Source organism: Arachis stenosperma, chromosome 10 (assembly GCF_014773155.1).
Source record: "Arachis stenosperma cultivar V10309 chromosome 10, arast.V10309.gnm1.PFL2, whole genome shotgun sequence".
NCBI lineage: Eukaryota > Viridiplantae > Streptophyta > Magnoliopsida > Fabales > Fabaceae > Arachis > Arachis stenosperma.
In genome coordinates this window covers 108208038-108280126 of record NC_080386.1, presented here as the reverse complement: position 1 = coordinate 108280126, position 72089 = coordinate 108208038, and the positions used below count along the sequence as shown (strand labels likewise).

Sequence of the window (72089 nt, the reverse complement as noted above, 5' to 3'; positions counted from 1 at the left end):
ATGGAGCCTCACGGAGGCTCATAGCAATGTTGGAACCTCCCAACACCAAACTTAGAGTTTGGTTGTGACCTCCCAACACCAAACTTAGAGTTTGACTGTGGGGGCTCTGTTTGACTCTGTTTTGAGAGAAGCTCTTCATGCTTCCTCTCCATGGTTACAGAAGGAGAACCTTGAATCTTATAGTTTGCACTGTCTGCAAGCCATGGAACTTCCTGAATAGCAAACAATTGCTCATCCGGAAAGGTTTCAGAGATCTCAGTAGGAGGGAGGGACGCTCCTGCTACTGGTTCTATCCGGGACAGGTGATCAGCTACTTGATTCTCTGTCCCTTTTCTGTCTCTTATTTCTATATCAAACTCTTGCAGAAGCAACACCCATCTTATGAGCCTGGGCTTTGAATCCTGCTTTGTGAGTAGATATTTAAGAGCAGCATGGTTAGTGTACACAATCACTTTCGATCCTACTAAATAAGATCTGAACTTGTCAATGGCATAAACCACTGCAAGTAACTCCTTTTCTGTGGTTGTGTAGTTCTTCTGTGCATCATTTAGGATACGGCTGCCATAATAAATGACGTGTAGAAGCTTACCATGCCTTTGTCTCAATACTGCACCAATGGCATGGTCACTGGCATCACACATTAGTTCAAATGGTAATGTCCAGTCTGGTGCAGAGATGACTGGTGCTGTGACCAGCTTAGCTTTCAGGGTCTCAAACGCCTGCAGACACTCCTTATCAAAGATAAATGGCGTGTCAGTAGCTAGCAGATTACTCAGAGGTTTGGCAATTTTTGAAAAATCCTTTATAAACCTTCTGTAGAATCCTGCATGCCCCAGAAAGCTTCTGATTGCCTTAACATTGGTAGGTGGTGGTAATTTCTCAATTACTTCAACCTTAGCTTGATCCACCTCTATTCCTTTGTTTGAAATTTTGTGCCCAAGGACAATTCCTTCAGTCACCATAAAGTGACATTTTTCCCAGTTTAAAACTAGGTTGGTCTCTTGGCATCTTTTCAGAACAAGTGCTAGATGGTTAAGGCAGGAGCTGAATGAGTCTCCAAATACTGAAAAGTCATCCATGAAGACTTCCAGAAATTTCTCTACCATATCTGAGAAGATAGAGAGCATGCACCTCTGAAAGGTTGCAGGTGCATTGCACAGACCAAAAGGCATCCTTCTGTAGGCAAATACTCCAGAAGGACATGTAAATGCTGTTTTCTCTTGGTCCTGAGGATCTACTGCAATTTGGTTGTAACCTGAGTAGCCGTCCAAAAAGCAGTAGTATTCATGACCTGCTAGTCTCTCTAGCATCTGGTCTATGAATGGTAAAGGAAAATGATCCTTTCTGGTGACTGTATTGAGCCTTCTGTAGTCAATACACATGCGCCACCCTGTAACTGTTCTTGTAGGAACCAGTTCATTCTTTTCATTATGAACCACTGTTGTGCCTCCCTTCTTAGGGACAACGTGGACAGGGCTCACCCAGGGGCTGTCAGAAATAGGATAAATAATCCCAGCCTCTAGTAACTTAGTGACCTCTTTCTGCACCACCTCCCTCATGGCTGGATTTAGCCGCCTTTGTGGTTGAACCACTGGCTTAGCATCATCCTCCAATAGGATCTTGTGCATGCATCTTGCTGGGCTAATGCCCTTAAGATCACTTATGGACCACCCAAGAGCTGTCATGTGTGTCCTTAGCACTTGAATTAGTGCTTCCTCTTCCTGTGGATTTAGAGCAGAGCTTATGATCACTGGAAAAGTGTCACCTTCTCCCAGAAATGCATATTTCAGGGATGGTGGTAGTGGCTTGAGCTCTGGTTTAGGAGGTTTATCTTCTTCTTGAGGAATTTTCAGAATTTCTTTTATTTCCTTTAGTTCCTCCAGATCAGGCTGAACATCTTTAAAGATGTCATCTAACTCTAATTCAAGACTTTCAGTCATATTGACCTCCTCCACCAAAGAGTCAATAATATCAATGCTCATGCAGTCATTTGATGTGTCTGGATGCTGCATAGCTTTGACAACATTCAACTTGAACTCATCCTCATTGACTCTAAGGGTTAATTCCCCTTTTTGGACGTCAATGAGGGTCCGTCCAGTTGCTAGGAAAGGTCTTCCTAGAATGAGAGTTGCACTCTTGTGCTCCTCCATTTCCAGCACTACAAAGTCAGTTGGAAAGGCAAATGGCCCAACCTTGACAATCATGTCCTCAATTATGCCTGATGGATATTTAATGGAGCCATCAGCAAGTTGGAGGCATATCCAGGTTGGTTTGACTTCTTCAGTCAACCCAAGCTTTCTGATAGTGGATGCAGGTATTAGATTGATGCTTGCTCCAAGGTCACACAGGGCTGCCTTGGTGCAAGCACCTTCTAATGTGCATGGTATCATGAAGCTTCCTGGATCTTGAAGCTTTTCTGGTAAGCTTTTCAGGATAACTGCACTGCATTCTTCAGTGAGAAATACTTTTTCAGTTTCTCTCCAATCCTTCTTATGACTTAAGATCTCTTTCATGAACTTAGCATAAGAAGGTATTTGCTCAAGTGCCTCTGCAAACGGAATCTTTATTTCAAGAGTCCTTAGGTAGTCTGCAAAGCGGGCAAATTGCTTATCCTGCTCCGCTTGGCGGAGTTTCTGAGGATAAGGCATCTTGGCTTTATATTCTTCAACCTTAGTTGCTGCAGGTTTATTCCTTACAGAAGTGGTTGGAGAAGCCTTTTTAAAGGAGTTACTATCAGCACTCTCAGGTGTCTGATTCCCCTTTTGCGTTTGAACGCCAGGATTGGGTGGAAAATGGGCGTTTAACGCCAACTTTTCCCACTTTTCTGGCGTTTGAACGCCAGAACTGGGCAGGGAATGGGCGTTTAACGCCAGCTTTCCCTCCCTTTCTGGCGTTTGAACGCCAATAGCGTTCCTCTCTGGGCTCTTACTGTCCTCAGAGGGATTTTGGATAGTGGTTTGGCTATCCTCTGTCAATTGTTCCTTATTTGGCTTTTTGCCACCTTGAGCAATGTTATTCAATGTCTTCCCACTCCTCAGTTGAATTGCTTGGCATTCTTCTGTTATCTGTTTAGATAGTTGCTGCCTTGTCTGATTCAATTGTGCTTCCATATTCTTGTTAGCAATTTTAGTTTCTTGGAGCATTTCTTTAAATTCAGCTAACTGTTTTGTCATCAGGAGCAATTGTTGATTAAGCTCAATCATCTGTTCTTGAGGATTAGGATCAGTGGCTACTGCCATGACTTCCTCTTTTGGAGAGAACTCATTGCTAGAGTATAAATATTGGTTTCTAGCAACAGTGTCTATAAGCTCTTGAGCTTCTTCAATTGTCTTCCTCATGTGTATAGATCCACCAGCTGAGTAGTCTAAAGACATCTGAGCTTTTTCTGTAAGCCCATAGTAGAAGATGTCTAACTGTACCCACTCTGAAAACATTTCAGAGGGGCATTTTCTTAGCATACCTCTATACCTCTCCCAGGCATTATAAAGGGATTCATTATTCTCTTGTTTAAAGCCTTGGATGTCCAGCCTTAGCTGTGTCATCCTCTTTGGAGGGTAAAAGTGATTCAGGAATTTGTCTGATAACTGTTTCCATGTCTTTATGCTTGCTGTAGGTTGGTTATTCAACCACCTTTTAGCTTGATCTTTTACAGCAAATGGAAACAGTAATAGTCTGTAGACATCCTGATCTACCTCTTTATCATGTACTGTGTCAGCAATTTGTAAGAATTGTGCCAGAAACTCAGTAGGCTCTTCCTGTGGAAGACCGGAATACTGGCAATTTTGCTGCACTATGATAATGAGTTGAGGATTTAGCTCAAAGCTGCTTGCTTTGATGGGAGGTGTACAGATGCTACTCCCATATGCAGCTGTAATGGGGTTAGCATATGACCCCAGAGTCCTTCTGGACTGATCAATTCCACTTAGGTCCATAATGGATAAAGGGGAATGATATGGATTGCAAATGGATAAAATATATATATATATATATATATATATATATATTAAGAATTAGACGAAAAAAAATAAAATAAAATAAAAGGAAATTAAGATAAAAATTCGAAAATCAAAAAGAAAATAAGATCAAAGCAAATTGAGAACTGAATCAATTAGTTAAATAAAAAGATTTTGAAAAGAGCAATTAAAAAGATATGATTGAAAAATTTTTATGAAAAAGATTTGATTTTTGAAAAGAGGAAAGAGAAAAACAACAAAATGACACCAAACTTAAAACTTTTAGAAAATCAAACTCTAATTTTCGAAAATTTTTAAGGGAAAAACACAAAGAGGACACCAAACTTAGAATTTCTATAGATCAAAAAGAGACTAAGGACATGCAAAATCGAAAAACTAAAAGAAAAGTAAAAGCATGCAATTGACACCAAACTTAAAATATGAAACTAGACTCAACTAAAAGACTCTAAACCAACAAAAACAAAATAGTCCTAATCTAAGCAACAAGATAAGCCGTCAGTTGTCCAAACTCGAACAATCCCCGGCAACGGCGCCAAAAACTTGGTGCACAAAATTGCAATCACACTTTGCAACTCCGCACAACTAACCAGCAAGTGCACTGGGTCGTCCAAGTAATACCTTGCGTGAGCAAGGGTCGATCCCACGGAGATTGTCGGCTTGAAGCAAGCTATGGTTATCTTGTAAATCTTAGTCAGGATATCAGAAATTATCAGGATTGATTGTAAAAAGCAAAAGAACATGAAATGGTTACTTGTATTGCAGTAATGGAGAATAGGTTGAGGTTTTGGAGATGCTCCATCTTCTGAATCTCTGCTTTCCTACTGTCTTTCTTCATCAAACATGCGAAGCTCCTTCCATGGCAAGCTGTATGTAGGGTTTCACCGTTGTCAGTGGCTACCTCCCATCCTCTCAGTGAAAACGTTCCTATGCTCTGTCACAGCATGGCTAATCATCTGTCGGTTCTCGGTCAGGCCGGAATAGAATCCATTGATTCTTTTGCGTCTGTCACTAACGCCCCGCCTGCTAGGAGTTTGAAGCACGTCACAGTCATTCAATCATTGAATCCTACTCAAAATACCACAGACAAGGTTTAGACCTTCCGGATTCTCTTGAATGCCGCCATCAGTTCTAGCTTATACCACGAAGATTCTGGTTAAGGAATCCAAGAGATATCTACTCAATCTAAGGTAGAACGGAGGTGGTTGTCAGGCACACGTTCATAGTTGAGAATATGATGAGTGTCACGGATCATCACATTCATCCGGGTTAAGAACAAGTGATATCTTAGAATGGAAGCAAGCATGATTGAATAAGAAACAGTAGTAATTGCATTAATCCAACAAGACACAGCAGAGCTCCTCACCCCCAACCATGGGGTTTAGAGACTCATGCCGTGGAAAGTACACAAAGAAACGTGTAAAGTGTCATGAGGTACAGATACAATGTCAAAAGATCCTATTAATAGTAAACTAGTAACCTAGGGTGTACAGAAATGAGTAAATGACGTAAAAATCCACTTCTGGGTCCACTTAGTGTGTGCTTGGGCTGAGCAATGAAGCATTTTCGTGTAGAGACCTTTTCTGGAGTTAAACGCCAGCTTTTATGCCAGTTTGGGCGTTTAACTCCAAGTTTTATGCCAGTTCCAGCGTTAAACGCTGGAAATTCTGAGGCTGATTTGCCACGCCGGTTTGGGCCATCAAATCTCGGGCAAAGTATGGACTATTATACATTGCTGGAAAGCCCAGGATGTCTACTTTCCAATGCCGTTGAGAGCGCGCCAATTGGGCTTCTGTAGCTCCAGAAAATCCACTTCGAGTGCAGGGAGGTCAGAATCCAACAGCATCTGCAGTCCTTTTAGCCTCTGAATCAGATTTTTGCTCAGATCCCTCAATTTCAGCCAGAAAATACCTGAAATCACAGAAAAACACACAAACTCATAGTAAAGTCCAGAAAAGTGAATTTTAATTAAAAACTAATAAAAATATACTAAAAACTAACTAAATCATACTAAAAACATACTAAAAACAATGCCAAAAAGCGTACAAATTATCCGCTCATCACTCCACCCTTAGTTGGTCCATGTTGTAACTCAAGCCTTCCAAAGAGGTGTTGAGTTGCTCCCAATAGTTATGTGGAGGAAATTGCATCCCTTGAGACATCTCAGAGATTTCTTGATGAAGATCTTCCTCCTGCTCTTGTTGAGGTCCATGAGTGAGCTCCCTTGTTTGCTCCATCCTCTTTTTAGTGATGGGTTTGTCCTCTTCAATGAGGATGTCTTCTTCTATTTCAATCCCAGCCAAATTGCATAGGTGACAAATGAGATAAGGGAAGGCTAACCTTGCCAAGGTGGATGACTTGTCAGCCACCTTGTAGAGTTCTAGAGGTATGATCTCATGAACTTCTACTTCCTCCCCAATCATGATACTATAGATCACGATGACCCGATCTACAGTCACTTCAGATCGGTTGCTAGTAGGAATGATGGAGCATTGGATGAACTCCAACCATCCTCTAGCCACAAGCTTAAGGTCTGGTCTTCTCAATTGAACCGGATTACCTCTTGAGTCTCCTTTCCATTGAGCTCCTTCCACACATATGTCCATGAAGACTTGGTCCAACTTTTGATCAAAATTGACCCTAGTGTAGGGGCGTGCGTTTTCTTGCATCATTAGCAAGTGAAATGCCAACCTTACATTTTCCGGACTGAAATCTAAGTATTTCCCCCGAAGCATTGTAAGCCAATTCTTTGGATTCGGGTTCATACTTTGATCATGGTACCTACTGATCCATGCATTGGCATAGAACTCTTGAACCATTAAGATTCTGACTTGTTGAATGGCGTTGGTAAGAACTTCCCAACCTCTTCTTCGGATTTTATGTCGGATCTCCGGATACTCATTTTTCTTGAGCATGAAAAGGACCTCAGGGATCACCTTCTTCTTGGCCACAACTTCATAGAAGTGGTCTTGATGGACCTTTGAGATGAATCTCTCCATCTCTCATGACTCGGAGGTGGAAACTTTTGCCTTCCCTTTCCTCTTTCTAAAGGTTTCTCTGGCCTTAGGTGCCATAAATGGTTATGGAAAAATAAAAACCAATGCTTTTACCACACCAAACTTAAAAGGTTTGCTCGTTCTCGAGCAAAAGAAGAAAGAAAGAAGGGGAAGAACAAGAAAATAGAGGAGATGAAGGGTTATATGTGGTTCGGCCAAGATGGGAGAAAGGTGTTTGTGTTGTGTGAATATGAAGGAGTAGTGAAGGGTTTATATAGGGGTGAGGGGAGGGTTAGGTTTCGGTCATTAGGGTTGGGTTTGGAAGGAAAAAGTGTTTTGAATTTGAAAGGTGAGGTAGGTGGGGTTTTTGGGGAAAAGATATGGATGTGATTGGTGAATGGGTGATGGGGAAGAGTGAATGAGTTGATTAGTGAGGGGTGTTTGGGGAAGAGTGTTGTGGGAGGGTATGTGGGGATCCTGTGGGGTCCACAGATCCTGAGGGGTCAAGGATTTATCATCCCTGCTCCTATTAGGCGTGTAAACGCCCGTACAGTACAATCCTGGCGTTTAATGCCAGATTGCTGCTTGTTTCTGGCGTTAAACGCCAGCTTTTATTCCTTTCCTGGCGTTAAACGCCAAGCTGCAACCTGTTTCTGTCATTTAACACCACTTTGTTGCTTCTTTCTGGCGTTTAACGCCAGTCTGGTGCTTCTTTCTGGCGTTTAACGCCCAGAATAGTGCCAGACTGGGCGTTAAACGCCCATTCTGCTACCCTTACTGGCGTTTAAATGCCAGTAAGTTTCTCCTCCTGGGTGTGCTATTTTTAATGCTATTTTTTATTTTTCTTTAATTTTTGCAGTTGTTTTTGTGACTCCACATGATCATCAACCTAAAAAAAGAAAATAACATAGATAAATAAAATTAGGGTTGCCTCCAAATAAGTGCTTCTTTAATGTCAATAGCTTGACAGTAAGCTCTCATGGAGCTTCACAGATGTTCAGAGCATTGTTGGGACCTCCCAACACCAAACTTAAAGTTTGAATGTGGGGGTTCAACACCAAACTTAGAGTTTGGTTATAGCCTCCCAACACCAAACTTAGAGTTTGACTTTGGGGGCTTTGTTTGACTCTGTATTGAGAGAAGCTTTTCTTGTTTTCTCTCCATGGTTACAGAGGGAGATCCTTGGGTTTTAAACACAAGGTGGTCCTCATTCAATTGAAGGATCAACTCTCCTCTGTCCACATCAATCACAGCTTTTGTTGTGGCTAGGAAAGGTCTTCCAAGGATGATGGATTCATCATCATCCTTTCCAGTGTCTAGGATTATGAAATCAGCAGGGATGTAAAGGCCTTTGACCTTTACTAGCACGTCCTCTACCTTTTCATAAGCCTTTTTCATGGATTTGTCTGCCATCTCCAATGAGAATTTGGCAACATGTACCTCAAAGATTCCCAGTTTCTCCATTACAGAGAGTGGCATTAAGTTTATGCCTGACCCCAGGTCACACAGAGCCTTCTCAAAGGTCATGGTGCCTATGGTACAGGGAATTAAGAATTTACCAAGATCCTATTTCTTTTGAGGTAATGTCTGCCTAACCAAGTCATTCAGTTCATTGGTGAGCAAGGGGGGTTCATCCACCCAAGTCTCATTACCAAATAACTTACCATTCAGCTTCATGATTGCTCCAAGGTACTTAGCAACTTGCTCTTCAGTAATATCTTCATCCTCCTCAGAGGAAGAATATTCATCAAAGCTCATGAACAGTAGAAGTAGGTTCAATGGAATCTCTATGGTCTCTAAATGAGCCTCAGATTCCTTAGGTTCCTCAAATGGAAACTCCTTTTTGTCTAGAGGACGTCCCATGAGGTCTTCCTCACTGGGATTCATGTCCTCCTCCTCTTCTCTAGGTTCGGCCACACCATGTAAGGTTATGGTTGGTGGACGAAATTGTGATCACATGCTCTTTGTACTTGTATGAAATTTAATAATTGGCTTTATTTGAATTCACAACTCCGTTCAACTAACCAGCAAGTGTACTGGGTCGTCCAAGTAATAAACCTTACGCGAGTAAGGGTCGATCCCACAGAGATTGTTGGTATGAAGCAAGCTATGGTCACCTTGTAAATCTCAGTTAGGCAGATTAAATTGGTTTATGGATTTCGAAAATTAATAATAAATGGAAAATAAAAAGGGATAGAAATACTTATGTAAATCAAGAGTGGGAATTTTAGATAGGCGTATGGAGAGGCTATGCTCCTCTTAAAACTCTACTTCACTACTCACTCTTCCAATCCTTCTTACTCCTTTCCATGGCAAGCTGTATGTAGGGCATCACCATCATCAATGGCTACTTTTAATCCTCTCTGGAAAATGGTCCTATGTGCCGTCACTGCACGGCTAATCGTCTGGAGGCATCACCCTTGCTAATGGCTACATCCCATCCTCTCAGTGAAAATGGTCCAAATGCTCTGTCACAGCACGGCTAATCATCTGTCGGTTCTCAATCAGGTTGGATTAGAATCCATTAATTCTTTTGCGTTTGTCATCACGCCCAGCCTTCAGCAGTTTGAAGCTCGTCACAGTCATTCAATAACGGAATCCTACTCGGAATACCACAGACAAGGTTAGACTTTCCGGATTCCTAGGATCCTACTCGGAATACCACAGACAAGGTTAGACTTTCCGGATCCCCATGAATGCCGCCATCTATCTAGCTTATACCACGAAGATTCTGTTGGGGAATCTAAGAGATATGAGCCCGGCCTAAAGTAGAACGGAAGTGGTTGTCAATCACGCGCGTTCATAGGTGAGAATGATGATGAGTGTCACGGATCATCACATTCATCAAGTTGAAGTGCAACGTATATCTTGGAATAAGAATAAAAGAGAATTGAATAGAAAGTAATAGTAATTGTATTGAAACTTGAGGTACAGCAGAGCTCCACACCCTTAATCTATGGTGTGCAGAAACTCCACCGTTGAAAATACATAAGTAAAAGGTTCAGGCATGGCCGAATGGCCAGCCCCCAAAACGTGATCAATAGTCTCCTAAGATGAAGGATAAAACAAAACTGAGACCAAAGATGAAACGTGGTCAAAAGACGTCTAATACAATAGTTAAATGTTCTATTTATAATAAACTAGCTCCTAGGGTTTACATGAGTAAGTAATTGATGCATAAATCCACTTTCGGGGCCCACTTGGTGTATGCTTGGGCTGAGCTTGATCTATCCACGAGCTGAGGCTTCTCTTGGAGTTAAACTCCAAGTTATGACGTGTTTTGGGCGTTCAACTCCGGATCATGACGTTTTTCTGGCCTTTAACTCCAGACAGCAGCATGTACTTGGCGTTCAATGCCAAGTTACGTCGTCAATTTCCAAATAAAGTATGGACTATTATATATTGCTGGAAAGCTCTGGATGTCTACTTTCCAACGCCGTTGAGAGCGCTCCAATTGGAGTTCTGTAGCTCCAGAAAATCATTTCGAGTGCAGGGAGGTCAGATTCCAACAGCATCAGCAGTCCTTTGTCAGCCTCCTATCAGAGTTTTGCTCAAGTCCCTCAATTTCAGCCAGAAATTACCTGAAATCACAAAAAAATACACAAACTCATAGTAAAGTCCAGAAATGTGAATTTAACATAAAAACTAATGAAAACATCCCTAAAAGTAGCTTGAACTTACTAAAAACTACCTAAAAATAATGTCAAAAAGCGTATAAATTATCCGCTCATCACAACACCAAACTTAAATTGTTGCTTGTCCCCAAGCAACTGAAAATCAATTAGGATAAAAAGAAGAGAATATACTATAAATTCCAGAATATCAATGAATATTAATTATAATTAGATGAGCGGGACTTGTAGCTTTTTGCTTCTGAACAGTTTTGGCATCTCACTTTTTCCTTTGAAGTTTAGAATGATTGGCTTCTCTAGGAACTTAGAATTTCGGATAGTGTTATTGACTTTCCTAGTTAAGTATGTTGATTCTTGAACACAGCTACTTATGAGTCTTGGCCGTGGCCCTAAGCACTTTGTTTTCCAGTATTACCACCGGATACATAAATGCCACAGACACATAACTGGGTGAATCTTTTCAGATTGTGACTCAGCTTTACTAGAGTCCCCAGTTAGTGGTGTCCAGAGCTCTTAAGCACACTCTTTTTGCTTTGGATCACGACTTTAACCACTCAGTCTCAAGCTTTTCACTTGGACCTTCATGACACAAGCACATGGTTAGGGACAGCTTGGTTTAGCCGCTTAGGCCTGGATTTTATTTCCTTGGGCCCTCCTATCCATTGATGCTCAAAGCCTTGGATCCTTTTTACCCTTGCCTTTTGGTTTTAAGGGCTATTGGCTTTTTCTTTTTCTTTCTATTTTTTTTCGCCACTTTTTTTTTTCCGCAAGCTTCTTCTTTTTCACTGCTTTTTCTTGCTTCAAGAATCAATTTCATGATTTTTCAGATCATCAATAATATTTCTCTTTGTTCATCATTCTTTCAAGAGCCAACAATTTTAACATTCATAAATAACAAGATCAAAAGACATATGCACTGTTTAAGCATTCATTCAGAAAACAAAAAGTATTGTCACCACATCAATATAATTAAATTAAATTCAAGGATAAATTTGAAATTCATGTACTTCTTGTTCTTTTGAATTAAAACATTTTTCATTTAAGAGAGGTGAAGGATTTTATTCATAGCTTTAAGACATAGTTACTACATACTAATGATCATGAAGTAAAGACACAAAACATAGATAAACACAACATTAAAAACTGAGAACAGAAAGAAATAAAGAACAAGGAATGAGTCCACCTTAGTGGCGTCTTCTTCTTGAAGGACCAATGATGTTCTTAAGCTCTTCTATGTCCCTTCTTTGCCTTTGTTGCTCCTCCCTCATTGTTCTTTGATCTTCTCTTATTTCTTGGAGAATGATGGAGTGCTCATGATGTTCCACCCTTAATTGTTCCACATTGTGGCTCAAATCTTCTAAGGAGGTGTTGAGTTGTTCCCAATAGTTGTTGGGAGGAAAGTGCATCCCTTGAGGCATCTCAGGGATTTCTTGATGATGAGCTTCCTCATGCACCTCTTGAGAACCGTGGAGGGTCTCTCTTGCTTGCTCCATCCTCTTCTTGGCGATGGGCTTATCCTCTTCAATGAGGATGTCTCCTTCTATGATAAGGTGAGGAAAAGCTAGCCATGCCATATTGGAGGGCTTGTCGGCTATTTTGTAGATTTCATTGGAGATGACCTCATGAACTTCTACTTCCTCTCCAATCATGATGCTATGAATCATGATGGCCCGATCCACAGTAACCTCAGATCGGTTGCTAGTAGGAATGATGGAGCGTTGAATGAACTCCAACCATCCTCTAGCCACAGGCTTGAGGTCCAGTCTTTTTAGTTGGACTGGCTTGCCTTTGGAGTCTCTCCTCCACTGAGCTCCTTCCACACATATGTCCATAAGGACTTGGTCCAACCTTTGATTAAAGTTGATCCTTCTAGTGTAGGGGCGTTCATCTCCTTGCATCATGGGCAAGTGAAACGCCAACCTCACATTTTCCGGACTAAAATCTAAGTATTTCCCCCGAACCATTGTGAGATAATTCTTTGGACTCGGGTTCATACTTTGATCATGGTTCCTAGTGATCCATGCATTAGCATAGAACTCTTGAACCATTAAGATTCCGACTTGTTGCATGGGGTTGGTTAAGACTTCCCAACCTCTTCTTTGGATCTCATGTCGGATCTCCGGATACTCATTCTTTTTGAGCTTGAAAGGGACCTCAGGGATCACCTTCTTCTTTGCCACAACATCATAGAAGTGGTCTTGATGGCTCTTAGAGATGAATCTTTCCATCTCCCATGACTCAGAGGTGGAAGCTTTTGTCTTCCCTTTTCCTTTTCTAGAGGATACTCCGGCCTTAGGTGCCATTGATGGTAATGGAAAAATAAAAAGCTTATGCTTTTACCACACCAAACTTAAAATATTGCTCGTCCTCGAGCAATAGAAGAAAGAAGAGAAGAAGAAGAAGAAGAAGAGAATATGGTAGAGAGGGAGAGAGGTAGGTTCAGCCAAGTGAAGAAGAAGGGGTTGTGTTGTGTGAAAATGAAGTAGAATAGAAGGGTATATATAGGGAGAGGGGGTAGTGTGTATTCGGCCATTTAGGGTGGAAATGGGGGGGGAAATGTTTTTGAATTTTTGAAGGTAGGTGGGGTTTATGGGGAAGAGGGGATGGATGTGAGTGGTGAAGAGGGTGATTGGAAAGAGGAATTGAGGTGATTGGTGAAGGGTTTTGGGAAGTGTGACATGGGGAAGAGTAATCACAAAACTAGGATTAGGAGGTAAGGTGGAAATATGGTAGGTGGGGATCCTGTGGGGTCCACAGATCCTGAGGTGATCCTGTGGGGTCCACAGGTCCTGAGGTGTCAAGGAACTCCATCCCTGCACCAAATAGGCATGTAAAATGCCTTGGCACACCATTCTGGCGTTTAAACACCGTGTGGTGCACGTTCAACGCCTATGTAAAGCATGTTTCTGGCGTTGAACGCCAGTTTCATGCTTGTTACTGGCGTTCAGCGCCAGCTTTTCTTCTCTAGGCACATTTTTGGCGTTCAGCGCCAGAATGTAGCTTGTTTCTGGCGTTCAGCGCCAGAATGATACTCTGTTCTGGCGTTGAACGCCGGCCAGATGCATCTTACTGGCGTTGAACGCCAGCCTGTGCGTCCTCTAGGGTGCGAATTTTTTTCTTCTGCTGTTTTTTATTCTGTTTTTAATTTTTATGATTTTCTCGTGACTCCTCATGATCATGTACCTAATAAAACACAAAATAACAATAAAATTGAATAAAATAAAAATTAGATAAAAAAAATTGGGTTGCCTCCCAACAAGCGCTTCTTTAATGTCAATAGCTTGACAGTGGGCTCTCATGGAGCCACAAGGTGATCAGGTCAATGTTGTTTAGTCCCAACACCAAACTTAGAGTTTGGATATGGGGTCTTAACACCAAACTTAGAGTTTGGTTGTGGCCTCCCAACACCAAACTTAGAGTTTGACTGTGGGGGCTCTTCTTGACTCTGAACTGAGAGAAGCTCTTCATGCTTACTCTCTTTTGTCACAGAGGGATGGCCATGTGCCTTAAACACAAGGTAGTCCCCATTCAAGTGAAGGACTAATTCGCCTCTGTTGACATCTATCACAGCTCCTGCTGTGGCTAGGAAAGGTCTTCCAAGGATGATGCAATCATCCTCTTCCTTCCTAGTGTCTAAGATTATGAAATCAGCAGGGATGTAAAGGCCTTCAACCTTTACTAACACGTCCTCTACTATTCCATAAGCCTGTCTCAATGACTTGTCTGCCAATTGTAATGAGAACAAGACAGGTTGTACCTCAATGATCCCCAGCTTCTCCATTACAGAGAGTGGCATAAGATTTATCCCTGACCCCAGATCACACAGAGCTTTTGCAAAGGTCATGGTGCCTATGGTACAAGGTATTAAGAACTTGCCAGGATCTTGTTTCTTTTGAGGTAGAATTTGCTGAACCCAGGTATCCAGTTCACTAATGAGCAAGGGAGGTTCACTTTCCCAAGTCTCATTACCAAACAACTTGGCATTCAGCTTCATGATAGCTCCTAAATATTGAGCAACTTGCTCTCCAGTTACATCTTCATCCTCTTCAGAGGAAGAATAGTCTTCAGAGCTCATGAATGGCAGAAGGAGATTTAATGGAATCTCTATGGTCTCTATATGAGCCTCAGATTCCTTTGGATCCTTAATAGGAAACTCCTTCTTGCTTGAGGGACGTCCCAGGAGGTCTTCCTCACTAGGATTTTCGTTCTCCTCCTCCCTTGTGCATTCGGCCATATTGATCACATCAATAGCCTTGCACTCTCCTTTTGGATTCTCTTCTGTATTGCTTGGGAGAATACTGGGAGGAGTTTCAGTGACTTTCTTACTCAGCTGGCCCACTTGTGCCTCCAGATTTCTGATGGAGGATCTTGTTTCACTCATGAAACTGAAAGTGGCCTTTGACAGATCAGAGACTATATTGGCTAAATTAGAAGTGTTTTGTTCAGAATTCTCTGTCTGTTGCTGAGAAGATGATGGATATGGCTTGCTATTGCTCAGCCTATTGCGTCCACCATTGTTAAAGCCTTGTTGAGGCTTTTGTTGATCCTTCCATGAGAAATTTGGATGATTTCTCCATGATGAGTTATAGGTATTTCCATAAGGTTCACCCATGTAATTAACCTCTGCCATGGCAGGGTTCTCAGGATCATAAGCTTCTTCAGAAGCTGCCTCTCTAGTACTGTTGGATGCATGTTGCCATCCATTCAGATTTTGAGAGATCATGTTGACCTGTTGAGTCAATACTTTGTTCTGAGCCAATATGGCATTCAGAGCATCAATTTCAAGAACTCCTTTCTTTTGAGGTATCTCATTGTTCACGGAATTCCTCTCAGAAGTGTACATGAATTGGTTGTTTGCAACCATGTCAATGAGTTCTTGAGCCTTTTCAGGCGTTTTCTTTAGGTGGATAGATCCACCTGCAGAATGGTCCAATGACATTTTCGAAAATTCAGAGAGACCATAATAGAATATATCTATTATGGTCCATTCTGAAAACATGTCAGATGGACATCTTTTGGTCAGCTGCTTGTATCTTTCCCAAGTTTCATAAAGGGATTCACCATCTTTTTGTTTGAAGGTTTGAACATCCACTCTCAGCTTGCTCAGCTTTTGAGGAGGAAAGAATTTATCCAAGAAAGTTGTGACCAGCTTATCCCAGGAGTCCAAGCTATCCTTAGGTTGTGAATCCAACCATATTCTAGCTCTGTCTCTTACAGCAAAAGGGAAAAGCATGAGTCTGTAGACTTCAGGATCAACTCCATTCGTCTTTACAGTCTCACAGATCTGCAAGAACTCAGTTAAAAACTGATAAGGATCTTCAGATGGAAGTCCATAAAACTTGCAGTTTTGTTGCATTAAGGCAACTAGCTGAGGTTTCAGCTCAAAGTTATTGGCTCCAATGACAGGAATTGAGATGCTTCTTCCATCAAATTTGGACGTTGGTTTTGTGAAGTCACCAAGCATTCTCCTTGCATTATTATTATTTTCGGCTGCCATCTCCTTCTCTTGTTCGAAAATTTTTGAAAGGTTACCTTTAGAATAATGTAATTTAGCTTCTCTTAATTTCCTCTTCAGAGTCCTTTCAGGTTCAGGATCAATTTCAACAAGAGTGTCTTTTTCCCTGTTCCTGCTCATATGAAAGAAAAGAAAATAAGAAAAGAAAGAGGAATCCTCTATGTCACAGTATAGAGATTCCTTTATGTTAGTAAAAGAAGAAGGGGGTAGAAGAATGAAGAATGATGGATTCGGATTTTTGGATGAAGAGAGGTGAAGAGAAGTGTTAGTAAATAATTAAATAAATAGAAGAGGAGAAGGGATAGTGAATTTCGAAAATAAATTTTTTTTTAAAAAGGAGTTAGTAATTTCAAAAATTGGATAAGAAATAAGATTAAATTTAAATTAAAAATAATTAAATTAATTAAAACGAATTTTGAAAAAGGATGAGATATTTTCGAAATTGGAGAGGGAGAAGTAGTTAGTTGGTTTTGAAAAAGATAAGAAGCAAACAAAAAGTTAGTTAGTTGATTGAAAAAGATTTGAAATTTTAATTTTAAAAAGATAAGAAGATAAGAAGATAGATAAGATATTTTTTGAAATCAAATTTTTGAAAAAGATAAAATTTTGAAAAAGATAAGATAAAAAGATAAGATTTTTAAGAAAAAAGATATTTTGAAAAAGATTTAATTTTAAAATGACTTAACTAACAAGAAACTACAAGATAAGATTCTAGAATTTAAAGATTAAACCTTTCTTAACAAGAAAGTAACAAACTTCAAATTTTTGAACCAATCACATTAATTGTTAGCTAATTTTCGAAAATTAGATATAAAAGATAAGAAAAAGATTTTTGAAAAATAATTTTTAAAATTTACGAAAATAAATAAAAAAATGAAAAAGATATGATTTTTGAAAAATATTTTGAAAAGATAAGATTTTTTAAAAATTGAGAATTTGACTTGTAAGAAACAACTAATTTTTTAAAAATTTTTGACTAAGTCAACTCAAATTTTCGAAAATTTGGAGAGAAATAAGGAAAAGATATTTTTTTATTTTTGAATTTTTAAAGATGAGAGAGAAAAACACAAAAGTGACCCAAAACATGAAAATTTTGGATCAAAACACAAGATGCATGCAAGAACACGATGAATGTCAAGATGAACACCAAGAACACTTTGAAGATCATGATGAACATCAAGAACATATTTTTGAAAAATTTTTAATGCAAAGAAAACATGCAAGACACCAAACTTAGAAATCTTTAATGCATGGACTCTAACAAACGAAAAATGCATATGAAAAACAACAAACAACACAAAGCAAGAAAACATCAAGATCAAACAAGAAGACTTGTCAAGAACAACTTGAAGATCATGAAGAACACCATGAATGCATGAATTTTCGAAAAATGCAAGAAAAATTTTTAAAGCATGCAATTGACACCAAACTTAAAAGTTGACTCAAGACTCAAACAAGAAACACAAAATATTTTTTATTTTTATGATTTTATGAATTTTTTTTGTATTTTTATTATTTTTTCGAAAAACATTATTAGAAAAACGAAAAATAAAAAAAAATTTGAAAAATTTTTTTTGAAAACTTTTTGAAAAGAAAATTACCTAATCTGAGCAACAAGATGAACCGTCAGTTGTCCATACTCGAACAATCCCCGGCAACGGCGCCAAAAACTTGGTGGACGAAATTGTGATCACATGCTCTTTGTACTTGTATGAAATTTAATAATTAGCTTTATTTGAATTCACAACTCCGTTCAACTAACCAGCAAGTGTACTGGGTCGTCCAAGTAATAAACCTTACACGAGTAAGGGTCGATCCCACAGAGATTGTTGGTATGAAGCAAGCTATGGTCACCTTATAAATCTCAGTTAGGCAGATTAAATTGGTTTATGGATTTCGAAAATTAATAATAAATGGAAAATAAAAAGGGATAGAAATACTTATGTAAATCAAGAGTGGGAATTTCAGATAGGCGTATGGAGATGCTATGCTCCTCTTGAAACTCTACTTCACTACTCACTCTTCCAATCTTTCTTACTCCTTTCCATGGCAAGCTGTATGTAGGGCATCACCATCATCAATGGCTACTTTTAATCCTCTCTGGAAAATGGTCCTATGCGCTGTCACTGCACGGCTAATCGTCTAGAGGCATCACCCTTGCTGATGGCTACATCCCATCCTCTCAGTGAAAATGGTCCAAATGCTCTGTCACAGCACGGCTAATCATCTGTCGGTTCTCAATCAGGTTGGATTAGAATCCATTGATTCTTTTGCGTTTGTCATCACGCCCAGCCTTCAGGAGTTTGAAGCTCGTCACAGTCATTCAATAACGGAATCCTACTCGGAATACCACAGACAAGGTTAGACTTTTCGGATTCCCAGGATCCTACTTGGAATACCACAGACAAGGTTAGACTTTCCGGATCCCCATGAATGCTGCCATCTATCTAGCTTATACCACGAAGATTCTGTTGGGGAATCTAAGAGATATGCGCCCGGCCTAAAGTAGAACGGAAGTGGTTGTCAATCACGCGCGTTCATAGGTGAGAATGATGATGAGTGTCACGGATCATCACATTCATCAAGTTGAAGTGCAACGTATATCTTGGAATAAGAATAAAAGAGAATTGAATAGAAAGTAATAGTAATTGTATTGAAACTTGAGGTACAGCAGAGCTCCACACCCTTAATCTATGGTGTGCAGAAACTCCACCGTTGAAAATACATAAGTAAAAGGTTCAGGCATGGCCGAATGGCCAGCCCCCAAAACGTGATCAATAGTCTCCTAATATGAAGGATAAAACAAAACTGAGACCAAAGATGAAACGTGGTCAAAAGACGTCTAATACAATAGTTAAATGTTCTATTTATAATAAACTAGCTCCTAGGGTTTACATGAGTAAGTAATTGATGCATAAATCAACTTCCGGGGCCCACTTGGTGTATGCTTGGGCTGAGCTTGATCTATCCACGAGCTGAGGCTTCTCTTGGAGTTGAACTCCAAGTTATGACGTGTTTTGGGCGTTCAACTCCGGATCATGACGTTTTTCTGGCGTTTAACTCCAGACAGCAGCATGTACTTGGCGTTCAACGCTAAGTTACGTCGTCAATTTCCGAATAAAGTATGGACTATTATATATTGCTGGAAAGCTCTGGATGTCTACTTTCCAAAACCGTTGAGAGCGCGCCAATTGGAGTTCTGTAGCTCCAGAAAATCCATTTCGAGTGCAGGGAGGTCAGATTCCAACAGCATCAGCAGTCCTTTGTCAGCCTCCTATCAGAGTTTTGCTCAAGTCCCTCAATTTCAGCCAGAAATTACCTGAAATCACAGAAAAACACACAAACTCATAGTAAAGTCCAGAAATGTGAATTTAACATAAAAACTAATGAAAACATCCCTAAAAGTAGCTTGAACTTACTAAAAACTACCTAAAAACAATGCCAAAAAGCGTATAAATTATCCGCTCATCAATGGTCTTGCACTCTCTTTTTGGATTCTCTTCTGTATTGCTTGGGAGAGTACTAGGAGGGGTTTCAGTGACTCTTTTACTCAGTTGGCCCACTTGTGCCTCCAAATTTCTAATGGAGGACCTTGTTTCATTCATGAAACTTAGAGTGGCCTTAGATATATCAGAGACTATGTTTGCTAAGCTAGAGGGGCTCTACTCAGAATTCTCTATCTGTTGCTGAGAGGATGATGGAAAAGGCTTGCTATTGCTAAACATGTTTCTTCTACCATTATTAAAGCCTTGTTGAGGCTTTTGTTGATCCTTCCATGAGAAATTTGGATGATTTCTCCATGAGGGAGTATAGGTGTTTCCATAGACTTCACCCATGTAATTCACCTCTGCCATTGCAGGATTCTCAGGATCATAGGCTTCTTCTTCAAAAGATGCCTCTTTAGTACTGTTGGATGCATTTTGCAATCCATTCAGACTCTGAGAGATCATATTGAGTTGCTGAGTCAACACTTTGTTCTGAGCCAATATGGCATTCAGAACATCAATTTCAAGAACTCCCTTCCTCTGAGGCATTCCATTACTCACAGGATTCCTTTCAGAAGTGTACATGAACTGGTTATTTGCAACCATATTAATGAGTTCCTGAGCTTTTGCAAGCATTTTCTTCAGGTGAATAGATCCACCTACAGAATGGTCCAATGATATCTTAGACAATTCAGACAGACCATCATAGAATATATCCAGGATGGTCCATTCTGTGAGCATGTCAGAAGGACACTTTTTGGTCAGTTGCTTGTATCTTTCCCAAGCTTCATAGAGGGATTCACCTTCTTTCTATCTGAATGTTTGAACATCCACTCTAAGCTTACTCAGCTTTTTAGGAGGAAAGAACTTAGCTAAGAAAGTCGTGACCAGCTTATCCCAAGAGTTCATGATATCTTTAGATTGAGAGTCCAACCATGTTCTAGCTCTGTCTCTTACAGCAAAAGGGAAAAGTATAAGCCTGTAGACCTCGGGATCAACTCCATTGGTCTTAACAGTATCACAGATCTGCAAGAACTCAATTAAGAACTGAAAAGGATCTTCTGATGGAAGTCCATGAAACTTGCAATTCTGTTGTATCAGAGAAACTAATTGAGGCTTTAGCTCAAAATTGTTTGCTCCAATGGCAGGGATTGAGATACTTCTTCCATGTAAGTTGGAATTTGGTGCAGTAAAGTCACCAAGCATCTTCCTTGCACCTCCACCATTGTTTTTGGGTTCTGCCATCTCTACTTCTTTTTTGAAAATTTTAGTAAAGTCCTCTTTAGAGTGTTGTGTTTTAGCTTCTCTTAGCTTCTTCTTCAGAGTCCTTTCAGGTTCAGGATCAGTTTCAATAAGAATATTCTTATCCTTGCTCCTGCTCATGTGAAAAAGAAGAGAACAGAAAAAGAAGAGGAATCCTCTATGTCACAGTATATAGATTCCTAATCTGAGCAACAAGATGAACCGTCAGTTGTCCAAACTCGAACAATCCCCCGGCAACGGCGCCAAAAACTTGGTGCATGAAATTGTGATCTCAATGGCGCCAATAACTTGGTACACACAATTGTAATCTTAACTCTTTTTCACAACTTCGCACAACTAACCAGCAAGTGCACTGGGTCGTCCAAGTAATAAACCTTACGTGAGTAAGGGTCGATCCCACGGAGATTGTCGGCTTGAAGCAAGCTATGGTCATCTTATAAATCTCAATCAGGCAGATTCAAATGGTTATAGAGTTTTAATAATTAAAATATAAGTAAACATAAAATAAAGATAGAGATACTTATGTAATTCATTGGTGGAAATTTCAGATAAGTGTATGGAGATGCTTTATCCTTTTTGAATCTCTGCTATCCTACTGCCTTCATCCAATCATTCATACTCCTTTCTATGGCAAGTTGTATGTAGGGGGATCACTGTTGTCAATGGCTACCGTCCATCCTCTCAGTGAAAATGGTCCAGCTATGGGTTACGTAGGGCTAATCATCTGTCGGTTCTCACTTGTGTCGGAAAAAGATCCAATGCTCCTTTTGCGTTTGTCACTATGCCCAACAGTCATGAGTTTGAAGCTCGTCACAGTCATCCCATCCCAGATCCTACTCAAAATACCACAAACAAGGTTTAGACTTTTCGGATCTCAAGAAAACTGCCAATTGATTCTAGCTTATACCACGAAGACTCTGATCTCACGGAATGGAAGGCTCTGTTGTTAGGAGTGGCAACCATGCGTCGTGGACCAAGAATCCAAGGGATACACACTTTAGCTTTCGCAGGTAGAATGGAAGTGTTTGTCAGGCACGCGTTCATAACTGAGAATGGTGATGAGTGTCACGGATCATCACATTCATCAGGTTGAAGTACGAGTGAATATCTTAGAATAAGAATAACATTGAATTGAATAGAAGAATAGTAGTAATTGCATTAATACTCGAGGAATAGCAGAGCTCCACACCTTAATCTATGGTGTGTAAAAATTCCACCGTTGAAAATACATAAGTGAAAATGGTGCTCATTGGCTTCGGCCCCAGAGGGTGAACCAGAATGACCAAGACGTCTAATACAATGAGAAAAAGTAATATTTATACTAAAACTAGTAGCTAAGGTTTACAGAGATAAGTAAATGATGCAGAAATCCACTTCTGGGCCCACTTGGTGTGTGCTTGGGCTGAGCATTGAAGCTTTCACGTGTAGAGACTTCATACTAAAAACTATGTAAGAACAATGCCAAAAAGCGTATAAATTCTCCACTCATCAATATGCATCACCCGATAACTGGCGCCTCTGCTTCGCTTTTTATTATACATGTCCCTTTGCGTGAAAGAAAGATACCCATAGCCACCTGCCTGAACTGTTAATGCTTGATATATCTGCCCAACACTAATCTGTTGGGAAAAACTCAACACAGGTTTAAAACAAGAACCTGTCTAATAGCAGAAGCACCAGAAATAATTTTTTCACAACCTGTGCGATTAAATAGGCAATACCAAAGATACTCCAAGCAGCAAATATAATGTTAGAAATTAAATAATTAAACACCAGAATTTTAACGTGAAAAAATCCCCAAAAGAGGGACAAAAAACCCACGGGACCTAGTCTAGTAAAATCTTCCACTATCAGAATAATGTGTACACAAACAGTCTTTCTAGTGACACTAGGACATCTCAACGATCAACAAAATACATTATCAAAACTAATGGAATCAACATAAATCCTCCACTAAGTGGGTATCTCAAATCAGGCAAAAGAGAAGACAATACAAATAGTAAGTTATATCCTAATGTTCATCTTTACACTAGGAATAACATACTAAAATTTCATAAGAAATGGAGCAAGTTTACCGATTCAATCGGATAAAAAATGCTTTCCCTATTCCCCCAAATTCTTATCCTCTTCGGCGCTGAAGCAAGCCCTCGTTTCTTTCTTTTTCAAATTGAAAAGAAAGCTTCTCTTTCTATCCCGTGGCTTAAACGCCACTTTCTTTTTTCCTTTTTTAAACTGTGGGCCCCACTTAGTTGGGGACCCACCAACAAATCTTCCCCTCAACAACTCAAGTGAGGATAGGCTGCTCCACCAAGCCCGCCTTCTCTTTGCAGGAATCAAACTTCACTGCAGGTAAACTCTTAGTCATCATATCTGAACCATTATCATCAGTATAGATCTTCTCAAGTGCATATGACTTCATCTCAAGCACTTGACGTATCCAATGATACCTTACCTTTTTGTGCTTTGATCTGAAATGAAACGTCGGATTTTTTCTGAGATGGATAACACTCTGACTGTCACAAAATAACACAAACTTCTCTTGATTGATGCCTAACTCTTGTAGAAATTTCTTCATCCACAAGAGTTCCTTAGAAGCTTCAACAACAGCAATGTATTCTGCCTCTGTAGTAGATAATGCAACACATTCCTGAAGTCGAGATTGCCACGACATAGTTCCTCCTGCAAAAGTCATCATATAACCAGAAGTAGACTTCCTTGAATCAAGATCCCCAGCTATATCCGCATCTGTGTAACCATCCAACACATGTTGGCCACTCCCAAAGCACAAACAAACTCTGAAAGTACTATTAAGGTATATGAGAATCCACTTCACTGCTTGCTAGTGTTCCTTGCCAGGATTAGAGAGAAACTAACTAACAACTCCAATGGCATAAGCAATATCTGGCCTGGTACAAACCATAGCATACATCAAACTGCCAACTGCAGATGCATATGGAATCTTCCTCATTTCTGCTTTCGCTTTCTCACTTGTAGGACATTACTGCAAACTCAGCTTGAAATGACTAGCAAGTGGAGTACTAACAGGTTTGGAATTACTCATGCTAAACCTCTTTAAAACCTTCTCAATATACTTCTGCTGCAACAACCACAGTTTCCCATTCTTCCTGTCATGAGTGATACTCATGCCAAGGATTTTCTTTGCAGGACCTAAATCTTTCATAGCAAAGGATCTGTTCAAGTCTTTCTTGAGGCTTTCAATCTTTTTAGTGTCATGACCAACAATCAATATGTCATCAACATAAAGCAAGAGAATTATAAAATCACCATCAGAGAATTTCTTAACATACACACAATGATCAAAAGAAGTCTTACTATATCCATGACCTTCCATGAAGGAATCAAACTTCGTGTACTGCCTTGGCGCTTGCTTCAGCCCATATAAGATCTTCTTCAACTTGCATATAAGACGCTCATTTTCTTTAACCACAAAACCCTCTGGTTGCTCCATATAAATTTCTTTATCTATGTCATCGTGAAGGAATGCAGTCTTCATATCAAGCTGCTCAACCTCTAAATTCAAACTAGCCGCCAATCCAAGCACAACTCGAATAGAGGACATCTTCACAACTGGAGAGAAAATCTCCTCAAAATCAATACCTTTCTTTTGTTCAAAGCCTTTCACGACCAATCGAGCTTTGTACCTTGGCTTTGAGACATTTTCATCCGCTTTCAATTTGAACACCCATTTATTCTTGAATGCTCTTTTGCCCTTCGGCAACTTCGCTAATTCAAAAGTATGATTCTCATGCAAGAATTTCATTTCTTCTTGCATGGCCTTTGATGAGCGGATATTTTATACGCTTTTTGGGGGTAATTTCATGTAGATTTTAGCATATTTTAATTAATTTTTAGTTAAATCTTATTAGTTTTTAGGCAAAAATCATATTTCTGGAGTTTACTATGAGTTTGTGTGTTTTTCTGTGATTTCAGATATTTTCTGGCTGAAATTGAGGGAGCTGAGCAAAAATCTGAGTTAGGCTGAAAAAGGACTGCTGATGCTGTTGGATTCTGACCTCCCTGCACTCGAAACGAATTTTCTGGAGCTACAGAAGTCCAATTGGCGCGCTATCAACGGCGTTGGAAAGTAGACATCTAGGGCTTTCCAGCAATATATAATAGTCCATACTTTGCGCGAGGATAGACGACGTAACTTGGCGTTGAACGCCAAGTACATGCTGCTGTCTGGAGTTAAACGCCAGAAACACGTCATGATCCGGAGTTGAACGCCCAAAACACGTTATAACTTGGAGTTCAACTCCAAGAAAAGCCTCAGTTCGTGGATAGCTTTAGTCTCAGCCCCAGCACACACCAAGTGGGCCCCAGAAGTGGATTTCTGCACCAATTATCTTAGTTTACTCATATTTTGTAAACCTAGGTTACTAGTTTACTATTTAAACAACTTTTAGAGAATTATTTTGTACCTCATGACATTTTCAGATCTGAATTACATACTTTTTGACGGCATGAGTCTCTAAACTCCATTGTTGGGGGTGAGGAGCTCTGCAGCGTCTCAATGAATTAATACAATTCCTTTATTTTCCATTCAAACACGCTTGTTCTTATCTAAGATGTTCATTCGCGCTTAATTATGGAGAAGGTGATGATCCGTGACACTCATCACCTTTCTCAATCCATGAACGTGTGCCTGACAACCACCTCCGTTCTACATCAGATTGAATGAGTATCTCTTAGATTCATTACTCAGAATCTTCGTGGTATAAGCCGGATTGATGGCGGCATTCATGAGAATCCGGAAAGTCTAAACCTTGTCTGTGGTATTCTGAGTAGGATTCTGGGATTGAATGACTGTGACGAGCTTCAAACTCCTGAAGGCTGGGCGTTAGTGACAGACGCAAAAGAATCAATGGATTCTATTCCAACCTGATTGAGAACCGACAGATGATTAGCCGTGCTGTGACAGAGCATAGGAACGTTTTCACTGAGAGGATGGGAAGTAGCCATTGACAACAGTGACACCCTACATAGAGCTTGCCATGGAAGGGACTTTGCGTGTGGAAAAGGATTTCAAGGAAGAGTTGAAGTTCAGAGGACAAAGCATCTCCAAAACTCCAACATATTTCTCATTACTGCACAACAAGTAACGCTTTTATTCTCTTTTATTTTTCCAATCTAATAATTCCAACTGATAATTTTAATTAATATCCTGACTAAGAATAATAAGATAAACATAGCTTGATTCAAACCAATAATCTCCGTGGGATCGACCCTTACTCACGTAAGGTATTACTTGGACGACCCAGTGCACTTGCTGGTTAGTTGTGCGGATCACAAATTCGTGCACCAAGTTTTTGGCGCCGTTGCCGGGGATTATTCGAGTTTGAACAACTAAAGGTTTATTTTGTTGCTTAGATTAGGAAGAATTTATCCTTTTTTTTACTAGAATTGCATCTTTTATTATCCCTTTTTTAAAAAAAAAAATTTCAAAAATATTATTTTTCTTTATCAAATTTTTAATTGTTTTCGTGAGTTTAGTGTCTTGTTCTAAGTTTGGTGTCAATTGCATATTTTATATTTTTCTTTAAAATTTTCGACTTGTGTTCTTTGTTCTTCATTGATCTTCAAGTTGTTCTTGTTTATTTTTCTTGTTTGATCTTAAGTTTTTCTTGTTTTGTGTCTTTCCTTGTTTTTCTTGTGCTTTTTCAAAACATTAACTTTCAAAAATTATACTTTTATCCATAAAAATAATATATCTTTAAAATACGTTACATTTTTAGCTCAGTTGGTTATAGCGTGGGTTTATGTTCTTAGCAATTGGGCACCTTCTTTTGAAAATCTTTTTCAAAAATAATTTTTCTTGATTTAATCTTGTGCCAAACTTTAAGTTTGGTGTTTTCTTGTTAATCTCTTCATAATTTTCGAAAATTTTATTAAAGTTTTCTAAAAATTTTAAGTTTGGTGTTCTTTCTTTTGTTCTTGGTGTTCTTGTGAATCTTCAAGGTGTTCTTGAGTTTTTCTTGTGTCTTGATCTTAAAATTTTTAAGTTTGGTGTTCCTTGGTGTTTTCCCTCCAAAATTTTCGAAAATAAGGAGCATTAGATCTAAAAATTTTAAGTCTTGTGTCTTTTATGTTTTTTTCTCTTTCATCATAAAATTCAAAATTCAAAAAAATATATATCTTTTCTAACTAATTTTAAAACTACATTTTCGAAATTTTTATATAAAATTCAGATTTCAATTTCAAATTTTTTCGAAAAATTTTCACAAAATATTTTCAAATTTTTTTATATATATTCCGTTTTTATTTATTCCACTTCTATAAAATAAATAATATCAACATATATATCATCTCCCTTGTTCCATCATGGAATTAAGTGGAAATGAACAGTCCAGGAGGACTCTGGGGTCATATGCTAACCCCACTACTGCTTCATATGGGAGTAGTATCTGTATACCCTCCATTGGAGTTAGTAGCTTTGAGTTGAATCCTCAGCTCATTATCATGGTGCAGCAAAACTGCCAGTATTCCAGTCTTCCACAGGAAGAACCTACAGAGTTTCTGGCACAATTTTTGCAAATTGCTGACACAGTACATGATAAGGAAGTAGATCAGGATGTATACAGATTATTACTGTTTTCATTTACTGTAAAAGATCAAGCTAAGAGGTGGTTAAATAACCAACCTAAGAACAGCATAAAGACATGGAAACAGCTGTCAGAAAAATTCCTGAATCACTATTTCCCTCCAAAACGGATGACACAGCTAAGGCTAAGCATCCAAGGCTTCAAACAAGGAGATAATGAATCCCTTTATGATGCCTGGTAGAGATACAGAGAGATGCTAAGAAAATGCCCCTCTGAAATGTTTTCAGAGTGGGTGCAATTAGACATCTTCTACTATGGGCTTACAGAAAAAGCTCAGATTTCTCTAGACCACTCAGCTGGTGGATCTATACATATGAGAAAAACAATTGAAGAAGCTCAATAGCTTATTAATACAGTTGCCAGAAATCAACATCTGTACCTAAGCAGTGAATCTTCCATAAAAGAAGAAGCTAAAACAGTGACTGATGAACTCAGTCTTGTGGATCAGGCTAATGAATTCAATCAGCAATTAGACTTTCTAACCCAGCAGCTAGCCGAATTCAAGAAAATACTACAGGAAATAAGAATGGCTAACAGGAATATGGAAGTACAGTTAAAGCAAACAGAAAAGCAACTATCAAAACAAATAGCAGAAGAATGCCAAGCAGTTCAATTAAGAAGTGGGAAAACATTAAATACCTCACTTCAAAGCAGCAGGAAGCCAAGAAATGAACAAATGGCTACTCAAAATCCCTCTGAGGACAATCAGAGCCCAGAGAGGAATAAAGCTGGCGCTGAACGCCCAGCCCATGCTCATTCCTGGCGTTCAACGCCAGAAACAAGCATGAATCCGGCGTTGAACGCCCAAAGGGAACATAGTTTTGGCGTTCAGACGCCAGTAACAAATAAGGAGGTGGCGTCTAACGCCACCCCAGCTTCCACCCCTGGCATTCAAATGCCAGTGGGGGATCAGTCACATACAAGTGCTGATAACAACCCTTCTAAAAAGGCTTCCCAACCCACTTCTGTAGGTAATAAACCTGCAGCAACTAAGGTTGAGGAATACAAAGCCAAAATGCCTTATCCTCAAAAGCTCCGCCAAGCGAAACAGGATAAGCAATTTTTCCGCTTTGCAGACTATCTAAGGACTCTTGAAATAAAGATCCCGTTTGCAGAAGCACTTGAGCAAATACCCTCTTATGCTAAGTTCATGAAAGAGATCTTAAGTCATAAGAAGGATTGGAGGGAGACTGAAAAAGTTTACCTCACTGAAGAATGCAGTGCAGTCATTCTGAAAAGCTTACCTGAGAAGCTTAAAGATCCTGGGAGCTTTATGATACCATGCACATTAGAGGGTACTTGTACCAAGCAAGCTTTATGTGATCTTGGGGCAAGTATCAACCTAATACCTGCATCTACTATCAGAAAGCTTGGTTTAACTGAAGAAATCAAACCAACCAGGATATGTCTTCAACTTGCTGATGGCTCCATTAAATACCCATCAGGCGTGATTGAGGACATGATTGTTAAGGTTGGGCCATTTGCCTTTCCTACTGACTTTGTGGTGCTGGAAATGGAGGAGCACAAGAGTGCAACTCTCATTCTAGGAAGACCTTTCCTAGCAACTGGCCGAACCCTCATTGACGTCCAAAAAGGGGAAGTAACCTTGAGAGTCAATGAGGAGGAGTTCAAGTTGAATGTTGTCAAAGCCATGCAACATCCAGACACCCCAAATGACTGCATGAGTGTTGATATTATTGACTCTCTGGTAAGAGAGGTCCATATGGCTGAGAGTCTCGAATCAGAGCTAGAGGACATCTTTAAAGATGTTCAGCCTGATCTAGAGGAATCAGAGAGAATAGTAGAACCTCTGAAAATCCCTCAGGAAGAGGAAAAACCTCCTAAACCCGAGCTCAAACCATTACCACCTTCCCTAAAATATGCATTCCTGGGAGAAGGTAATACCTTTCCTGTGATCATAAGCTCTACCTTAGAGCCACAGGAAGAGGAAGCACTAATTCAAGTGCTAAGGACACACAAGACAGCTCTTGGGTGGTCCATCAGTGATCTTAAGGGCATTAGCCCAGCTAGATGCATGCACAAGATCTTACTGGAGGGTGACGCCAAGCCAGTGGTTCAACCACAAAGGCGGCTGAATCCAGCCATGAAGGAAGTAGTGCAGAAAGAGGTCACTAAGTTACTAGAGGCTGGGATTATTTATCCTATTTCTAATAGCCCCTAGGTGAGGCCTGTCCAAGTCGTCCCTAAGAAAGGTGGCATGACAGTGGTTCATAATGAAAAAAATGAACTGGTTCCTACAAGAACAGTTACTGGGTGGCGTATGTGTATTGATTACAGAAGGCTCAATACAGCTACCAGAAGGATCATTTTCCTTTACCATTCATAGACCAGATGCTGGAAAGACTGGCAGGTCATGAATACTACTGCTTCCTGGATGGATATTCAGGTTATAATCAAATTGCAGTAGATCCAAAAGATCAAGAGAAAACAGCATTCACATGTCCATCTGGAGTATTTGCATACAGAAGGATGCCATTTGGCCTGTGCACTGCACCTGCAACCTTTCAGAGGTGCATGCTTTCAATCTTCTCTGATATGGTAGAAAAATTTCTGGAAGTCTTCATGGATGACTTTTCAGTGTTTGGAGACTCATTCAGCTCCTGCCTTAACCATTTAGCACTTGTTCTAAAGAGATGCCAAGAGACTAACCTGGTTTTAAACTGGGAGAAGTGTCACTTTATGGTGACTGAAGGAATTGTCCTTGGGCACAAAATCTCGAACAAGGGAATAGAGGTAGATCAAGCTAAGGTAGAGGTAATTGAAAAATTACCACCACCTGCCAATGTTAAGGCAATCAGAAGCTTTCTGGGGCACGCAGGATTCTATAGGAGGTTTATAAAAGATTTTTCAAAAATCGCCAAACCTCTGAGCAACCTGCTAGCTGCTGACACGCCATTTATCTTTGATAAAGAGTGTCTGCAGGCATTTGAGACTCTGAAAGCTAAATTGGTCACTGCACCAATAATCTCTGCACCAAACTGGACATTGCCATTTGAATTAATGTGTGATGCCAGTGACCATGCCATTGGTGCAGTGTTGGGACAAAGGCATGACAAGTTTCTGCACGTCATTTACTATGCCAGCCGTGTTCTAAATGACGCACAGAGGAATTACACAACCACAGAAAAAGAGCTACTTGCAGTGGTTTACGCCATTGACAAATTCAGATCCTATTTAGTAGGATCAAAAGTGATTGTGTACACTGATCATACTGCACTTAAATATCTACTCACAAAGCAGGATTCAAAACCCAAACTTATAAGATGGGTGTTGCTTCTGCAAGAGTTTGATATAGAAATAAGAGACAGAAAAGGGACAGAAAACCAAGTAGCAGATCACCTGTCCCGAATAGAACCAGTAGAAGGGGCGTCCCTCCCTCTCACTGAGATCTCTGAAACTTTTCCGGATGAGCAACTCTTTGCCGTCCAGGAAGTGCCATGGTTTGCAGACATTGCAAACTACAAGGCAGTGAGGTTCATACCCAAAGAATACAGTAGGCAGCAATCAAAGAAATTAATCACAAATGCAAAGTACTATCTTTGGGATGAACCATATCTCTTCAAGAGATGTGCAGATGGAGTAATCCGTAGATGTGTGCCTAAGGAAGAAGCACAGAAGATCCTATGGCACTGCCATGGATCACAGTATGGAGGACATTTTGGAAATGAGCGAACAGCCACAAGAGTCCTCCAATGTGGCTTCTACTGGCCTACTCTCTATAAAGACTCCTGAGTGTTTGTACTTAATTGTGACAGTTGCCAAAGATCTGGCAACCTACCTCATAGTTATGCCATGCCTCAACAAGGGATCTTGGAGATTGAGTTGTTTGATGTATGGGGCATTGACTTCATGGGACCTTTCCCACCATCATACTCAAACACTTATATTCTGGTGGCAGTGGATTATGTATCCAAATGGGTGGAGGCTATTGCAACACCCACTAATGACACTAAAATAGTGTTAAAATTCCTCCAGAAACACATCTTCAGCAGATTTGGTACCCCTAGAGTATTAATCAGTGATGGGGGCAGTCATTTCTGCAATAAACAGCTTTACTCTGCTTTGGTTCGTTATGGAGTTAGCCACAGGGTAGCTACTCCATATCACCCACAGACTAATGGGCAAGCTGAAGTCTCAAATAGAGAACTCAAAAGAATCCTGGAACAGACTGTAATTAACCGTAGAAGGGATTGGGCAAGGAGCTTGGATGATGCTTTGTGGGCATACAGAACAGCATTCAAGACCCCTATAGGGACCTCTCCATACCAGCTTGTGTATGGAAAGGCATGTCACTTGCCAGTGGAACTGGAACACAAGGCCTACTGGGCAACCAGATTCCTAAACCTTGATGCCAAGTTAGCTGGAGAAAAACGATTGCTCCAGTTAAATGAGCTAGAGGAATTTAGACTCAATGCTTTCGAGAATGCAAAAATTTACAAAGAGAAAGCAAAAAGATGGCATGATAAGAAATTGTCATCCAGAGTCTTTGAGCCGGGGCAGAAAGTTCTGCTATTTAATTCTAGGCTCAAATTATTCCCCGGAAAATTAAAATCCTGGTGGAGAGGTCCATATGTAATTACAAGTGTATCACCATATGGATACATAGAGCTTCAAGATAATGACTCTAACAAAAAGTTCATTGTTAATGGACAAATAGTTAAACATTATCTTGAAGGCAATTTTGAGCAAGAATGCTCAAAACTGAGACTTAATTAAAAGCTCAGTAATAGTCCAGCTAACGACATTAAAGAAGCGCTTGCTGGGAGGCAACCCAGCCAATCACAAAATTTAATTTTATTTTTTCTGTTAATTTTTACAGGTATAGGTCAAAATATCTTCAAGGTAAAAAAGCAATTGATTGAATTCACAGAGTTACAGGGGAATTTGGAAGTTCACTGGCGAAAAAAAGCCAGTAAGAAACATTTTGGGCGTTGAACGCCCAAAAGAAGCACCCACTGGGCGTTCAACGCCAGTAAGGGTAGCCATCTGGGCGTTAAACGCCATAAAGGAGCATCTTCTGGGCGTTAAACGCCAGAAAGAAGCACCTTCTGGGCGTTTAATGCCGGATTTACAGCATCCTGGGCGTTCAGAAAAACGCCCAGTGACAAAGGACTTCCTGGCGTTCAACGCCAGAAAGATGCATCAGCTGGGCGTTGAACGCCCAGGAGAAGCAACATTTGGGCGTTAAACGCCCAAAACATGCATCGTTTGGGCGTTTAACGCCAGGATGGTGGGGAGGAGGTAAAATTCATTTTTCTTTACAAATTTTCTAAATTTTTATGTTTCAAGTCATAATTTCTTGCATCAACATGTTTCAAAATGTCATCCTTCAAATCAAATTAGTTTTCTAAGAACCCTAATTTCTAAAATCCCTTTTTCAAAAATTTCAAATATATCTTAATCCATAAAGACAAATTGTTTTCCAATCCAATCCAACTCTTTTAAGTTTGTTTTCAAAACTCAATTATCTTTTTAAAATCTTTTTCAAAATTAAAAATTCAGATTTATCTTTTTAATTATTATTCATATCTTTCCCTTTTTAAACTATATCTTTTTCTTATCATATCTATCTTTTATAAATCATATCTTCTATCTTATCTTTTTTCTTATTTTTGAAAATTCCCACCCCCTCTCTATATATTGAATTCGGCGCCCCTCTCATCATCACCATGCCACACTTGCTCTCCTCCTATCCCTCTTCTTTCTTCTCTTTTGCTTGAGGACAAGCAAAACTCTAAGTTTGGTGTGTTTATCCGTGATCACAAAAACATACTCATTAAGATCATGGCTCCTAAAGGAAAACAACCCACCCCAAGAGGCAAGAAAGAGAATACTCCAAAGCCACTTTGGAATCAAGGGAAGTTCTTAACTAAAGAACATTCAGACCATTACTACAAAATAATGAGTCATAGATCAGTGATCCCGGAAGTCAAATTTGATCTGAAAGAAGATGAATATCCGGAGATCCAAGAGCAAATTCGAAACATAAACTGGGAAATTCTGGCCAATCCTGAAACAAAAGTGGGAAGGAACATGGTTCAGGAGTTCTATGCTAATCTATGGCAGACAGACAGGCAAAGAATAATTGGAGCTGCTCTCTATGAGCATCGGACCTTAGTCAGAGGAAAGATTGTTCATACCCATCCTGACAAGATCAGGGAGATATTTAAGCTTCCTCAACTGAAAGATGACCTAGACTTCTTTAATAGGAGAATGATGCGGGTAAATAAAGGTCTGGATAAGATTCTAGAGGATATATGCATCCCTGAAGCCAGGTGGACCACCAGCACGACTGGCATCCCAAATCAACTCAAAAGAGAAGATCTAAAACCAGTAGCCAGAGGCTGGCTGGATTTCATTGGGCGTTTCATATTGCCCACCAGCAACCATTCTGAAGTTACCGTTAAAAGAGCAGTAATGATTCACTGCATCATGTTGGGAAAAGAAGTAGAAGTCCATCAACTGATCTCATGTGAGCTATACAAAATAGCAAACAGGAATTCCAAGGACGCCAGATTGGCCTATCCAAGCTTAATTTCTATGCTCTGCAAAGATGCCCAGAGTATATCTCAGTTGAGAGGCCAATCACTAGAATATCAATGGACAGACAACAGCTGCAGGATGATTCAGTCAAGAGGAGAGCACAGGAAGCCCTCCCAGAACTCCCTCAATTCGAATATTGGGGACATCTTGAGGCTTCTATTTCCAAATTGCAAGAAGCTATGGACCAAGTAAAGGAAGAACAGAACAATCAAAGTAGCATGCTTTGCAAACTGCTTAAGGAACAGGAAGAGCAAGGGCGTGATCTAAGGGAGCTGAAGCGCCAAAAATTAATCCTTGAAAAGCACCCCACAGATTAGAGGAACATCTACTCCTCAAAACAACAGGTTGTTGAGTTCTAATTTTTTTGCTTTAACTCTGTGATAGTGTTATTATAGAAATTTAACTTAGGAGATATATAGTAGTAGTAGTAGTAATTAGTATATCTATTTTGATTTTATTTCCAATTAAGTTATAATTTATTCTTCTCATCATCATCAGGCATGAATAAAGTAGTAGATTTTTAGAATAAAGAAGTAATTTATATTTTTCGAGTTCTTAATAATAAAAATTATAATTAATTACATGTGGTGGCAATACTTTTTGTTCTCTGAATGAATGCTTGAACAGTGCATAATTTTTATCTTGAATTTTATGAATATTAGCTCTTGAAAGAATGAGGAACACGAAAAATATTATTGATGATCTGAAAAACCATGAAATTGATTCTTGAAGCAAGAAAAAGCAGTCCAAATATATATATATATATATATATATATATATATATATATATATAATTTTGATCAAAAGGAATAAAAGCCAACAGCCCTTAAAACCAAAAGGCAAGGGTGAAAAGGATCCAAGGCTTTGAGCATCTGTGGATAGGAGGGCCTAAGGAAATAGTTCCAGGCCTAAGCGGCTAAATCAAGCTGTCCCTAACCATGTGCTTGTGGCATGCAGGTCCAAGTTAAAAACTTGAGACTGAGTGGTTAAAGTCGTGATCCAAGGCAAAAAGAGTGTGCTCAAGAGCTCTGGACACCTCTGACTGGGGACTCTAGCAAAGCTGAGTCACAATCTGAAAAGGTTCACCTAGTCATGTGTCTGTGGCATTTATGTATCTGGTGGTAATACTGGAAAACAAAGTGCTTAGGGCCACGGCCAAGACTCATAAAATAACTGTGTTCAAGAATCAACATACTACACTAGGAGAATCAATAATACTATCTGAATTCTGAGTTCCTATGGATGCCAATCATTCTGAATTTCAAAGGATAAAGGGAGATGCCAAAACTGTTCAGAAACAAAAAGCTACAAGCCCCGCTCATCTAAATAAGAATCTGAGCTCCATTTAAAACTCTTAGATATTATTACTTCTTAATTTCTTTCATCCTATTTTATTTATCTAGTTGCTTGGGGACAAGCAACAGTTTAAGTTTGGTGTTGTGATGAGCGGATATTTTATACGCTTTTTGGGGGTAATTTCATATAGATTTTAGCATGTTTTAATTAGTTTTTAGTTAAATCTTATTAGTTTTTAGGCAAAAATCATATTTTTGGACTTTACTATGAGTTTGTGTATTTTTCTGTGATTTCAGGTATTTTCTGGCTGAAATTGAGGGAGCTGAGCAAAAATCTGAGTTAGGCTGAAAAAGGACTGCTGATGCTGTTGGATTCTGACCTCCCTACACTCGAAACGGATTTTCTGGAGCTACAGGAGTCCAATTGGCACGCTCTCAACGGCGTTGGAAAGTAGACATCCAGGGCTTTCCAGAAATATATAATAGTCCATACTTTTCACGAAGATAGACGACGTAGCTTGGCGTTGAACGCCAAGTACATGCTGCTGTCTGGAGTTAAACGCCAGAAACACGTCATGATCCGGAGTTGAACGTCCAAAATACGTTATAACTTGGAGTTCAACTCCAAGAAAAGCCTCAGTTCGTGGATAGCTTTAGTCTCAGCCCCAGCACACACCAAGTGGGCCCCAGAAGTGGATTTCTGCACCAATTATCTTAGTTTACTCATATTCTGTAAACCTAGGTTACTAGTTTACTATTAAACAACTTTTAGAGAATTATTTTGTACCTCATGACATTTTCAGATCTGAATTACATACTTTTTGATGGCATGAGTCTCTAAACTCCATTGTTGGGGGTGAGGAGCTCTGCAGCGTCTCAATGAATTAATACAATTCCTTTATTTTCCATTCAAACACGCTTGTTCTTATCTAAGATGTTCATTCGCGCTTAATTATGGAGAAGGTGATGATCCGTGACACTCATCACCTTCCTCAATCCATGAACGTGTGCCTGACAACCACCTCCGTTCTACATCGGATTGAATGAGTATCTCTTAGATTCATTACTCAGAATCTTCGTGGTATAAGCCGGATTGATGGCGGCATTCATGAGAATCCGGAAAGTCTAAACCTTGTCTGTGGTATTCTGAGTAGGATTCTGGGATTGAATGACTGTGACGAGCTTCAAACTCCTGAAGGCTGGGCGTTAGTGACAGACGCAAAAGAATCAATGGATTCTATTCCAACCTGATTGAGAACCGACAGATGATTAGCCGTGCTGTGACAGAGCATAGGAACGTTTTCACTGAGAGGATGGGAAGTAGCCATTGACAACGGTGACACCCTACATAGAGCTTGCCATGGAAGGGAATTTACGTGTGGAAAAGGATTTCAAGGAAGAGTTGAAGTTCAGAGGACAAAGCATCTCCAAAACTCCAACATATTTCTCATTACTGCACAACAAGTAACGCTTTTATTCTCTTTTATTTTTCCAATCTAATAATTCCAACTGATAATTTTAATTAATATCCTGACTAAGAATAATAAGATAAACATAGCTTGATTCAAACCAATAATCTCCGTGGGATCGACCCTTACTCACGTAAGGTATTACTTGGACGACCCAGTGCACTTGCTGGTTAGTTGTGCGGATCACAAATTCGTGCACCAGCCTTCAACCAATCTTGCTTATGCTCATCAGACATAGCCTCCTGGTAGCTCTCTGGCTTCCTAGTCTCAGTGTTCATCACATACTCATAAGGAGAGTATTTCTGAGAAGGATGATGCTCTCTAGTAGATCTTCTCAATTCAGGCTCAACTGGTGGTTCAGGTGGGACTTCAACATCTGGTGAAACTTTTGCATCTGGTCTCAAGTTGAAGTGTAGGTTCATCATGCAAATCATCACCATCATTATTAACTTGTACATCTCCCCTATCAACAGGAGGTCTAGTGGAAGGACTAAGTTCATCATCAGCAGAACATTTAACAGTTATTGTTGGCTTATCTGTCTTCTCAAGATCTTCAATAGTTTGGTCTTCAAGAAAAATCACATCTCGACTTCTAATTATCTTCTTGCTCACCGGATCCCATAATCTGTAACCAAACCAAAGTCTTCGTGACTATAACCCATGAAGATACATTGCTTTGACTTTCCATCCAATTTTGACCTTTCATCTCTTGAAATGTGAACAAAAGTCCTACAGCCAAACACTCGCAAGTGACTATAAGAGACATCTTTCCCTCTCCAAACTTTCTCTGGAACATCACCATTAAGTGGAACTAAAGGAGAAAGGTTGATCAGATCTACTGTAATCCTCATCGCTTCACCCCAAAAGGATTTAGAAAACTTTGCATGAGAGAGCATACACCTGACTCTATCATTGATAGTGCGATTCATTCTCTCTGCAACTTCATTATGTTGAGGAGTCTCAGGAACCGTCTTCTCAAGCTTGATCCTATGTCTTTTACAATACTCTTCAAACGGAAGCACTAGAAACAATTTTCTCATAACCTGTGCGATTAAATAGGCAATACCAAAGATACTCCAAGTAGCAATATAATGGCAGAAATTAAATAATCAGACACCAGAATTTTAACGTGGGAAAACCCCCAAAAGAGGGACAAAAAACCCACGGGACCTAGTCCAGTAAAATCTTTCACTATCGGAATAATGGGTATACAAACAGTCTTCTTAGTGACACTGGGGCATCTCAACAATCAACAAAATACATTATCAAAACTGATGGAATCAACATAAACTCTCCACTAAGTGGGTATCTCAAATCAGGAAAAAGAGAAGACAATACAACTAATAAGTTATATCCTAATGTTCATCTCTATACCAAGAATAACATACTAAAATTTTATAAGAAATGGAGCAAGTTTACCGGTTCAATCGGATAAAAAAATACTTGCCCTTTTCCCCCAAATTCTTCTCCTCTTCATCGCTGAAGCAAGCCCTCGTTTCTTTCTTTTTCAAATTTAAAAGAAAGCTTCTCTTTCTATCCCGTGGCTTAAACGCCACTTTCTTTTTTTTACTGTGGGCCCCAATTAGTTGGGGACCCACGAACATAATCCCACTCCTTTTTCATGTTAATCTTGTGTCCAATATCAGCCTCGGACATGAATTTATGCCTACGAAGCAATCTATTCAACCGAGGATCCAGAAGCGGATGATTGTGCTCATCAGAAAAATAAAAAATAAACAATGACCACCAGGTGCATCTAGACAAATCTCCGTCATTGCACTACAGCCACACCTTGTCTCTAGCATGGATTTTTTCTTACAATTTTGAATATCATTATTATTTTGTGGTCTAAATCATTCACGATGACATACAAAGTTCATCAACTTAAGTGCGCTCGCACGACTCTTCCTAGTCCTGATCTTTCGAGCATTAAAACCTCTTGTCCTTGCATCTATTATAGAACACAAATGTAATATCAACATTAGAAAAGTGAAAGTGACATACGTCTTTGTCTCTGATGTTCCAAAATTCAATCATCCCAATATCTTTGAGTGAATCAATGTTATACCCTTAATTGAAGTTGTGATAGTCAAACATTGGTTTCAGATTTGTGTCATCCTCATCTATATACTCCCCATCAACTTCCTCCTGTTTTTCTTCATCTTGCTCATACTGGTCATATGATATATTCTCGCTATTAACCTCTTCATGAGAAAATTCTTGATCCATTACTTCCTGAATACCAATATACAATTCAAAATGAAACTTAGGTTTGTATATAAATTGCCAAAAATGATAAGAACAAATATTTTTAAAATAAAAATCAAATTTTTTATATATCATACATATATTTATGCTTAAACTACCCATGCAAATTAAAGAAAAAAAATAACTACTTCAACACTTTTTTTTCTTTCATAAATAGCTCAAGTTTCTTAATAATTTTTCAAAAGAAAAAGAATTTTCAAAACATATTCTGGTTAGCTCTTAGAATCTAATCTATGTAGAAAAGTTTGAGTGAAGTATAAAAACTAAATAATTTACATAAAGTATTAAGCAGTGTATTAACTATTAAGTACTAATATGTGTGGGAAATAAGGTTGAACATATTAAAAATATACTTACAATTTGAGACAAATCATTTTATTTTTAGAAGAATTGATAATTAGAAATGTTCAACAACATCAAAGTATATACGGAAACATTATCCCAAGCCACAATGAATTCCTCGTTAAAGTCAAGCACCTTATTTTTTTGTTTTTATTTGCTTGAATAAACTATAGTGTAAGACAAATTGAAAAAAGACAAAGTTAGCACTAATGAATTCCCAAAAGCTATTTCTACAGTATTTTTAAAGGCTAAATAAAAGTAAGAAATTTTGATCCTTTAAATTTTGAATTTTACTTTAGAGGATAAAATGTGATCTCTCACCATTTATTTTATAGGTGGGATCAAGAGAAAATATGAGAGAGAAACCATTCAAGAGTGAGAGATCACACTTTACCCTTTAAAGTGAAAATTCAAAATTTAGAGGATCCAAATTCAAAAGTAAGCATGTTGTTGGCTTGGATTGCCCATTCTAACTAATAAAAAAGGAAAAAAATCTTGCAAATCTATGATAACCTTGTAAATCTTCTGTTCAATAGTGCATCTTGTATGAAAGATGTTGTGGCGTCGCCAACTCTCATTTTCTGTTAGCCTTACAATATAATGTTCAAGCTATGACGAACTACTAAGGCTTCTCAACAATCGGCTGAAACTTCTTTAATGTTATAGTTAACCTCATCTTCTTCCTCTTGCTCTTTGATTGATGCTTCATTAACATTTTTCTCGACAAGACTGATAACCCTTTTGTTTGGACAATTACTAACAATATAACCAAAATTTTGACATTTGAAGCACTTCTTACTTAATGATCCATGATCTTTGTTGCTTTGTGAAGTTTAAAAGATTTCTTTCTTCATTTTTTGTTGACCATCGAGGATATGACTTCTTTGTCTTTCGGTGTCTGAGTGTTATCCCATTGTATTTTTTGCTTTCCAATCTTTGATGTCAGTCTAATGACATTATCCAAGGTCCAATATTTTTGTCGCTGAATGACATAAAAAAATTTTGTGTTTAATCCTCCAAGATAATGAGCAATGATTTGTTCTTCAAGCTTATGAATCTCACACTTCATAAGTAATACTTTGAAGTCTATTGTATATTCTTTTACAGACAATGACTTTGCTACTAATGTGAAATTTGATGAAGGTATCTTGTCTGTAATGTTCAAAAAAGAACTTGTGCTTGAACTCATAATGCTTTTTTCCCATGTCTTAATATTTTTTCTTTCTTTTCTTTCTCGCTAACACTTGAGATTCTCCTACCACACTGATGCATGCTTCTTTAGCTTGATTGCTACGAGCTTCACGTGTTTTTTGTCAAAATATTTTTTAACTTCAACACTCTCCCCACTGTATAAAGCCAATTGATGAAATTATTTGGTTGGGGTCTTCCTTCAAGCTCGGAAATATCAATTTTGATTCCTCATAAAGTCTTTAAGTTTGTGAGTCATGTTGTTTAATTTTGTCTTGCTCTTTATGTGGACAAATCCTCAAACAAAGAAGAATAATAAAATAGATTTGCATTATCCTCTTCGCTAGAAAGTTTGTCATCACTCCACTTGCCACAATTATTTTAAGCAGATTTATATCTTACAAGTTGTTTCTGCAACTCCTTAAGACCTTAACTTGATGATGCAATTGATCCATTTCAATTTCTTGAATAGTTCTACGTTTGGAAGTCATCTCTTACTGCAATGATGTTGAGTACTATGCAATGATGATAATACTTTGACATCGATGTTATGATGATGATGCACTAATGACGACTATGATGATGCACAATGAAAATTGGAATGCACCAATGATGATAATGATGATCCAAGATAACTTCCAAAGAAAATGAACCAAAAGAAGAAAGGGAAGAGAATAATATTATTGAAAGAGAAAGTCTAGGGGACTAGCATTTTTATTAAAATTTGGCCAGCACTTAACCAGCAAAAGAAAAGTGAGTAATCTCACACTATTGGATGAAATCTCACACCATTAAAAATACCAATGATGACTAATTGATGGCTAAAAATCACAAAATTTGTTGACCTCCTAGCACTCCTCTTATTGAAATTCTGTAGCAGACAACTCGCATTGATGACAACTCATACCAACATCGATGAGAGTGTCACACGAAGACCAATACTCATGAACCAAATAAATGTTTACTGGAACAAGGCATTGACTGACCTTTTACTGATACAAAATTGATGCTGGAATGATGTTTGGGTTACTAATTTTGGTGAGATTAACAACTTCACTATAAAAAAATAGCCAAAAATCTATCTTGGCCAACTCAAGAATGTATTTTTTATTCTTAAAAGAGTTCAAAAAAAAAAAAGTAAACACACAACTTATTTAAATATAACTCACTTAACTCAACTTGATAAGTAAAAGTGGGTACATATACATATTTATGAGAAAAGCTCAAGGGTGAGAAAAAATTAATATTTTTGGTCAACATGTATTTTTAGTTATCACTCCAATTCTTTTAGTTTAGCAATTTAACAACATACTTTTAGTCTGTTTTTAAACATTATTAATTAACTGTGGGTCAAAAATAATAAATTATGCTAGTCCTTTAATTTTTTTTCCATATTTATATACTAGGAAAGAAAAAAACTTTCATAACTTAGATAATGTAAAACTAACGTATAATACAATATAATAACATAGGCTAAACTAAATTATTTTAATTAACAATTCAAGCATAAAGATATACAATCCTGCCAGGTTATATTACAATCGCAAATATTGAGATATGAACAATTTTAAACATACTTAACATTTACATGAAAATGCGGCTAAATTTTTTAGATATTAACCAAATTTTAGTGTAATACTCAATTATTAAATTTTATAATTTTTTTTTAATTATGAAGGCAGGCAATTCACAAAGATCATATTGTACTTTGAATACTTGAATATACAATACACAGAAAGCATATACTCAAAATTTTAGAAAATATCGTAAAATTTAATAACTCAGTGTTACACTAAAATTTGGTCCATATATAAAACGATTTAAGTGAAAATGCATCTTCCTCTCTATATGCACGTATATATATACACTTTAGCTGAACAAAATAACACGAGAAGGAAAAAGAAATAAAAAGAAAAATAACTAGAACATGTGAATAATGAACCCAGAATGTTTTTCATCATGATTTAAGCTAGCTTCCAAGCCCAGAAACTCCTTGTTTATTCCCAATGGACATGCATATCGAGCCGAAAAATCAAGATAAGCACCATCATCCTCATTCTCTATCATTCCGTCATCAAAATTAAGAGCATAACTCTTTGGATCGTACTGGAACTGCATTCTCCTCCTCCTCTTCTTCTTCTTCTTGCTCATCATTTCGCCGAAGCTGCAGCAGCATGTCCTCAACCATGGCACAAAATGTGTCTTCCATTTTTGCCCTCTCAGAACTATACCCCTTTTGAGTCCCTTCAACTCCTTCTTCAGTTCCTTCAACGTAGAGCACAGTAGTCCATGTCCATGGAACCAGTCACAATAATAAGTGACTGTGCTTGTGTCTTCATTATCGCATTCACAACCTTCTACGCTGTCAAGTGCACATGCTTCTTCAATCTTTGATGCATCTTCGGCCATGGAAATTAACGATATACCCCACTTTTTACTAAAGAAACTTTCGAGTTCAAGTTCTATATCCCTAATTATAGGTTATACCTTTACGTAGATAAACTATATATTGTGACGCACGCATTAGGACCTATGATTACATGACACGTGGCATGAAAAAGAGTCTTGCTGTGATTATGTTACAAGGTGTAGAGTTTCTATTTGACTGTTGTTTTGGCTATTGTGACAGATTGGTGAGGTTATTGCATAGTATAAGTTATTAGGTTCTTTGGCATGTTATTAGGATTAGGTCTTATGTGGCGGCAGTGGCGCATGTTAGTGGACAGTTACGGGCCAGATCCTTATGCTTTATCTTTTCATGGTAGCTTTTCTTTTTGCTTCTTTCTCAAAATGCAGCATCTTTTTTATCATTATTGGCAGATCAGATAATACATAACTTATTTTATGTGGATGCATAAAGTTTGTCCTTATTAGTAGTGGTTGGATAATTTCGTGTTTGGGTTCTATCTAGATTATTTATTATATATTCCAGCTTCATTCTTTTTCTTTTTCTTCTAAATATCTTTCCATTTTTTCTTACTCTTTTGCTGTTTATTAGTGAATTAATTTAATTGTAAATATCTCTTTACATTTTTTCACTTTCATAATTCATATATAATTTTATCAAGTTTATATTTAAGATTTGAAATGGTCAATGAGATGTATTTGCTACTATTTAATTTCTTATTATAAAATATCCAAATGATTGAGAAACAAACTAATAATACATGTATATGCTGCATGTTAGTATGGGAAATATAATAGGTTGTGAACTTGATATCTTTGTTTGATTGTTTCCATGCATGCATCTTGCTTCCATTGTTTTAAATGTAATTATGTAGTAAGAGTTGGCAATAATGTTACGTATTAGATATTTTTGGCAAAGTTAGGCTTTCAGCAACTCGAATAAATTCCACCTGAATTCTTATCTCTTGTCGTTCTACATTATTTATTTGTTCCATTAAAATCCTCCTCCATCCAAAGAAGAAAAGAAGAAAAGGAAAAAAAAAAAAAAAAAAGCGCACACACACATGTTATTATCCTTTTTCTGCAAAGAAAAAGTATAGGTAAATAACTCTTAACTAGTCAATTTTAAATAATTATAATTAATAATCATTAATTTTATATTTTTAAAAAATAAAATTTAAATAATCATTAATTAATGACAATTAATTAGTCTAAAATACAGTTTAAAAATACTTATTAAGTTATAGTTAACTAAATTCTTATTGATTATCCAGCAAAATTGTTCTACAAATAGTATGGATAATATAGCTATAGTCATATAAGTGTGCACGCACGATATTTTTGTAATTTTCTCTAAGTTAGCTACTTATACTTTAATATTCCTTCTTATTTCTTTAAAAAAATATTATTATACTAAAATTAGTCATTATGTATTTATATATAAATTAAATATATGCATAATTTAATTTATTTTTATTATGTATTTTATTTTTATAATTAATTTTGGTGACTAATTTTAATAGTAGTCATTTTGTATAAGTGATTTTTTTTATCAAAACAAATAAAATTTTTAGAAAGATTGTAATTAATTAGTCTTTAGGCATAAACTAACTCTCCGATATTCATCAGTCGAGCACCAACCATTAATTTCTAATCTCATCAAATTTCACCTTTCAATAAATTAAAGTTTTTAAGGGATAATATTAGGAGTTGTAAAAATGATTGTAATTAATTATACAAGGCCATTGAAAGATAAGTGTGTGTTAAAATCAGCAACGAAGACAAAGATATCTTATATCTAATCTAACAGATATATAACATGTAAGACTACGCCTTTAGCATATTTCATTTTCATTGACAACTTTTCTATAGATTTTTCTCTCATGGATTTAAATGAAATGAAAATAATTTATTTTTAAAGGAACAAATGAATTTTCACTATTTAGTAAATATATAATAAATATATTAAAAATTTAAATTTTATATTTTTTATAAATAAGTTTTCATTACTAATCTTAGGCTCATCCTTACGTTCTAATGCTTATTAAATAAGGGGGTGTTACATTCCTTGTCAATTAAACAAATTTTAATTTTTTATTTATTATATTTTATATTACTAATTTAGATTTAGAGTTTAAAATTAAGGGTTTAAGATTAAAATGTAAGGTATATGGTTTAAAATTTAGAATTTAGAGTTTAAAATTTAGAATTCAAAATTTAAGATTTTGAATTTATAATTTAGAGTTTAGAATTTAAAAAATATTATACTTCTTTTTTTTTTTTTCAAAAACCCTTTAGTTTTAACATATTTTTTATTTTTATTTTTCTAGGGCATTTTTTTGTCTTGTGTTTTTCCAGACTTAAGTTTCAAACCTTTTGTTTTTGGACTGGGTAAGTTTCAAACTTTTCAAACATTATAAAGCATAGTCCTAGTAGTTCACTAGTTAAACACAGAGACATTGGGCCATGAGTTGGTAGTTAAATGGCCCAGTATAAATAATAAAAATGATTAGCCCGTTAACCAGTGGAACATTAACCGTGCGGGTCAGATAGCGGCGCGAACAAGGACTGCCAATGGACCTCGGAAGAGAAGGCGTCGCGCTTCTGTGTTGGCGGCGGCTGCTAGCAAGGCGAGACCGAATGGCTGAGTCGGGGAGGCGCCAATGTAGGAGACAGCGCGAAGAACGGCGACGGAGACGAAGCATTCAGCAGAAGGCAGCAGCTAGAGGGGAACCGGCGTCGAGGAGATGGAAGAGATCTGTGATCTTCGGGTCGGGTTTTAGGGTCTTAGGGTTGGAGTTCTGTCTTTTCGGCGGTTTGGGCCCGTCGTGGGCCTAAACCCTGACCCCAAAAAAAAAATCTGAGCGAGCCCGTATACGGCGCTGTTTCCACTTTCCACTTTCCAGTTCATCGCCTTCATCTTCGAGAAGGCTCGCATTCTCATTTCAATTGCGGAAGTGGAAGTGAAAAGCGTAGCAGAGGTCAGGTACTTAGGTTCAGTTCCATGGAAGCTGATAAGGTCTCCCATGCTGGAGAGTGCTCCACCTCCACGTCAATGGTGAGCTCTCTCTCTCTCTCTCTCTCTTGATATGTTATGTTATATTCTGATGCTGCTGCATATTGAATTCAATTATGCTTACACAGTCACAGACACAGCAAGAAGAACACGAACAATGTCCGAACATGGAGGAATGCTTGAAGCTTCTGAAAGGAGATCGAGACGAGCAGCGCCTAGCTGGACTCCTTCTGGTAACCAAGTTCTGCAAAGCAGAGGATCACTCCTCCCTCCGTAAGGTCTACCACGCCGTCGGCACCTCCTTCCTCCATCGCCTTCTCAGAACCGGCATGCCTAAACCCGAATCTGTTAATAACGATAATCGAGTTGCATATTTGCACCTTGCCGTTACTGTTCTTGCTGCTTTGTGTCGCGTTCCTGATATTGCTTCTTCTCAAGACATGCTTTCAAAAATCCCTCTCATTTTGGAAGTCATCTCCACCCCGTACTCACTCTCTCTCTCCTCTCGCTTGCTTTTTTAATTTTATATAGTTTTGAATTTTAAATTATTGATAACATACTATTCTTGTATTGGAAGCAATGTGCTACTACCATACATACGGATAGATTGATGATAGATGAAATAGCAGCACACTGTGGTTCAGTGCTTCGGTTTATGATAGCACATTGGATGTGCAGTTATTTCATATACTTCACTATTCCATGGATTCTTCGTTTAAGGGTTGTATAGACTGTGTTTAGATTCTATTTCTTAGACTGAAATACAAAGATAGAGAGACAGAGACGGATAGCTTGTGTGTTTGTCCTTGACCCCATAACCAAACTGAGTTTCTGTGTCTATTGTCTTTGTATTTTTATTTCGGAGACAACTAAATGCGACAAATTACTTGCATAGTTGGACAATGTTCAGAAAAAAAAGGGACCAAATTCAGTTATTTCTTTTGTTTGCAAATGGTGGATGAACAAATTGGATCTTGTAACGTGGAGTCTTATAAGTCGTATTTCGTGAAAAAAGTATGAAAATAGCAAGGGAGTTTGAAATTTGCTATTACATGTACGCAATAGCTTGCTCTTTAAGTACTTTTGACCAAGTGATCATGTCTTATTATTTATTAAGTTTCTTGTTTAGATCTGGTTCGTCGGTTCTTGAAGAATGCTATGAGTTTTTATACTTGGTATCGGCTGCATCTAGTGATGGAATTATGAAGCTTTATGAATCTGGAGGCATCAAGATACTAGCTTCTCAAATGTCTTCTCTGCAGGATGGTAAGTTCTTGTTGACTGCTGGGATGGCTTCCTGCTTCAGACTGGTGACTGGTCAATATAGGACAAGCTGAAATTGTAATGAAAAGAGATTTTTTGTTCTCAAACCTCTCCTATGAACCATTAATATTAATATTCCTTTATAATATTGGGTCAATTCTTGGTTGACATAATCTACCAAAGGTCCTTTGATCTCTTCATTTATGTGCCACATAAGAAAGATTTGGTTGGGAAGTTGAACTCACTCTTTGTATACTATGTCCAAGTGAGTGAACAAGCTGCAGGAGTTATTTGGAAAGGATGGGAAGATTTCGTTTTGAATTTTTAAAAATACACATTTAATAAAATTAAAATTTTCATTCTTTTTATAGTAGTCATCTTCCTGTAGTATGCACAACTCAAAACACGGGATTTTATGATCTGCTGATTCTTATTTTCATTGTCCACGATTCACAATTGTCAAACTTTATGCAGGTTCACATCTAATGGAAATATCTATAAAACTCTTGCAATTGATTTTGAGTAGGATATCCTTGGATATAATCTACAATGATTACTTACCTGAGCTCTTGGTTATTGTGAGTGTACCTTTTGAGTATTTTGCATTAGAGTTAATTTGTTTCATTTTGATTTTGGTTCTGTAATCTTCCCCTGTGATATATAAAGCTATATTCTCGGTGTGTCTTTCCACAGTTAACAGCAATAGCAAGGCAGTTTGCAGTCTTACACACATCCTTAAAATTTGATGCTCTCCACCTGCTTAATGGCATTCTTTCTCCAAAAGACACGGTAGGCTTTCGTGCCTTATTCTGTTGCTTTCAGGTAACAAGATCCTAAAATGTAGGATAAATATTAAAATTGAAAAAAAAAAGGTCGTCTTACATAAGCTAAGTGACTGAAAATTGCTATAATATTTACCTAGCTGCAGTTTGGGTTAGGATTGGGTTCATGTTCTCCATGTCGTCTCTTTTGCAATGCAGGTTTAGGGAACACTTTTGATAAAGTATTGTTCACTTGATTTAGGATATTTCATATGAATATTTCCTAATTGGTTTGAAGTCTCATCTTCTTGGTCAGGTCAATTCTTTTAGTCTATGCATGGATAACACCAAAGTTCCATAAATTGAACTGTTATTTTTGGATTTTTTTAGTGATCTTCATAGGTTAAATACTGTGTCAAGAGTACTTAATTTCTTATAACATTTTTTTATGTGCATACGTTTTGATTCATTTGCCTTGCAAATTCCATGCATTTGACTTCAATTTCTTGGCTCTTTCAGGCACAATTTCTTGCTGCACTTCGAACACTTTCCAAAGATAATATTTCAGACAATATTCGCATTGGTATTGTTGCTGTTTTGCAGAATCGTGTTGGTATGTTGAGACCATTTGCTGAGATATATTTACTATGCTATTTTACCTTGTTTTTCTTAGTTCCTCTTTATTTGTTTCCCCACTAGGTTCATTATAGTTGTAACTGTACTAGTGTCTCAGCTGATGAAGGTATATACTACTTTGTGATCTTACAAACTAAAAGGTGCAGTAAGTCTGCAAGCTTTGTTATAAAAAACAAGAAGATTGTGATTGTAGCTAAAAGAGGAGGTTGGGATTATTGTAAGAAGGCCTAAGAAAACTTCACAAAATTAAAAGGAAAATAGAAAACGATATACTGTTACTTAGAGAAAGGTGTTTGATGCTATAAAGGTATATTTTAATGTTCCATAAGCGGACAGGGATTATTGTATTGGAGGAAGAGTTTGGGACTTCTAGATGAGGTGATCTTGAGATTTTACACAGATCATATGGACTTTTACAAAACTAAAAAATGTTCTTATTTCTAACTACTGTGTTTCGGTTTGACTAACTAGACGAATTGCTTGTTTCTATCTATCTTGATTTGTAATTCATATGCAGCTCCTGCTGAAAGGCTTCAGGCTCTCTTCTTAGCTGAGTCTATGGTTTCCATATATGGAGAAGATTGGTTGATTAACCAAGTAAGCGCAAGTGCTGTACAATCTCCAGCTGAAATGTAAGTCTGATAATTAAATGACAACTTTTTAAGTTGTCTGCATTGTGCACTCATAGCTTCATTTCTCACTACTATGTTTTTTTAGGTGTTTATTGCTTGTCTTGGAGCAGTCAAGGGTTGAAATTGCTGTTCTGCTGAATGAGTTGGCCTATCTAAAGTATGAAGCACCGCAGGATACATCAGCTACTGCTGAGGCAATTGTGCTAAAGCGGCGAAATGTCGCTGTTGCCTACTCTTTGGTTGAGAAGATAATAAAATTAATTTCAAACATTGGTGGAAATGATGGTAATTCAATTCACTGTGGAATCCTATAGAAGCTCTTCTCAAATTTATCCCACTTACCTTTCTATTGTGAGCAGATCATGTGTATTCTTTCACATGTTTGCATGGTTATTATCATATCATTGCTTCTGGCTTTAGGTTGGGCAGAACACGTGGGTGGGATTACAAGACTTTTAAGTAACGATCAACTGATGTTCTTTTGTAGGAAACCTGCTTGATGAAGGCACCTTGACAAAGCTGATTCACCAACTTAATGAGACAATTATGGTTGTACTAGAGTATTTAGAAGATGCAAATGTATGTTGTATAACTCAGTCACTCTACATAATTTTAGTAATTAATACGTTTTAGCAAAGTATAATGGTGAAATTGCACAGGAACATGGGCAAAAGAAAGGGGACGATTTACTTGCATCTGTTAGAATTATTGGGAGGTATAGTCCTACATTGTTGCTACCAGTGCACTATCTGCTGCTATTTTCTGTATCTGATGCAAAGAATGCAGTATGATTGTGTGAATTTCGCTGAGGTTATTTTCACTAAAATTTTGTAAGTCTTCAATTTTATTTTTCCTTACATTTTTCAGCTATCTTGCTGAAGTGCCTCTTGCATGCAAGGAGAAGGTTCAAAATCTTTTAGGCTATATGCTTTCTGTTGAAGGAGAAGATGAACAAAGGTATCTTTATAAAGATAATTATTGGTAAATCATAAACCTTTTATCTGGCAATCTGTTTTTGGTTATTTGGTTGAGTAGAAAATATTTTACATTCTTAGAGTTATTGTTGTATATTTCAGCCCCTTTTATGCTGTGTGCTTTCTGCTACCCCTGTTGTGTCAAATTACTATGGAGATTGAAGGATGCAAAGCTATGGCTTCATGCGGAGGACTCAAAAGTGTAAACTATTCTCTTTGAATGATCAATTTGATTGCCTTTTACATTTGTTGCAAGGATGGTGCTTCCTGTTTAACATCACTAGCAAAGCTTTATGTTTTGTGGCTAAATATAATGGATTTTATTTGCAGGTTATAGATTGCTTCAGTAAATTAGTTGGGCCAGATGGTTATATGGTTGAGGACAATGGTTGCATCTTTTTGGCATGTGATACAATAATGAACCTTCTACTAAAGGTGATGTTCTCATCCTTTTTTTTTTATTATTTAAAAAGAAGCCTTATGATAAACAATATTGGTTATATAAACTGTTGATATAAGTTGCACCTTTTCTACTATAGAATGACAAAATTCAGTTGACAGTAGATGAATCGTCCTTTGTTAGTCTTCTGAGGGCATTGGCTTATTGGTCAGGTATCACATTTGGTGGCAGCCTCTAACTTCCCTTTTTATGCTTTTTTATGATTTGATTCCTTGCTTGTTCATGTAGTTGTTTGCTTCAAAACATAAAATTGGTAGGTACTGTGTTCAATACTACTCTTGAAAAGACAAGGATACCAGAGAAACCCTGTATTAGTTTAGGTTTGAATGAAAAGAACGGAGTAGAGCATCTATCTTGATTTTTGTTGCTGAATCATGGTTCGTAGGAAATACTGATGACATGTCAAGTATGATGATGGCGGCAACCATTTGTGCACTGGTATTTGATTATACATCAGAAGAGGCCCTTTTAAGCTGTTCTGATTTCAATAATACCATTCTTGGCAGTCTTTATGAACTCATCACAAGATGTCTGGCTTCATCAAAACAGGTGAATTACTGAATTGTGAATTCCCTTTCTTTCTTGTTTAAATAAAGTTAGTCAAACAGCATAATTCAGAAGATAATATTTACGCAGTATTTTTCTAAACTGGAACCTAAATGTTGTATTTCTTCTTGGGAAAGTATAGGGAAATTTTTAAAAAATTGGCTGATATTGGCCGAAAGAAGTTGGTTCCCTAGCATTACAAGTATTACTTCCCATTTATTGCCTATGAATACGATTTGAATTAAAGTGATATTTGTTGCTTATAAGTTGCACCGTGGTTTTATCACAATTTCAACACACCCGCCAACACCTTTGCTATACCCCATGTGTGGGACTTGTGACTTAGAATCGCTGAACTTTGAAAATATCTCTATTTCTCTACTATTTGTTTTATTCATCACATGCACATAGCATGACATAATCATTTCTCGAAAGAAACGTGCCGTTGATATCTCTGCATGTGTTTTCATGTTTATTTTCACTGTTTTCTGCTGTCATGGATCCATACACGCCTATCAATACCCCTCTCCAATGTACCTCCTCCCATTCTACCGGAAGTACAGAACCTTGATATTGCTCTTTGAATTACCCAGGCCAGATTTTTACTGAACGATAAATATGGTGGTCGACTAGATATTTATATTTTGATTTCGTAAGTATTAATTTCATTGTTGGTTTGTTGTTGTTTGATACAAATAACTACAGGATACAAATGTGGATATGGATCTCTCTGAGATTATTTCTGCTGGTAAATGTTTATTATTCTACTCCTAATTATTAGAGTACTGAAGACTTTTTTGGTAAACTAGTTATTGCATTTTTATTACTCGTTGTGCAGGTTTCTCTCGATGGGCTCATAGGTACCCCCACATCAGAGAGGCTATGAAGACATGATTTTGACCACGTGATTAGTTGTACGGACTACGCATATGCTTTCGATGGAGGATTACAATCCGGTGATTGCGGTTTGTAATTAGCTTTGATTTCAAGTCCTTTTATAAAATATGATATTTTTGCGCATTATTCAATCATGTGATGTTATTAAAAGTCTAGTAGCTCAAATTATTAGGTGATTATCGTCAGTTAAAAAAAAAAAGTATATTGATCATGTGGCTTTGATTCAATCGTAATTAAAAATCACTGTAAATGTTACCCTATAAAAACAAGCCTTTAATTTGATCCTATAAAAACAAGTCTTTAATTTGATAAGCGTGATTGGATGTAGATGTAAAATTATTTTACATTAATAGTATATTAAAATTAAATTCTTAATTTAATGTTGCCAAAATTTTATTATTGGTAATTAGAAACCTCGTTATTTGCCACTGGGTTAACAAGGATAGATTTCCTCTCGTCCCTTAATCCAACTTGATCAACCTTTTTTCTCAAATAATCCATGAAACCCACGAAAATGTCGGCACGAAAACAGAATCCAAATCTAGTTGCCAAAACGAGTCGAAAGATCCACGCATTGTTTTGCAATCATCCGAACAGGTTGGAAACCGTTGGATAAAAGGGCTGGGAATCTCATGTCATAAATACTACCAATATTGGTATTGTGAATGTCAGTTATTCTCAAACTGTTGAAAGTATATTAACCAATGGCCTTTACATTTGCATGAATGTGATGAAATTTCTTTGACAATATCGCAACATGTTACGGCAAAATAGAGCAACCTCTGGATATTATAGAGGGATATCAAAATTAATACGAAACGGAAATAAGACCAAAAAAATAAATAGATGCCTAACTAACTTGTTACATGCTTGATAGTGGAAATACTGTTACACAAGAACTTTCAGCAGCCAAAACCCACGAGTTTTCGCATTTCACTTTAGGCGATTTTTAGCATTTCACTTTAGGCTTAAACAATAGCATACTCTAGGGTTTCCGAATCTTCGGGCCGCCATGTTGACTTCTCGACACATAACATGCCTTCTTTCTCCTTGGAGTAAGTCATACGAACCTTCCACTTCATTGACCTTGCCATGTTCTCAACCTCTTCAATGGTCTCAACAGTGTCGCGGACAATAAGCTTTCCTTCCGGCCTGAGAATCCGATCAACCTCAGCCATTAAACCATCTACAGTGCACCTGCATGGGTATTGAGAAAATAAAGCATATGGCATGGTAATATACTAATAGTATAACCAAGCTTTTTGATGATAATGAATATGAATATATGATCAAATAGTTACTATTGGTACCTTTTCTTTATCTTCGAAAATAGATGATCAGCATGGAGGAGATCATAGGTCCTGGGATAGGTACTAAATGATTCACACCAATCATGATATATACCAAATAGACCTCGTTCATATATAATGGGCAGAGTATCTGCGGAGTCTATTGAAACCACATTCATGACCCAAATACTCCTATCCTTCAAAGCTGCGGCGAATCTGGAAGCCACCAAGAATGAATATGTCAAGCACTAAAGAATAAGAGAGCAAATTATTGATGTACAATTCAGAGTCATGTTGGAAACCATCGCTTCTGCTCACCCTCCATAGATGGCGTTCATATTGGCCACTGCTCAGGCCACTGCGACCCACGTTCCGTTGAACTCACTGGTGCTTTGTGCATGCAAGATTGCAATGGAACATTCCTGTTGCACCAAAGATATTAGGCTCTGCATGTTATGCAGTATGGAGGTAGCATGAAGAGAAAGATTTTTTTTTGTCCCCCCCCCCCCCCCCCCCAAAAAAAAAACGTTGCAAATCAATTTTTAAAAAAAAACACAAATGTGTCAGACTGAGTAGAATACCATGCTGCATTAGGATCATCAGAGTCTTGACAAACTGGAGGATCATTCTTAGAACGTGCCTCATAACACTGGTTAGAAGTTGGCTTCTTGTAAACAGCTACACCAACTCCATTAACTTGATCCTTGCTGATTGACACTAGTTCCCAGCACATTGCTTTTGTTAGTTTCTTCATGGCTGCCAAATAATCATAAGTGTCAGAGATTAGATACATTGCTATACTAAAATGTATACAAGAGGGAAACATAAGACTGTTATCATCTAACCATTCCATATTTCAACATCTTCATCAAGCTTCTGATAAACAGGAGTAGCAGACCATACAAAGAAACCACCAGGACGCAAAACCCTATTCAACTCTAAAAGAAGTTTACCACCTGCAGTTGTACACAAAATAATAATAGAATGAGCCTCAACTTTTTCATGCATTTTACATCGCTACAAACTATATTTATGTTAGGAATTCAGCTGATCACCATACTAAAGTTACGATATCAGAATACCTTCAATATGCCATGGAACTCTGCATCGTGCACAATGGACTACATCAAATACTTTCCCTGGGAAGGGAAGCCTCTTTGTGCCCATCACAGCAGAAATAGCAGGGATTCCCCTTTCAAGTGCGAATTGCACCTGAGCTTCATGTTCATCTTTTGGTGCAAATGACATTGCAAGAACATCTCTATCAAAGAGAAAGCCTCCAAAGCTGGCAACACCACATCCAACATCTAATATGACACGTGTGCGTTTCCCCCAAAGAATATCAGGTACAGACTGTATGACCAAAACACTATTAAGTAAAATTTCAACAAATTTAGGTAAACAGGCTACATTATATTGTGCAACTCTAGGATGAAAATATAAGTGTTTCTGATCAGAGCATGATATCTCAGTCATAAGAGCTGTCTATATAATAATTTAGATCAAGAAAATTTGTGCTTTGTACGATGAAACATAAAGGGGTTGGTGGGCACTACATTTGTAAATTGTAACTGAATATGTAATGTAATATCAATTTATGGAACATGCAGCAAATTCATCCAGATTTGTGATAACATTAAAAGCAACAAAAATACACTTTACCTCTTGTATAAAGTCAATGTAATGAAGTGCTCCATGCTTGAACTGAGTTCCACCACCGGGAAAAGTAAGGTACTCGCCAGTAACTTTCACCCAGTTCTGATGCCCTTTAACTTTGGCTAGCTTAGTATGTGGAACATTGTAATACCATATCTGCACAAGAATAACTTAATTATGAGAGAGCTTACGATGAAACAGAGAATTATAATTGACAACAACCGAGTTCATTTCAACCTTTTCTCGGCTTTTAGGCCATTCAACTGAGCGTTTATATCCTTCAGGAAGAGGGACAAGGCAGGTAGGAGGTTCTTCAGGACAGTGCCTCTCTCGATGTTCATAGTGTTTAGTACTCCGAAGACTCCTAATTGCTTTCCAGTTGTCAAGGCATGGGATAAAGTCGGGGCCAGCAGTAGTATTGCAAAGTTTCCAACTGTACTGCTTGGAGGACTTTTGAGACTCCTTTTCATTCTTTGATTCTGCTGCTTGAGTTGACCAAGATCCAGTTTCTGCTTTATTTTCATTTAGAAGTTCTGACTGAGCCCCAGATGGGTATACCTCATTTGATTTCTGATTTTTGGAATCATCATCTGTATTCTTGCTAGAGTTTTCGTCAGATTCATTATTATCACTTTGTTCTACCTTCTCCTCTATCTTACCATCTGTTGTTTCGTTATCAGATTTATTTTCACTTTCATCTGAACCAGAATTCTTCTCACTCCCATCAGAATCAGTTTCCTTAGTGGACGTCTCATCACTTTCTTTGTTACTTTCTGTAGCTTCTGAGTTTGATTCAGTATTTTCTGTCTTTGAATCTTCATCCTCTGTTTTCTTGTCTGTGTCTTCTGTTTTAGCATCCTCAGAGTTAGAGTTTGAGTTGTCTTCTGATGTGACAGTACTATCCCCCTTGGTTGCATCCTCAGGTAAGTCACCTGGATTATCTTCGAATTGCCGTGTATTGCTACTATCAACTTCACTAACCTGCTCTTTTACCTCATTCTGTTCTTTCATCTCAACCTTATCCTCTTGAGACACATCTTTATTTTGCTCTGGAACAACAGAGGATGACGTCATCATCCATACCCCAGCCAAGCACAGAGCCACAAACACAACAATAGTCACCGTTGAACAGTAACTCGATGATGATCTCCTACCATCTACTCTAGTATATTTCCCTATAGCCATGTTTAAGAGTGCAATATTTCACAGATCACCTTGACCTGGTCACAAACCAAACAACAATTAAACACTACTTCTATTACTGGATCCAAACTGGCAACACCTAGAGTATGATAGATTCAACAGGTGAAGTATGCAAATACTGAAACCAGAGCATGCATTGAAAAAAAGGCTCCAACAGACGGTGAAAATGAGGTGCATGTTATTTTCAACTTCTTTTCTTTTCTTCTTCTTCTTTTCTTTTCGTATCTTTTTTTTTTTTTTTTTTTTTGCTATACAGAGCAAATGATTTTCATTTCAAATGCATGAAACGAACTACAAATCTAAGGTGCACCAGATCGCTTGAACCAACACTGATATAAGTAATTTAAACTCCGAAAAAGCAAAACCAATCTAAAGTGTACTCAGCAAGCAAACGACGAAGGATCGAGCAAATGCATCAGCTAAAACTGAGATAGCAAAATCATATATCATAGAAACTTGCCGATCAGATCGTTATCACACTTAAAAATGTTAAATAAAAGCCGTCTCCTATTTTCAAACGATAATCAACAAAACTTCAATATCAGCATAGATTCAAATCAAGTAAGCAGCATGCGAACTACTATAGCCAACGATTTCGAAAAATAGAATCGTACAGGTTCTAACCGATTCGAAAGCAAGAACAGACGCGTACTTCAGCTCAAAATCAACAACAATCACACGGATCTATAATCTAAGTGATGATAGAGCAAAACTGAACAAGTAGCATAAATAAGACGGCACCGCGGCGAAATTTCGAATGGAAATATGGAGCTAGAAGAGGTGAACATGAAAGAGTAGAGGAGAAGAAGTAGTACCTTGTAAAACGGGTAGATCTGGGAGGATTATTACTCCATCATCACCATTGTGGTGCAGCGGGAGAGAAGTGTGTAGTTGAAGGTGGTGTTATGAGATTGGGAGTATGTGAAGGGAAGAAGATGCGGGTTTTAATAAGTAGAAAGTATTGAGTAGCAATCTTTATTTTTATTTTTTTATTTTCCTTTTGGGGAATTGACGAGTGCCGACGGAACAGAACAATATAAGCGCGTTAAGTGGATGAAATCGAGATTCGAGAGTAAGATTTCAAAATAAATAATAAATAATAATTAAAAAATAATATTATCACCCATAATTACTGTGAGTATAGTCATTTTCATAATTTTTAAATAAAATAATTTTAAAAGTTTTAAAATAATATATATATATAAAAATTACTTAAGAATTAAAAAAATAAATTAAGATTCTGAATTATTACTCATTATTTATTTATGTAAGTTGAAAATCTAGAGAAAAAGGGGGAGCGACAGGCAGAAAGGGGGGCACGTGGAAGCCGTGAAGGTTGCGAGTCTCTTAAGGAATAAGGATATTAATATTTAACACTGCAGTAATTTGGTGCAGCCCAGTGCCATTTTATTGTAAATATCTAAAGGTATTAACTATGAACTATCAAAGCCTACTTAGGAGGGAGTCCACTCCCTAATTAATTCTCTTATCTTCGGGTACAAAGAATATCCTTCTTTTTCTTTTGTCTCTGTATAATTTAATTTTCTTTTTTGATGTATTAAATATCATTCATAAAATTAAATAAAATTTTCCGAAGCTCGGTAGCTCACCATTTGTTCTTCTTATTCAGCACATTCAAAAGTCAAAATCCTTAGAAGTTTATTAACTTAGTAGGAATGTAGGATACTCAGACAATAATCAAACTTCTTTCTATTTAATGCATTCCGATTGATATAGTAATTAATATTCTTTTATATATATATATATATAAGAACATGAATATACTAATGTACGAGCACTTGAAAAAGGAATATTGCCAACTTCTAAGTGACCTACAATGTAACGAAATAATCAAACAATTCAAGTTAGTATAAGAAGTTTTTTGACTAAATGCTGAGTGTCTACAGAACAGAATTACCAACCACCGACAATATGTTAGACGGAAGTCCATTAAAAATTATTCAACATTCTAACGTTAAATTTTAAGCACTATTAATTAAATTAATCAATAATGCGGCAAAAATATCACTGAAATTGTCATCTCCAATTTATATTTTATAATCTATAAAAAAAATTTTTAAGTATATTAATATATCGGTATTTTAATAAATTTTAATCGTTAATTTTAATTATATATATTATATATATTTTTTATAATTCAACAGTTAAAAATTATTGAAACTCAGTGTTCTGATACACTTAAAAGTTTTTTTAATCTATAATTTATTATCATATACCAATAATATAGGGTTATTCAACTGACACAGATTAGACATCCATTCATATATTTATTCACTGTAAAGTAAGATTTCTAAAATGACGACCTTTTTTTTTTGGAAAATATTTTAGAGGAATGAAATAATAATATTAAATGAGAAGTGGTTGAGAACTGGCAGTTAGGTGCAGCTCAATGGTCCATGCTAGACATAGACAATCACATAATTAGATCAGGATTAGGACTACTAGCAAAGTGTAAACTTGGCTTTTTGTATATATGAATTTGACCATCCCTATTTAGTTTGGCAGTAATCCATCAATTTCATTCAAATAAACAAGTTGATGCGATAATATCATAAAATTTTAGATTAAGACGTAGTATTATATTTAATATTTAATTTATTCTCGTTTTATATATATATATATATATATATATATATATATATATATATATATATATATATATATATATATATAATCTTGAAGATTAAAAAGAGAAGAGACCAGTTAATAATGGCGGAACGGCAACTCTTATCCAAAACTTGGTACAATTCATAATTACTATGTTACGTGTGTATTTACATGAAATTTCTTTAATGTATGTGAAATATTAGTGCAAACTTGCCAAGGATTGCAAACATGATGTAAATATAGTATAAAACTATAAATAGGCTTTGTATATATTATGGATTGATTAATGAATAAATAGGTCCGAGGAATGCAACATGTCAAGTTCTAGAGGTGGGCCATATACTGATGTATAGGTATAGCTCCAAATTTGGCCTTCCTTTTCTTTTTAGTTTTTAGAATTATTGTAGCTATTTTGGATCCTTATGTATGTTATGTCCAATTTCATGTACGATAATATGTAATAATAGAGAAAATTTAATTCTGCTATTCCATACCTTAGTTACATGACATGCTGCATATCTATTAATCTATTATAGTAGAACGGTGTATATTCTATGTTTGACAAGTGGGGTTTTCTTTGATTGAGAAGTGTTTAGATCCAAAGGTTGTCAAGTGGTACTTCAATAAAACAAGCAAAAGCTAAAAAAAGGTATAATGTGTTACTAAATATATACAGAGAAACAAACATAAATCATCACAGGAACCACTAGTAGACAAATATGAACAACTGAATTTAAATGGTGGAAAAAAGAATTGAGCGAAAAATTTTCCGCTCTAAATTGAATCTAAAAACAAATAAACCTATTCATCTCTTCTTCTATTCTCAGTTCTTATTAGATTTTACATATCTGAACAATTTATTTTCCTCATTAATTTTCGTTTGATTCGGCTCTTTTGATGCTTGATGTCTCTGTTTTAGTCCTTGATTGAGTCGATTAGTTGACACAAAGGCCATGTCTTTTGTAAAGAATGCATTCTCAAGTGCATATACTTTTGTGTATATACTTTTTCTTTTACTATTTAAAGTGAAAATTTGTTATATATGAAGTTGGATAATTTTGCAAGGATTTTGAATATTTTTTAGATTAAAGGACTTGCAAGAGATAGTGAAATAAAAAAAGGTGGTGTTGCAAAGGCTGAAGTTGAGATGTTTAAGAAGACTTCAGATCAAAGACAATTAAGTAATCGTTATATTTATCCAATAGTTTTGATTGTGATAAATGCACTATATAAATTAAGTGTACTCTCTGTGCTAGAGTAGGCATGGAATATTGTTTTTGTCATTTCAATGTTGCATTTATCACAAAGTCATTGATGGTTGTATAATTTTCTTTTTTTAAATATTTTTTATTATATATCATTCATAAAACATATGTTATTTTTTTATTTAAACTCAAGACTTCTTAGTTAGGTTATATATAAGTCAGTTATCATTTTAACTAATTTCTTTTATTATTTTTATATATATTTAACAAATAAAAGAATAAATTAATAATTATGACGTAAATATCTATTAATTAATACATACATACATTAAGTTAGGATGAATAGATTTTAATATGTAAGCTCCAGACTAAAAAAATAACTATTTCTAGACGCGTTTTTGATTTTTTATATGGAGAAGAAAATATAGTAATACAACAATGTGGAGAAGAGAGATGTTTTACATATACATGGTGTTAGTAGAAAACGAACCTTCCGTTTTGAGTTTGAAAAAAAAATTAAAAAAAGTTAAAAATTCTAATCGGAGGGTCCGTTTTGATTTAAAAAGGAAAAAAAAAAGATAACAAAACTAATCGGACGGTCCGATTTGTAATTTCGAAAATAAAAAAATTTTAATGTTGAAATCGGACCGTCCGATTTTCATTTTAACAAATTAAAAAAAATAAAAAATACAAATCGGACTCTACGATTTGGTGTTTATTTTCTTCTTCAAGCAAATCGGACCCTCCGATTTGTAGTTTATTTTTTTTATCAAACAAATCGGACCGTCCGATTTGAATAAAACACCATATAAAAAAAACACCTAATTTTCCAATAACAATGTATTACACATATATTTAACCAATATAAAAAAAATTAGCCTTTCTAGACATGCTGTAAATAATTATGTTATTAAACCAACTTATAAACGGTTCTATACTGTCTTTAATAAAATTTTTGGATTATTCTTAAAATTTTTTTGATATTTTCAACGTAGATTTAATAACAAAATAATAATATATATTATAGTACGAATAAATGACCATTTGTACCTATGAGAGATGAAAATGCTGATATTTGTACCCATGATAGCCTGAAACTAAAGTTATATCCATGATAGATGCTCTTCGTGTGACAAAAGTACCCTGATTTGGATCTGAGCTTGGTTCGTAGAAATCCGATACTAGGTGGCACTCCCTCCCTTATCTTCAACCCCTCTCTCTCTCTCTCACACTCACACACACACTCTCTCTCTCAACCCCTCTCCTCCTCCGACAAAGCCATCCTCTTCTCCCTCTCCATCACCTCTGACCCTATCAAGGACACCCTCCTCACTCTCATGCTTTCCAACCACTATTCCTTCATCCTCACCTTCTCCATCTCCCCTTCTTCTTCCGCACTCCAATGGCTCTTTCCTCCACAAATCTGCAACAAAACCCACCCACAAACCAATAAGGAGCAAGATTCGAACTTTACCTCTCACGAAATTAGAGTATTCAGGATTTTGTTGGAGCCATTGTTGGCGTTGTTGATCCCAATCGGAGATCTTGGGGCCTAGGGAGAAGACGGCGGTGGCGTTGAGACTGAAAGGGGTGTCGTTGTCGTCGGGGTCGGAGTCAAAGCTGATCTCAGCGAAAATGCGGTTGGTCTCCTCGATGAGGCTCTGGTTGATGGCATCAGTGTCAGAGGAGGAGAGGTTGACGCCGATGGTGCTGGAATGAATGAGAGAACTCATGCTTTATCTGTGAACTAATACTATATATTGATACCCTTTATTGCAAAGATTCTGTTTTTGATTTTTGGATTAGGATTCTCTCATTTTTGAGTTCTCTGATGAGAATGGTTGTGTGAAATACTAAATATGGTTCTTATTTCTATTTCAATCACAGATTGCAGGTTCGTTATCTAAAGCTGGTGTCTTCTGAGATTCAAAGAGTTCCTTCAATTTCAAAGCCTCGGGGTTCACCTCTGTTTTCATCACCTCTTCGACTATTGCTTTGTTCTTTGCATCAGCAGATTCCTTTTCCTCTTCTGACTCGAAACCCTCGCTTTCTGATTCAGATTTTTTGCTTCTTTCTCTTCTGCTTACCTTCGACAGCGAAGAATGCTTCTTCTTTCTCCTGCTGCTACCATCGGAAGAATAATTGCTTTCACTCTCTTCACTCTCATCAGATTCGTTATCGCTATTCGACTTTCGTCTACTGCGCTTGGAACCAGAACTCTTTCTTCACTTTCGTCTATTCCGATTCAGACTCCGAAGAACTCTCCGAATTGGATTCAGATTTTGATTTTTTGTAATGTTTGATCTCTTTGTCGCTCGAATCGTTATTTTCAATACCATACTTTTCATTAATCTCTTCTGCTTTTTCTTCCTCTGATTCTTGTTCGTTCTCGCGCCTAGGAGGGCTCGGCGTGATGTTCCAGATACAGTGCCTCAACGACTTCCACATCTTCTGCCTCTTCAGCCTCCGATACCCTTCGAACAGCAATCCCTTCAGTTCCTCGTCGAAATCGAAATCGAAGCGCCGTCGCCAGTCACCATTGCAACGGTCGCGGTTGTGAAACAAGTCACCGTTCTGGCGACTGAAGTTCTTTGGAAATGCATCGCCATTAGGATGTCCTTCGTTGGTGGTGACGCGCTTGGGGCTTCTACGTTCGGACGACTCAGGTCGGTGGCGATCACGGCTCCGGTCTCTACTGCGGTCGTATGAGTCATAGCTGGGGCTTCGGCGGTGGTGACGATAATCGTTGGAATCCGGGGTGGTGCAACGTTCCCAGTCGAAAGGGTGTCATTCGTTAGGGCGTCATTCAGATCCACGTAGACAGGACTTTGGGAGGTTCGGAGAGCCACGTAGGGTCTTAAAACCCCGAAGCAAGTGCCAACCCAAGCCAGGCTACTTTTGTCACACGGAGTCCATCTCTCATGATTACAAAGTCAGTTTCTATCTACGATGGGTACAAATGTCAGCGTACAAATGGTTAATTATTCATTATAGTACCTTCTTCCTCTGATTTTCAGAACTAAACTTTCACTTGGTTTTAATACTAACTATCTTTAGTATCTTTTAGATAATTATTACTTTTAAAAATAATGAATTAAATAAAAAATATTTATTATAAAAGATAAAATATAATTTTAGATAATTATTTAATTATAATCCAATCAATTAGTTTATAATTAAACTAATTACCTACTAGTGATTTATACTTTATTTGAATTAATTATTAATTTGATTTTAATTTTTTTTGTATGTGTCAAAGTTAGGCTTCACTTATTGAGCAAAAAAAAAAGTGAGTTCACGTTGAATCTCATAAACAATATCATAAAAGAGATATTCAAAACCAAAAAGGCTAGAAAAATAATCAATAATCATAAGAAATATAAAAGAAATAAATTTATCTAAAAGAAATAAAAGAGAGACAAGTGGTTTGGTGTCTTCTTCCTGTAACTTGCAGACACCATTGTTAGAACATAATCACATCCAATCTTCTTTGCAGACGCTAAAACTTGAAGCGGCTCAAAGTTTTCATTTTTAAAAATAACATTGTTTCCATTTTTTCACACTTCCCAGAACAAGTTAACAGCTTTTTTCAACTTTTGCCTTCCATTTCTTCTCCTTATGAATTTTTTTGTCTACTTTTAGCCATCATTTCCATACTCTTGTGTTTGAATTTGGTCTAGGTACTTCAACATCAGAGCTTTGCTATACATTCCAAGACTGTTCACAAGTTACCAAATAATATAGTACTTGTTAGTCTTTCACTTTACATCTTTGGCACAAAAGAAAATTCCTTAGATTCTTCCATTTAAATTTTTGTTTATTAGAATTTCATCATGTAGAACTTTCAACAAGAAATTTTCAATTTTGGATTGGCATTTCAGGTCCCAAAGTAAATTTCTCAATCTTTTCTGTTGACACTGGGGGAGTAGAAGTTGAAGGATGATAAAATTGATGTGCTAGCTGGTATCCAGATGCAACTTATAGCAACTCCTTCTTTCTCTTGATTAGGTAATATAGTCCTCACTTGCTATAATCTTCATTTGTAAGATAGCTCAAAATATTTCTATACTAAAAAATATTGTTATTAATTGTTGGTTCTATTGACTGTTTTTCATCATAAGCTGGTTCACCCATTGTATTTAAACTCTTTCACTAGGTATCATTAGAGTAGAAAGTGGAGAGTTGATTTTCGATCCAAGAATTCTCCCAAATTTTTACTCAACTTCCTCTCCTAATCTTCCATTTAACCCATTTTTCTAAAATTTTCATGCCTTCTAGTAAGCTTCTCCAGCCCATGAGGGATTATTGTTAGTTTCTATCCATAAAAAAAATCTACATATCTAAAATACTTATTTTTACAGACTTTGAAAATGAGAAGCGAGGATTTTGTAAGCAATTTCCATCCTTAATTTTTTAATATGGCCAAGTTGAATACCTTGATATCTTAAAAATTCATCCCTCCTTGAGACTTATATCTGCACATTACATTCCAATTTACACAATGTATTCTTCTTTTTTCATCTCTATGACCCCACCAAAACTGCATTATCATCTTGTGTATTTTCTCTGTTAGCATTTCTGGAAGCTTAAAATAATTCAATATGTATAATGAAATTGCAGTAGCCACCGATTTAATAAGCACTTCTCTACCACTTATTGATAATAGAGGTCATTTTCATTGTTGAAGTTTTGCAAGAACTTTATCTTTAATATAAGTGAAGTTAAACTTCTTAAACCTCTGAATGATTGAAAAAAGTCCCAGGTATTTATCTTGTCTCCCCACATGTGGCACTTGTAGGATAGCCGCCAGGTATTTTCTAATCTCGGTTGGAGTATTAAGACTGAAAAATATTGATGACTTATCTAAGTTAATAACTTGTTCCCTTAAAAAGGAGTATGTTTGTAGGATGTTCAACAAATTACCACATGCTTCCTTCGAAGTCCTACTAAATAGAATAAAATCATCTGTAAAAAATAGGTGACTAATAGTAAGATATCTGCGATTCAACCTTAAACCAACAATTTTTTGTCTCTGTTCTCCTTTGTGGAGTAGATGAAGAGACCTCTACGCAAAGAAAAAAAAAAAGATAGAGAGAGAAGGTTGCCTTGTCGCAGCCTTTCACATGGCCTAAAATAGCCATAAGATTGTCATTTCTCAATAACAGAATGTGAGACCGTCATCACACACTCCATTAACTAGTCCACCCATTTCTTGCAAAAATATATTTTTTCCATAATTGCCCATACAAAACTCCATTCCGCACTGTCGTATACCTTATTCATGTCTAACTTGAGGGCCATCTCCTATTTTCCGAATCTCTTATTCTTCAAGAAATGCATAAGCTCATGAGCTATAAGGATGTTATTACTTATTAGTTTTTCTTTGATGAAGGCACTCTGATTCACACCGATAACTTTATCCATAATCATCTGTATTCCATGAATCAATATTTTTGCCACTATCTTATAGAAAATACTACTCAAGCTAATTGGTCGTATCTATGTTATTAAGCTAGTCTTATCCACTTTGGGGATTAAGCATATGTGCGTATGATTAAATGCCCATAGCATACATCCTCATGTGAAAAAACTTCTCACTGTCTGAAATACATCTCCTTTAATAACCTCCCAAAAAAAAAGAACTTTGCAGTAAAGCCATCCTCATCTAAATTCGAGAATAAGTTAATGGAAAATATTGTATCTTTCACCTCCTATTCTGTCACCGAGCGAATCAGTCTTCTATTAACAGCAAATCTGTTAGAGCTTCTATCGGGTTCATAGGATTAGGAAAACAAAATAGATTTTCGTAATAAGATTGTACAATTTCAGCAATACCTGTAGCATCTGTTTTAATCTTGCTTGCATTACTTTCCAAGCTAGAGATATGGTTTTTCCTATTTTTTGATTGAAATTTTGAATGAAAAAATCTTGTATAGTTGTCTCCTCACTTGAGCTAGTAAATCCAAGACTTTTTCAACTAGTATCTCTCTTCCATAGTATATGTTTCATCCAATTCTTCTTCAATCTACCGAATCACCTCACCTCTAGCTTCCCTCCCTTTTTTTCTTTTCTTCTGCCAACAAAGAGTGCATATGAGAAATTTGGGCATGTGAGTTGGCGTTGTGCATTTTCTGCCAATTAACAAACACATGCCTGTCTCTCTTAAGTTTTTGGAACAATTAGAACATTGGTGGCCTTTTACTTCTGTCTTTCACACTTCTTTCTATATATTTTTTTATCTCTTTTGTATCACCCCATCACTCTAAAATCTAAATTTTCTTTTAGGCTTAGTCCTCTTTGTGTTAGACACGAGTAGTAATGGGCAATAATATAAGCCAACATCCTCTAAATGAGCCACTACTGTTCGTGTGTAATTTGACCTCCAATCACATAATCTCAGAAATCTATGAAGCCTCTCCTTTATAAGATTCTCACCATACTGTCTGTTTGACTAAGTAAACTTTGGTCCTTCATAACTTAAATTTATCAAGCCTCCAGCATATATAAAATTATTAAATCTTTGGATTGATACTGCATATTTCATTCGCCTCCTGTCCTTCTCATGATATGTTGTTATCACATTAAAGTCTCTAAGCACTAATTTATGTCTCCTCCCATCACCTACAATATCAAGTATGTAGCGTAATTGATTCTTCCTCGTTTCTTCTTCCATGCTTAGATAAACTTCTAGCACCTTCCATGTCCTCATCGTCATAGAGTCCTCCACTTTAAAGTGAATTATAAAATCCTCATGCCCCACGACCTGGACCCCAATACCTTCCTTCTAAGCAACCACCAAACCTCCCGCTTGACCTCTTGGCTCAACACAATAGCTATTTTTGAAACTAACACCTTCCATTGTATTCTTCACCATCGGGATAGTGTTTTTGGTTTCACATAGAAACACTACCTCATGGGAATAGGCTTTACAAAGACCTTGCATAACGTGAACTGTCAAGAATTTTTTCAAACTTTGACAGTTCCACATTAACATCCTTATGGATCTTTGGATGCCTCTTGGGTGATACCCTCTCCCAGTTCAACAACAATCATCTCAAGTTGACAAATCTTCTTTGTTCTGGTACCTTTCATTTAGTCATTTGTTCTCTTTTTAACTCCAAGTATTTTTCTCCCAATTTGTCCCTTTCTAACTAGTTTTTTGAAGGACTTTATCCTCCCCACTTCCGTTCATCAGTGGTTTTGAAACTAGCCAAACTGGTAAAATTTTGAGACCTTTCATCTAGGGCTACACAAAAATCGGATAATATCCGCATATTCGTGGTATTTATCTGCATTCGATTCACATTTTGCGAATATTATCTAATTTGCAGAGTCACCGGATCGGATAAGATCCGATCCACACTTTGATAGGATCGAATAGCGGCTATTGCATTGATATTCGCGGATCCGATCTTTAATAAATAAATAAATATATAATTAAAAAATACAAATAGCATAGTTTCAGATTTCAGAAAACCCAAACCCAGAAACCCTCACCCCCCAAACGGCACTGCTCTCTCCTCTCTCACATCCTAGATTCACTTTTCTACTTCTGATCTCATCCATCACCTTTCTTGGATTTTTTTCTTCCAGTACCTTTTCTCCATCATGTAGGCCTCCTCTAGTTCCTTTTTCAATTGACGTATAACCAGTCCATTTGTTCCTATACCCTTGCTTTTCTCCTCTTCCAGCTTATCCAATAATAGAGCAATATGAGTTTGTGAATTTGAGGTCGTCGTCTTCTACCAATTGATGATAGCATGCCTGCATTGTTTTAATTTCTAGAAAAACTTATACATTGAAAACCCTTCAACTTCCATAGCCCAAGCTGCCTTTACTAAGCTAATCACTTCTTCCTTCTCGCAGCATTGCTCTTGAAGCCTGAGTCTTCTTTTGGTTTTAATTAGCGCTGCCTCAGAATTTAGGAGCAAAGGACAATGGTCTGATCCAACTTTACTTAGATGCGATATTAAGGCCCTCAGATAGAAATTTTTCCACTCATTAGAGACCAATCTCCGATCTAGTCTCTCCTTGACCAATGCACTACCGAACTGTCTATTAGACCAGGTGTACTTCGGGTCCTCATATCCAAGATCACATAAGTTTCCTCCATTAATAAAGTCTATGAAGTTCTGTACTGAAGTTACTAGCTTAACTCTTCCACCTTCTTTCTCATGTTGTGCCACTATTGCATTATAATTCCCAATTACTAGCTTAAGATCACCACACAATTCCAACACCTCGAATAATCTGATAAACTGCTCACTTCTTAACATGTCATCCATGCTCAAATATACCCCAATCACATCCCACACCTTCTGCAATTTAGGATCTTCTCATTTGTAGTGAATGTAGAAGTTCTCATGTTAGCAAATCTGCACCACGACTCCTCCTTCCAAGCCATCACCAAAATTTTCACCTGTCCTCATGGTTCAACACAGATAGATTAGTAAATCCGGTTCCTCGAACTGTCCTTTCCATATTTAAGGTGTTATTTTTAGTCTCACTAAAAAACAACACCTCAAGAGAATGGGTTTTACAAAATCCTTTCATGATGTGAATTGTCAGGGGTTTTCCCAAACCCCCAACAATTCCACATGATCATCTTCATAGACTGATGGTGTCTCTTATCAGGTGGCACCCTCTCCCATCTCCATAGATTATTCTCCTGATTAATAGAGCTTTTTATTTTCAGCTACTGTTTTCCTCGCCTTTATATCCTCCGTGCTTCTTTTAGATCGACAAAGGAACTTTATTTTTTATTTTTTTCGCTCTTTGTTTTAATTTTTGCCTCCTTTCAGTTCCAATATTCTCTTTATTTCTTCTGCTAGAAAAATATAATTAATTTTGCTGCTGTAACATCTAATTCTCTTGCACCTCTGTCGCATTTTCCAACAGAAAATTATCTGAAACATTCTCATTTACAACAATTTTCTTTAGCACCTGCATTTTTGCTCTCCCTTCTTGTATCTTTAGCTGGCTTTAGATCTCCTTATTCTCCTTACACTCCCTATTAGCCTCTTCCCTTATAGATAAGTATGATAGGCCTTTAAGCATGTTAACTAATGTAGGGTTCTGGTTTTGGGATACTCCTTCTATCTCCTCCCTACTATTATAGCAGTTGGTGTCTTGCTTCTCCATACATATCTTCCTTCCGCTCTGTTAAGCTCGCAGCCATCCTCCCCGCAACTCTTTCTTCACTTCTCTGTTCACAGCGTCCTTCAATTGCTCATGACAGCTGCGTACCTCGTGTCCCACATGTCTGCAATAATTACAAAAATTACTGATTCGTTCGTATCGTAATTTTAATTCAATTACTCTCTCATCCGAACCTGCTATCTTTAGAATTATTCTCAGCAGCCTTGTTACATCTAAATTGATCTGGATGTGAATTATTCTATGCTCCTCCATCTCCTTTATAAGAAAAAAGTCCACATCCAAAACCTCTCCCAAAGCACCACCCACCTTTCGCCCTAATTCTTTGGGTTTGTAGCGCTCTGACAAATCCCAAAATTGGATCCATATTGGGACATACACAAACTCCTTTTTATTAATTGTTACTCCTTACCTCTATCTCCTTAGGTTCAGGATATAATTCTTAAATAACTAAGGTGCTCCTTTATTAATTCTTAGCGCATATATTTCATTGGAAAAATTATTGTAAAGGACCGTTAGGAATATTTAATTATTAAAAAGGATATTTGATATTAAAATTATTAAGAAGGACCAAATTTTTTTATAATATTTAAAAAGAAGAACCAAATCTTTCTATAAAGAGACAAATATATCTTTAATTATTTTTTATTTATTTTTTATAATTTTTATATTAACAATTTTTTTTCTAAAATTTTAGTAATTTTTATTATTTATTTATGTATTTTTTTACTTTTCTGATTTTTTAGCTTTATTTTTTTTGTTGGGTAAAGATCACAAAATTAAAAAAATAAATAAAAATTATTAAAATTTTAAGAAAAATAAAATTTATCAACATAAAGATTATAATTTTTAGAGACCCTGCATTTTATATTTTCTTTGGGGTATAGCATTTATGTTAATTTTTTTTTTAAGAGGTCTCCCCATATTCAATTAAGAGGTCGCGGATTCGAGTCTTCTATCTTTGAAAAAAAAAAGCATTCATGTTAATTTAGCCATTGAATTATAATAATAAAACATGATATAAATTTAAAAGTAATTTACGTTAATAAATAGAGATTAAAGTTATACAGATGTCCTACATAAAATTATTTGATTACATATCTGTTTTAAATATATCTATATAAATTAAATTAGATAAATTTAATTATTAATAAGATAAAATATCCAAATAAATCGAATTAGGCTATTTCAATTTATTAAAACAAGTGAAAAATTATATCTGCACTAAATTCTTTAATAAATCTAATCAATCCAATTTAATTTATTATTATAGAAAATACATGATAAATTGAATCAGTTCATAAACTCAATTTACTATAATACATAACACGAAATAAGTATTATTGTGTAAGTATCTGAAGAATAATTATTAATTTAAAATTTTAGATGACCAATTTTAGAAAATAATATTTAGTAAAACTGTTATTAAAATTTTATTTTTTATTATTATTTTAGTAATTTTTATTATTTAAGGAAAAATTATAAAAAATAAATAAAAAATAATTAAAGATATATTTATCTCTTTATAAAAAGATTTGGTTCTTCTTCTTAAATATTATAAAAAGATTTGGTCTTTTTTAATAATTTTAATATTAAAGATCCTTTTTAATAATTAAATCTTCCTAGCGGTCCTTTACAATAATTTTCCCTATTTCATTTGCAAAAAAAAATTGAAAAAGGTGACCTTCGTGGCTTTGCACTTTGAAATTTGTTGGCTGTCCCCATATAGAAAATAGGCTGATTCCATTATTCCAATGCTAAAAGCTCAATCTACTAATATTCTTCTAACAAGTATTCATGAGCATTTCTTTAATCTCTCCGTAATATTTTTGTCTTCAAAACCCACCACAATATATTCTTCCTCCAATTCCTATGATTTTCCTTTCCTAAATGAGCTCCTAAGGTCAGCATTAATTGAAGACTATATGCAATTATTAGTCACCGGTCAAAGTATAAAAACTTCACTTGAGAATTAACTTATATGAAAATAAAGATTACTCTACTAACTTAAGCATAGCATAGTTTAAAAAATCCTAATAGGGCCACTTGAATCGGTAAAATTAAAAATTTAAAAATTTAAAGATTTAATTGAATCAAATATAATAAAATAATATATTTATATATGAAAATATATATTTTTTTAAAAAATATTTTTTATATTTTATTATTTTAAATTAGTTAACCATTAAAAAATCGTAACGATTTATTCGATAACTATTCGTTGAATGATTTTTTTAGTTCTTTGACTCTTTTATTGTCAATTGATTTTTTATTTGAATTGAATTAATTTGGTGATTGATTTTTTATTAATTAGATTGAACCAATCAACAAGTTTGATCTAATTTTTCGAACAAGATACTAATTGTGTGTTTGGTTTACATGTTTTCTATTTTATTTTCACAAAAATAAAAAACAATGGAAAAAACTTGTTAGTTATTTTCATTTTAAAATTTTAAAAATATTTTTAAAATTCTTAAAATTTTTTAAAACGAAAAAAATCACGTTTTCACTTGTTTGAAAACAAGAGGTGGCAATTTTATTATTTTAATTAATTACTTTATTTTCCTTTTCTTTCTTTGTCCGTATTCCGTTTCCCATTTCCAATACTATTTGTGTCTTTCTTCATCCTCGCGCTCTTGCTCTCCACCCCCAATACCATTTTTAGCCCCTTCAAACCTCTTCCACACAACATCAAATACGGATTATGGAGCATGTCTCTAACTTCTCTATTACCATAAACTGATTTCTTG

General features: G+C 36.7%; 2 protein-coding genes and 1 pseudogene across 2 annotated transcripts; 1 reads left to right on the top strand and 2 right to left on the bottom strand.

Moving 5' to 3' along the window:
- Nucleotides 1-42398: 42398 nt before the first annotated feature.
- LOC130957898 (uncharacterized) lies at nt 42399-43072 on the bottom strand. The gene has a single exon (XM_057884740.1). The coding sequence runs from the start codon at nt 43018-43020 to the stop codon at nt 42532-42534; it is 489 nt and encodes a 162-aa protein (XP_057740723.1). The 5' UTR covers nt 43021-43072; the 3' UTR covers nt 42399-42531.
- A 2849-nt stretch (nt 43073-45921) lies between these two features.
- Nucleotides 45922-52525, top strand: LOC130956494 (uncharacterized). The gene is made up of 17 exons (XM_057883545.1): nt 45922-46075; nt 46162-46517; nt 47163-47299; nt 47771-47874; nt 47990-48085; nt 48577-48670; nt 49211-49325; nt 49411-49610; nt 49813-49904; nt 49985-50040; nt 50193-50282; nt 50402-50501; nt 50630-50734; nt 50839-50911; nt 51145-51308; nt 52011-52053; nt 52144-52525. The coding sequence occupies exons 1-17, from the start codon at nt 46022-46024 to the stop codon at nt 52197-52199; spliced, it is 1935 nt and encodes a 644-aa protein (XP_057739528.1). The 5' UTR covers nt 45922-46021; the 3' UTR covers nt 52200-52525.
- A 349-nt stretch (nt 52526-52874) lies between these two features.
- Nucleotides 52875-57348, bottom strand: LOC130956493 (probable methyltransferase PMT26; annotated as a pseudogene).
- Nucleotides 57349-72089: the final 14741 nt, after the last annotated feature.

What these genes read in the sequence shown, in the direction of transcription:
- LOC130957898 (XM_057884740.1), bottom strand. Translation starts at nt 43,020, where the DNA reads ATGGCCGAAGATGCATCAAAGATTGAAGAAGCATGTGCACTTGACAGC.
- LOC130956494 (XM_057883545.1), top strand. Translation starts at nt 46,022, where the DNA reads ATGGAAGCTGATAAGGTCTCCCATGCTGGAGAGTGCTCCACCTCCACG. An exon ending in GTACAATCTCCAGCTGAAAT is followed by an intron (nt 49,326 to 49,410) that starts GTAAGTCTGATA and finishes ATGTTTTTTTAG; the next exon opens with GTGTTTATTGCTTGTCTTGG. An exon ending in TCTGTTAGAATTATTGGGAG is followed by an intron (nt 50,041 to 50,192) that starts GTATAGTCCTAC and finishes TACATTTTTCAG; the next exon opens with CTATCTTGCTGAAGTGCCTC.